The sequence below is a fragment of the Populus trichocarpa genome, chromosome 18 (assembly GCF_000002775.5).
Source record: "Populus trichocarpa isolate Nisqually-1 chromosome 18, P.trichocarpa_v4.1, whole genome shotgun sequence".
Taxonomy (NCBI): domain Eukaryota; kingdom Viridiplantae; phylum Streptophyta; class Magnoliopsida; order Malpighiales; family Salicaceae; genus Populus; species Populus trichocarpa.
In genome coordinates, this window is record NC_037302.2 from 10,503,527 (window position 1) to 10,573,435 (window position 69,909).

Consider the following 69,909-nt stretch of genomic DNA (forward strand, 5'->3'; position numbering starts at 1 on the left):
GATTATGGGTATTAAGTATCGAAGATGGTTTACCCAGCTTTGGAAACCCCATCTTGTTATATCGCGGTTTTTATACTAACTATTTACACTTTTATTACAAGAAAAACTAGAAGGTATTGTGAGTTGATTGTATAAACATTTTATACCAAGACTAAGTTTACCGTAGATTTGCATAGTATTTCATGTTTTTTTTTTTATCCTTGTAGTTTTTCTATTTCATTCACCAATTTTTTCTGTTTCGACTTTGATCCTTTTATACATTGTGTTTTTTAGAATTCGACATCATCATTTATTTCAGTTATGCTTATATGGTGTTCTTATGGTAACAAGAAAATATCCTAAAATTAATTTAATGTTTGACTTGGTAAAATAGAGTTCAATTTTATTGCTTCAAACAAATTGAGACTTGGGGGACCAAATTTGACATTGGACAAAAAACTCGTCTCTTGTTCTCTCTCTTTTTTTTTACATTACATGAGGCGTGAGTTTTTTAATTTTGGTCTCTAGAGTTTTCTCATTTTTCATTTTTTATCCCTTTCATTTCAAGTTTTTATGTTTTGATCTAAGATTTCATTTTGTTTGCTTTTTGATTCTTGAGTTTGAGAGAGTGTCGCTGGAAAATGATAGAGAAGAAAGAAAAAAATTGGTTGGCTAGATTCTACGATAAAATATCAAATTTAATGTCAATGTATTTTTCTTGATGACAGAAGTGCCTTGCCTAAAAGAGTAAATTGGGGTTGGAAATAATTTTTTTTCAATTTGATTTTGGGTTATTTGACTAATTTTAGAGGTGTTTTGAGTTAATAAACTACTTTATTAAGGTTGTAAGGGTGTTTATTAGGTATTTTTAAATGAAAATAAATTAAAAAATAGTCTTTTAGGGCAAAGAAAACTCGGCTTGATTTTCCACCACTTCTTTTATGGTTGAAATCTAAGAAAGTGTGCAATGCATCGTCTGTAACTAAAGACAACGCATTGTTAGTTCTTTTTTTAAAAAAAAATTAATGGATAGACGATGTATCATCTACTAATATAAAATAAATAAATTGGGAGCCATTTGTGTTGGCGACCTTGCAGCCCAAATGCCTTGCCTTCTTTTGATGTGTTAAGTGGATTAGCCCACCTACCAAACACCTAATCTCTTCTCTCTCTCTCTCTCTCTCTCTCTCTTTTTTGCCTTTGTCTTGTTTTCTTTAATTTTAATTATAATGCATTAAAACAAATAAATTACAAATTATATATATATATATATATATATATATATATATATTATTTTATCAAATACTATTCAATCATTACTTTATTTATGAAGTTATGCTATATACTGCAAAAATATACAAAAAAATTAATATTTTAAAATTGAGTTCAAATAAAAAAAAAAGCTAGATTTGCTTACTTAAAGTGGAGAATCCTCAATAAAATTTGAATCAGAACATGAACACTAACAAATTGAGTGTTGTGATGACTGAATTTGATGTATGAGGTTGAATTGTGTTGAGATTGGGGGAGGGGTGACTGTTTGTTGCAGGAAAAAAAATACATAAGAAAGAAGGAGAAATGAGGGAGGGTGAGAGGAGGTCGATCACAGGTCATAAATTAAATACTAACAACAACATTACCAACATAATTATTCTATTAGTAACTCCATTGGTCATTCTGTTGGTAAAAATACCATGTCACCATACAATTAAGTTGTTATTTTTAAATCTCACTGTAATACCCTTCGTAATTTTCTCAATATATACCCTTCATAATTATTTTTTATTTTCCCACTTCAATCCCTCAGTATATATTAAGGGAGTTTTTCTATCGGTCTTTACTGATAGATATAAGGATAAAAAGTTTTGTTGGTAAAGATCATTGTAATATACGGATAGAAAACATTCATCAGTATTTCTATTTATATTTATTAAATTTTTGTTAGTGAAATTAATATATATTTTGATTGAAGATTTTAAACCACTTGTTTTAGATAGATTTTTTTGTTCCTATTCAATCGATTAGGCTTTGCAACTCAACAGTGCTGAATTGTAAGTCTACAACTAATTAATGCCGAACTTTTTAAAACATCACAGGAAGGAACATGAGAGAATTTAATTACGTATGGAAGCACGTGTTTATTTTACAGTTCTTCAAGCAGTAGTCATTCCATCCCAGTATCCTTCCGAGCTTCTTGTCATGCTTATAAACACACGGAGGTGCTACAATTAATGCACAAGTGTGTACATCTAAGTCTGAAGACTAGCCAAGTCAAAGAAGGCACCTCTCTTGTTCTTTAGTTGAGCGTAGGTTCCTCGCTCCACCACCTTTCCATCGGCGACGAAGGCAATGGAATCTAGATTCTTTATAGTGTTAAGCCGATGAGCTACCACAATTGTCGTCCTTCTAACCATGATTCGGTCCAGTGCTTCTTGCACAACCTGCTCAGATTGCACATCGAGAGCGCTTGTTGCCTCGTCTAGTAATAGGATGGTTGGGTTGCGAAGTATAGCTCTTGCTATTGCTATTCTTTGCTTTTGCCCTCCCGATAGCTGCACTCCTCTTTCACCGCATTCAGTTTCATACCCTTCTTTGAGTGATCTACACAGAATTACAGAGTTTCAGAAGTTAATTATCACATAATTTGTTTAGACATGCATGGAGCTAAACACTCAGTAAGACTTACGAGATAAACTCGTGAGCATTCGCTGCTCTTGCAGCCTCCACCACCTCATTCTCGGACGCATCAAGCTTCCCGAACATGATGTTTTCCCGGATGCTTCCTGAATATAACACGGGTTCTTGACTAACAAGAGCCGTGCGCTTCCTGAACCATTGGATGTCTAGTTCCCTTATGTCCACTCCATCTACTCTTACTGACCCCTTCTCGACATCGTAGAATCTTTGAATCAACCCAATCACGGTTGATTTTCCACATCCACTTTTTCCTACTAGTCCAACGCTAGTGCCTGGCTTCACCTCCAAGCAGAACTGCCGAAGTATTAGGGTCTCCGGCCGGCTTGGATATGCAAAATCAATCTTCTTCATCTCTATCTTTCCACCTAGTTTTTCCAACTTGGTTCCACTACTTCCATCACCGGCCTATCAGAAATTGCAAGCTGTTTAATGAACAAAACTTGTGCCACAATAATCTATATATGCCAAAATTAACTTCAAAATTATTTTCAGCATGCAAGAAATGTAACTTACATGGTAAGAACCTGGAATCAGGGATTGCCTGTCCAGAATCTTGAACACAGAAGCCACTGCTGTTGAACCTTTGGATAAATCTGAAGTCATGCTCCCTGCCTCAGCTATAACCTTCCCGGTGCTCACTAAAATGAAAAATGTCTTGAACACATCTCCTGCCGATATCTCTCCCTTTTCCACTAGAGTACCTCCAAACCAGAAGTCTAGAGCCCATGACATGAAAGTTAGGCACTGAGCAGATCCCATGCCAATTCCTGCTAGCCACGACTTTTTCCTGCCCTCCTTCCTTGGTTCCTCCTGAGCCTCGTCAAAAAGTTGAAGTACCTTTCCCACACTCGCAAATGATGTCACAATTCTATGATTATAGACCGCTTCCACTGCAATTTGAGTGCTTCGATTTTGTGCCTTGACAAAATTTGTTGAAATACTAGACAGCAAAATTTTCTTCGTGTAGAAACACAGAATGGTGAGGGGTTGCACCGCTATCATAACAATTGCAAGCTTCCAAGCCACGACTAGCCCCATTATCATTGCTATAGTAACTGCAGAAGTGGTTTGAACTAATAAACAAACTCTGTCTGCGATAAGGGTTTTAACCATGGAGGCTTCAGCGCTCAATCTTAGACATAAAGCCCCGCTAGAGTTTTCCTCTTCATCAAACCAAGCTGTCTCAAAACCCAAGATCTTCTCTAGCATTCTCAATCGAATTCTCTTGGTTAGCCTCTCACCCATGTATGCAAAATTGTAGTGTTGCACAAGGTTTATAATGATGGAGAACAAGGAAAGAGAACAGAATATTAAAGAGTATAAACGTATTCGGTCACGCACTTCATCATGGTTTGGTGCAAAGAGAGCTGCAATCATTCCACCAACGGTTAACGCATAGACAGGTTGCACAGCACCAAATGTTATAGCTGAAATACTTCCCATCAGGCCTTGCTTCCATTCAGGGGCATTTAAAGAAAGAAGCCGAGAGAAGGAAGGCGCGGGGATGTGCACTGGTTTTGGGCTATCATCAACAGGCAATGGTGAAGCAAAGATGGTTGGACTTGATTTTCCTGTACTTTGCCTAGCAGCACTACTAGTAACTGAAGAAAAGCGAATTTCAGGATTTTGTTCTTGCTCATCACAGCTGAATTGTCTCTGTAACTTTGCCAGTTTGGCATAGTGGCCATTTTGTATGTTGATGAGATCATTGTGGGAACCTATTTCAATGATGCTACCATTGTCAACGACTGCAATGAGGTCTGCATTTCGAACTGTAGAGAGCTTGTGTGCAACAACCTGAAGATTGTTCATTGTTATTGTTAGAGTGGGAAAATGATGATCTGATTTTGGCAGGTAGAAAATTAAAAACAATTTTGAAGGAATTCTTTCTGGTTCCAATACATTATTCTTTCACAATTCATAAGGAAAAATGGTAGAAGTTACCAGTGTAGTTCTTCCCATGGAGGCTTGATCAAGTGCATTTTGGACCAGTGTTTCTGATTCAGAGTCAAGAGCACTGGTTGCTTCATCAAGTAGGAGAATCACAGGGTTCTTGATTATTGCTCTAGCAATGGCAATTCGCTGCTTTTGTCCCCCAGATAGGAGTGCTCCTCTTTCACCAACCTATTACACAAAAGCCTTGCCTTTAAGATGACTATATATACCGAAGAAGTTGCACATATGGAATTGTTTTGCACAAGTGACTGCAAAAACACCCTTTAAGATGACTATACCGATCTCAGGTAGATTGATAGAAAAATGACTAGAAATTATTACCTTTGTTTCATACCCCTCTGGAAGCTGCCTTATAAAGTTGTGAGCATTTGCAGCCATAGCCGCAGCCATGATTTCATCCATGGTGGCATCAAGCTTCCCAAACATGATATTCTCTTTTATTGAAGTCCCAAACAAAGCATGGTCTTGACTAACAAGACCCATTTGTCCTCTTATCCATTTCAAATTCAATGTTCTTAGATCAACACCATCAATCTTGACAATGCCACTATCAACATCATAGAAACGCTGGAGTAACGCAATTGCTGTGGACTTTCCACTCCCACTTGCTCCAACAAGAGCTACTGTTTTTCCTGCCTCAACTTTCAGGTTGAAATCTTTGAGAACAACGGCATCTGGACGACAAGGGTATGTGAAACTGACATTCTGGAATACAATTTGGCCTTGGATTTTGTCTAATACACGTCCTTTTGTGTCTTCGCTATCGATTTCTGGAACTCTATCAATCCTTTTGAATATCCGTGTAGCAGCAACAGAAGCTTCTGTGAAGTACTTCAGATCAGGAAGTGCAATTCCAAGGGATCTGCATACAATTCAATTGCTAAATAATTAATGATTCAGAAAGTGGATTGTTTTCATTAATTATCCTGTCTAGTAGATATGGTGATTTCCATGGAACTTCTACAGAAAAACATTTTGATGCATACAACTAGACACATGTTTAACATAACATTTGATTTCATTCCTTTTCTGAAGTAAAAAAAAAAAACATTTATAATCATTTATACTAGCAATTAATAATTACTATTACAAGCTAGTTAACAACTTAATGTTCAATCTAGTGCCACTAATATTTAAGATTGATGGACGATCGTTTTAGCATTCTTAGCATGACCTACTATCCATTTACAATATATAACCCACTAAGTTTAATTTCTTTCCTTGTACTTGGACTGTTTTTTTCCTTCTTTTCCTTCGAGTTTTTCCTAACTGGAACTTCTGTAGATGACATTACTATCACACACTAAGCACTTCTTTTTTCATTCCTCCCTTTATAAAAAGAAGAAAAGGCAAAGGTAATTCTTTACTTACAAATTCTCCTCTTTATAAAAGAATGACATGACTATACCTTTAATAGATTAGTCGCATGCAGTGCTTTCAAGAGTTTAGGTGAGTGTAAAGGTCATAAAAAATAGTACTGCAAGTGAAAACTCATGCGTACGGGGGAAAGTTTGTGAGATATATGAATAAATTTATTTCTGCAATAATTTGCCTTCAAATTAGACATTCTAATTATGGTTCTATAATGTTTAGGGCAAGGCAGTTTCACAAAGCAAAACAACATTTTGCTGGATGCTTTCAACAAATGTGGACAGATCCGTTGGCCTGTACTGAGCTGTCCTTTAGCCTCGATGAGCTTAGGGCACAATGTAAAGGTCCAAGTCCAGCTTCAGGACTGACAACTAGAAACTACCATGAAGCTTCAAAGAATCACAAGTGCCAGAGATTCTTGGCCTAATCGTAATCATCATGAGATAAAACTGGAAGGTGGTTACATTTTCTGTCATCAACTGAGTTCAGAAAGTGTGCCAACTACACATATGCTGGAAAAGCTAAATCAAAAGACACAATTTTACAGATTTCAAATGAGAAAGTAGGCATAATTAAAGCCTTGCCACTAAATCCCTACCCCTTCATGTTTCTAGTATCTAATATATATGTAATCAATTAACAATAAGAAATCCTTGATCCAACACAAAGTTCAGAGACAGATTGTATATAAAATGTGTATTGTGGGAACATGCTATCGAATCTCAAATCAATACTATCATAACAATTTTGTTAAAGTTGGGGAGAGCTTTTCCCAGTCTAGGGATTGTAGGTTCAATTATGGCTACTTAGGAATATACATGTTGAAACCTTTCGATGAACCTATTAATATTTTTCATGAAATTATTTGTTTGATTTGATAATGAGGGATAATTTGAGAAGGATCTACTGAAGATTCACTTGGCAGGTAGCACCTCACTAGACATATCAATATTTAGACTGACCATGCACAAATCTAAAGTTATGATGCAAGAAAGCCACTCACAGTCCACTCAATATGAAGGAAATGCCAGCAGCATAGATCCTCCCTCCACTTTCTCCTTTGTACATGACCAAATGACTTCCATACCAAGCAAGGAAAGCCCATATTGCAAAAGAAAGCCCTGTACTCCCAACAGCAAGACCTTTGGCTATACCCTGCTTGATTCCCAATTTTGTTGTTCTATCCAATATTGCTGAATACCTATCGATGATTCTCTTCTCGGCAGTGAATGAATAAATAGTCTTGATGGAACTTAATGCCCGCTCCACGATGGAGTTTGCTTTGCCATACTCCGTCCGAGCTTTCTTTGACAAGTAGAGAAGGTATTTTCCGTATATCATTCCAGGGATGATTAGAAGAAGAAGAGTTGGGAAGGCTACTAAAGACAGTCTCCATGAAAAGTATGTGGCAAAGGCAAGTCCCGAGAAGAATACAGACGCGTGCATCAAAAATATGGGCACCTAAAAACATTAGAGATGATGTTAAATAAGTGCTCCTATGAGAATAATATCAATAAAAATGAATACAGAATTTGAGATCTTGGAGTACTTTCATCCTTCATAACATTTGTACATCAAAGGAAGATTGTAAGGGAAGCAAAATGAAAGGGGTGGAGCAGATTTGCCAATCTACCTCATATATAGAACTTAAGATGTTTTCTGTCCATAAATAGACGAAACCTTAAGTTTACCTTTTCACTTAGTACTTCTTGTACGAGAGAAGTATCGTTTGATATGCTGTTGATGATCTCTGAAGTAGTTGCTTCCTGTGAATCATAGAACCCAACTTCTTGTCGAAGTATAGCTTCCAAATACTTGTATCGGATCTTCAAAACCTGTCTCTCGCTCGTTTTACTCCAACAGTAACCCTCTGTGAATATAAAATGAACTGATTTAGTGCAACAACAGTCAAGGAAATAATTTTCACCAACTTAATTAATCACTTGTTTTTCTTAATGGGGTAGCGTCAGTATCTAGGGTTCCAAAAGATGCTTTCATTTCTTGTTCTACTGTAATTGTTTGTAGTGACGTTTGCTGTCGGCCTCCTTTTGTTCCTGGAGTGTTCTTTGGGTACACAGTGGATTGAATTATGTTTGCACCACTTTTCCAAACAAGACATAATTGTCTTGAGAAAGAAAAGCAAAGTCATGTGTATAGATCAAATTAGTGCTGTTGAGATTACCCATAAAAGCCATCACCATGACCGCTAATCCCAAGTACACAAAGTCTAAACTGCACTGTTGACAGAAACAAAAAAGGAAATCTGTGTTTTAGTTAGCAAGAGAGATAGAGGAATGAAATGTTGACTGGCAAGTCACTGACCTTTTGGACCTCAACCATGAAATTGTAATTATCTTGTCGTGTCTGACCATAACCCAAGCTATTCATTATGCGGCTGGCAAACACCAGTAAGCAATTTGTAGACATGCCATCTCCAATAGCTCCAACAGTACCCAGCAGCATAAGCAATATATCATTCCAATCTGCATATCTAAAGATATTGGCTATAGACTTCCTCTCCTCTCCTCTCCTCTCATTCTTCTTTGGAGAATTCATTTTACTCGCAAAAATAATCTTCGTGCAAAGATCCTGTAGGATGCTGCAGTACTGGCTAGCTAGCACCAAGAAAGAGGTAGAAAAGGCAAAGTTTTGTGCATTGGAGACCTGACTCCCTCAACCCAAACAAATACTGATACTCTCGTATCAATATATATATATATATATATAAGAGTAGATCAAGAAGTGAGTGGTGATTTTCCATGAAGCGGACCCAAATTTGTCATAAAGTTTCATGTGGGGTGGTTAAAGAAAGGCATTCTTTCTAGTGTTTTTCATAGTGGTCACTTTCTGTAGCATCAAGCAAAGCTAAGACAAGGATAAAAAGAGTGTTTTCAAGAAAGATGACTATGACCAATTGGGGCTGCCTGGTAATGTTTCCTTTTCCATTCCTATTTGCTTGCTTTAGTCTAGTTTGTTTAAGATATGATACCTAAAAGCTCTTCGAGCTTGCACAAGCCTATTCCTTTGTTATTATTATTTTATTAATTAAAGTGAAAAAAGTAAAATTTAAATTCATATTTGTATAGCTAGAGATTAATTAATTAATGATTTTAAAAAAATGGATCCTTATTTTTCTGTCAGCTTCTTGTCGACTTTGATATTACCATCTATTTGTATATCATTATCCCAGGATATTTCAAACATATTATGGTTTGTGCAACCTTACCTTGCCAGTGAATGTACTAATAATATTAATTTAATTATATACGAGACTCAAAAACTGAAAATCTACCATTTAGATACACAATTACTGTAATATTTTCCTCCTTCATCAGAACAAAAATCTAAATCCGTTCTACCTACCCTGTAAAGGAATTAATCTGTCCAGTCAAAGGGCAGCTCTTGTTGAAGGAATCATTAAATATAAATGCCTGCATGATACTAATAATTACACGACTAGACTAAAATATACTTGCAGGTCTTTTGTTCAAATCTTTCATGTCAATAGTTCCATTCTTTTTCTAGCTAGCGTTTCTGTTTCAATGCAGTAAAAACAGTAGTCTACACTGTGGCCTCGTAATGTTTTAAAGAAACTAATATTATTTATCTTAAGAAAGAAGAAAAGGCCGTGACTGAAATGAAACGCTAGCTAGCTGCTAGCTTTCTGAAAAATGTATAATATTAGCGATGAACATAATTACAGAGCTCAGGCATTTTTTAGTGTAGCATATGTTAAATAAGCAGACAAGAAAAAAATGAGATTGTTGGGTTGATGAAGCATATTCTTCTTTCACTTGATTAATTATTTAATAAATTGGCTTTCCTGCATGCTGATGATCAGACCATATTCTGTCATACCACTATCTGGCTAGCTGTCTTTGTTGGACTCTCAAGATCCTCTTATACATATCTCCGGCCACACGGAATCAACAAATATATATATATATATATATATATATATATATATATGTCTGTATGATGAGACCTGTCTGTTCCAGCTGCTTTCTTTTCGATTCTTTTGCTCTTTATTCTCGTAATTCTTTTAACAAGCATCCAATAAGCTCCAAACCTCTGGTAACAACCGTGCACTGTACAAAGAGATCTTCTCTGAAGCCTCCCAAGCATAGGAAAAATAATTAAAATCAATGAATATTAAAGAAGACATTTACGACATCTTGTAATGAATTGGATGGTTTCATATTGGTGGATTATCTTCGTTTTATTTATTATAAAAAGAATCTCTTACATGATATATGATATATAGGGTTGCTTGAGGCCATATTTAATTTGGCTTATGCATAAATAACCTAATTATTGATGTCAAATACATGAAATATAAGATATTAATAATATCAAACAATCATTTTAATTTAATAATTTAAATTATTAGGTGAGATTTTAAGATATAATTTATATTATTTTTTAATATATTATTTGTATCAAAGAACCATCTCAACTTAATAGTTTAAACTGTTAGGTGAGGTCTCAGGATATGATTTATATTATTCTCTAACATACCCCCACAGACTCACTTTACCTTGTGCTTAATTTTTATCAAATAAATGAGAATAGTGAGATTCGAACTCGTAATCGCTTGATCATCAAGGCTCTGATACCATATCAAAGAACCATCTCAACTCAATAGTAAGTTGTTATGTGAAGTCTTAAGATATGATTTATATTATTATCTAACAATATGAAGTAAAAGATTTTTGAACTTGAAATTTACATTCAAATCCATATCCATGACGACGACTTGGTTATTAAAACTCTATATATTCTAATCTTTCGAAAAGGAATATTTTCCAAAGCCCCCCTACCTTACTATCACATATATACCAACAGCATGTAGATGTTGAGGAAGAGGAATAATGCACAAAATCTCTTAATTTCTCCTAGAAAAAGAAACCAGAAGACTAAGAACGCGTAAATTTGCTATATGATAAGAATAATTGGGGCTCCACCTGATCAGACTGTCTGCTCGACTTTTTCAAATTAATTCCTCTTCCAAAGTATCATATTCTTATTGAAAATCAGTCTATTATTCCCTTCCAAATATCACATATGTCTAATTATCAGTGGAATAATATTTCCTTACTATTCTCTTAGCCCCATATGTATCATGTGCAGTGTATGGATCCAAGTTGCAGAATTCATTGTTCTTATGAGTGGGTAGAAGCATCTTACATGTTTCATCATTGATTCTCTTCAAAAAGAAATTTGAACGTAGCAGGCCAGTTTCTTCATCTGTTCTTCTTCTTCTTCTTCTTCTTCTTCTCATGGAAACCTATCACTGTACGCGCCCTTATAAATTCAATGAATCGTAACCCTTCATGTATCTATATTTTCTAATTAATATGTCCAACTGTTGATTCTCCATCAAAATTAGTGATCATGTTCATCGTTCATGTTACCTTAGTTCTTATATTTCCATTCTTTCAAGATTATATATGTAAGAAAAAAAATCTAAATAAAAAACAATAGAAAAAATTGACAGAAAGTACATATAATAAGAAAATATGGATAAATTTTAAAGATTATCATTAATTGATTTCTTTTCATACAATGATGTGGTTGAGGAAATTAATTATTATTGATAAACTAAAATAGAAACCATGTTGTTGATAAAAAAAAATCATGGTTTTGTCAAATAAAAAAATACATACATAAATAAGATACATAAATAAGAAGAGAGAATTCTGACTGAAATTAAAGATACAATTTTTACTCTAGAATTTAAATCATTGAAATTCTTTCTCTCTCTTTTATTATTATTTTCTGATAATAAAATAAAAATTATTATTTATTATATAAATATGTTTTCCTTCTCTCTCTCTCTCTCTCTCTTTTCACCCTACTAGCTGGTCATGATAAAACTAGTTAGTTGCGCAAATTTAATTATTTTACTAATAAAGTCTGGTTTTGGCATGCCGAGTATGCCACCCAGACCTGAGACATGAAACTTTAAGGTAAATTCAAGAGGAAAGTACATTAGAAGAAACGAAAATCCTGCAGAATGTTTTTTTCAAAAAAGATGCAATGCCTAATTTATATACTGTAGTGAAAAGAAGATAAATAAAGATGTGATATAAAAGCTAAATAAAAAATAATTATGACGATGAAGTTGTCAACATAGACGCAGGTTGATTAGTAAATTAATCTATAATAACTCCAAATTACAAGATGATTACTTTCAACATTAATTCACTTGAGTAATTATTAATATTGTATTAGTGAATATATTTTCTAGCTAGTCAGTTTGGTTATTCATGGCATTGGTTTTATTCAAGTAAAACATATTTATTATTAATAAAAAAAAAATTATTTTTAATATTCAATTATATTTGATTAATGAATCTAATATATGATTAATGAATTTAGAGGAAAGATAAAATTCGTGGAATAAAAATATTTTACATAAGAAATAATAAAATTGTTATAATTTTGCGATTTCTATTGCATCAAAACATTGTTCTTAATTAATTTTTCTTGTCAATTATCTATTAAGAATAGACATTAATTAGAGTTGTTGAGACCCGTTCATATTATGTTCCTTTCTTTACTAAAGAAATCAACTACTTTCATTAACCGAGATACAAGGATACCTGGAACTAATATATATTGATGTTTGTCAAATGACATGAACACTAAATTAACTCGCAATTGATTGTTATGCCTCTTATTTTCTATACATTAAAAGATAGTACAACAATATAGTACATAAACACTTAAACAGAAAAGAAAATGAGTTAACACTCAATGATATAGCAATTTATTTCTCATAAAAGAATTTAGAAGATTTTTCACTTGTGGTTCGTAAAGATTATCATTAAAGATCGACTGCTTGGACAATTTGTAATTTGCGACATCTTAGTCTTGAAATAATTATTCAAATTTAAAAAGAACATATAATCTTCAAATAATCCTAATGTAAATCCTAAATAATATTACGAATTTACATTTCATGAACCCAACATAATCTTCATAAGTTTATCAATACTTATAAACGTGCGATTATCAATCAGTAGTTCTTTATTTGGATACTTGATGGAAGAATATTATTTTACTCAGACACAGATGCATTAAGACTAAGAATTTACACATCGTGTATAATTACACTAATCAATACTATCCTATGCGCACACTAATCTCAGCTAATTGACTCTTCTTAATTGGGTTTAGTTTTTTTTTTGAAAGCAGCTTTTCCTAATTACAACGTGGATCAACTTCATTTTTTTGTCTGGTTCAAATAATAAACGTGGATAAATGAAAGTTACTCCGGCTTTCCGCCCAAGAATTAGCCGCCTGTAATGGAGCCGCCGCCCCTCTTCGTCAGCCATTTTTGCTTATTAACCCTATGGAAGATCACCTGTGCAGATTAGGTTAAGAATCACCAGTTCTTGCTTATTAACGTCAGGCAATTAGTGGGGCTTAATAATAAAGAATTACATGCGTAACACATTGTGCTGTTAGCAATATAAAGACACTTTTCAACACAGTTATAAACTATCATTATTTCTTGATCGTCACCAGAGAGCAGAGGCTACAGACTCGCATTTTAAAACTCAATTTTCAAAATTGGTCAAAAGCATTCAACGCGGCCTCAGCAATTTCAACATTCTCACCACCTTTACATTGTTTCTGGCAATCAAATAAGCAGATACATTGAATTCCCAGAGTATTTTTTTTTCCCTGATGATCAAGCACATGAATCATGTGACACATGTAATTTGTTTGGTTCATATATATGATACTTGTGCTTATCTGCCTACCCTAATTCACAAACACTCATATCTTGGGATAACTTGAATAATCTGCAGCTAGCCTGCTAAAAAAAAATTCAAAACAAATCAGAAAGTTTAAGTTATAATAATTTAATATTAAAAAATGAAATAAAATAAGAAAAATCAATTTAAAATATAGAAACATAAAAAAAAAATAAGTTAACTTGACTAACCCATGATCCTTGATATGAGATCATGATAAAAAAAAAAAAACTATTTAAAAAAAACCTAAAAAAAACCATAGCTATATTTTTTTAAAAAAAAACTTGAGTTAATTGGGTTAACTTGACTAACTTACGAGTCGTAATAACCCCACATAAAAGAACACAGAAAAAATTATAAAGCTTAAGAGCCAATAACCAAACCCTAAAAAATAAAAATGAAAACAAAAATCAATTTCAAGAAAAGAAACGTGGGGAAAAAAGCCCTAGTCAATTCAAGTTACTTTGACTAATACACGACATATAATATGAGATCAGGATAAAAAAAATTTAAAAAAAAAACTAGAAAAAAATATTCAAATTTAAATCAATAAAAAAAACTTGAGTCAAGTTAAAAGCATAAAAAATTACGAAGCCAAAGGCCCAAAAACCTAATGTCAAACGAAAAAAAAAAAAAAAACTCAATTCAAACCGAGTTAACTTGACTTACCCACGATCTAGCTAGGATATAAGGATCAAATCTGGTATAAAAATAATAATAAAAATTCATAATCATCAAAAATTAAAAAAAAAACAAATAATAATAAAATAACGAGGATCAAATCTGATATAAAAAATAAAAAATAAAATAAATTAAAAAAATATTACAGAATAGTAATCAAGAGAACAACTTTTCTCCTTCTATGTTGACTATTTATATTTTTCTTGTAATTCCCTTCGTCTTATCCAAAATATAAAGGAAATAGGCATCTCTCTATCAGAAATTTGATAAATACTAATGAAATTTTTTTTATCAGGTAAATTGCAATGAACTTTACCGATAGATTTCTTTATCATTATACCCTTAGGTAAACACTAAGGGAATTGCACCGGAGAAAAAGAATGAATAAAAAAATATAAAAAAATACGATGATGTGTAACTTTTACCAATAACTTAGTTGACGGAATTAACTATGTGATAAAGTTTATCTGTAGATATATCGATAGAAATAATTTCTCGGTATATATCAATAAAATTACAGGTAGTATTATAGTGAAATTTAAAAAGACAAATCGTACGATGACATAACACTTTATATCGACAAAATAATTGATAAAATGATCAAGATATAATTTTATCTATAAATTCATTAATAATATTTAATTTTTAACATAACAGATCAATTCTAATCGCATCGAAGAACTAGTCTTGCAAGTTCTTAGGGCATCTTAGTCATTATTTCACTTGTTTTAGCCAAACTCAATCCAGGAGGAACTTGGACAACATTTTGCACCGCGTTTTTAAAAGTTTTAATTTTTTTTTGTTGTTAAAAATTAATTTTTTATATGTTTTGGATTGTGTTGATGCGCTAATCTCAAAAATAATTTTTTAAAAATAAAAAAAATACTATTTTAATATATTTTAGCACGAAAAGCATTTTAAAAAATAATTATAACCGTCTTTGTAAAGGTTTCGCCAGCATATATTTGATAATCTACTATTCAATTGTGAGTAAACTTTTAATGATTGAAAAACACTAATATCAAGAAACAAAATAAAATTTTCAATTTTTGACTTCTAGTATATATCACAATCATTGTTAAAAAAGAATAATGATTAGCATCAAGATAGCATAATAATAATTAAAAAAAAACTTTTCAGAATATATATTGGATTAAAATCTCTAAATGGGATCTACTTCCAGGTTCATTGATCCTGGAAGTTTTTTTAATCATATTTGTTTGTATTTCATATTATTATGTTAAGAATTATATTTTTACCAAGAAAAAATGTGCAGAGTAGAAAAAAGAAAAAGAAAAAGAAAGAAAGAGAGAGATTAAAGTTTCATTGCAATCCAAGTTATGGATGAATTGATTGATTGATTAGGGTAACAAAGTGAGATTTAGACATGCCTGGTGGGACTTCCTCAACTTTAATCCCAATCCACCAGTTTGTCTATGATGTAAGATTAATCTAAGAAGCGTGCAAAAGAACAGAAAAATAACAGAGTATTTTAAAGATGATGGGATTGACTCTACCATCGTCTTCTTCTTCTTCTTCTTCTTCTTCTTCTTCTTCTTGCTATAGGGGTCACACCAAAAGATAAATCCCTATTTTATGCATGGAAAGAACTCCACGAATGAATCCTGCAAACATTCACCTAAAACTTTCATCATCAGGCAAATAGATCAAACATTTTGTCACGTACTGGTTTTATTTTGTATTCAATTCCTTTCCCTTCCACACAAACTCAAGGAAATAAACAATATTTCAAAGATGATGATTAGTGGAAAGCAAAAACCGTGAGGTAAGAAAATTAAATAATAGAGGGTCATCACCTCCATTCCCAAAATGGGGTCCATGCTGCTTTCTTAGTTTGATTTCCTATCATCCTCCCCCCTAGTGGTGTGTTTTCTGATTATGGCCATGCAAAAAGAAATTAAGGAGACGCCAGCCACTATCATATATGCGATTAACTTTAGTGGCACGCATCTTTATAAGCTTGCTTTTATTGCTGTAAAGCCTAATATCTAGCCATGTATAAAGAAAAGAAGCATTTGAACTTTGAAGAGGAGATCCATTTGAACGGTGGAACAACTACTGCATGTAGATTAAGGGTGGTAATTGGGTATATTTAGCAATGTCATAGCGCGGATCACCAAATTATCACCCAAGAAACGCTTTTCAATCACTACTTTATCTATAATGTCATGTTAGGGTCAGGCATGAGCGCTCAACGGAAAGAAATCGTGATTAGCAAATAGTAGAACAGTGCAATCCTAGATCAGCAGAAAGTTTGACCTTGTGCAGACGGATGTATGAGAGAAACAAAAACAGTTTTAGCTCAGTGTTACAGTGCAAGAGGTTTTGAACAGTTGCAAAAGACTTGCTCAATGTTGTAAGATGCACAGCTGTGGATTTTCCAGGAGTGTCCTAAGCTATTGCTTATGCGGTTATGCCAGCCTACAAGCAGCTCAACAATGTTAAAGTGGAGAGTAATGGTCAGGCAGAAGCAGCACTTCCTCCAGTAAGAAAACCAAAAACCTGTTTCAAATTTCCTCTTGATGGTCGAGCAGTTATTGCAAATTTACAAACAAATACAAGTCGACGCCGCATCTCCAATTTAGTAATACATGTTTCGCTGAAAGATCTTCCATCATCAAAAGTTCCTGATCCAAGGGCCAAACATCAGAAAATGAGAATTACAAGAAAACATACTTCTTAAATTATTTGGCAATGTTCAAAGGAGCAAAGTAGGGTTGATGCCAACAAAATGAGAATGGGAGGCCAAACAAAATATATGCTGGGAAAGCACTATCATATCTTCAACAACAAAACAACAAAATAAATAAATAATTTCTTCTGGTGTATAATTTCTCTTTTCTGAGTGCCAGGAATGGCACAATCTCAATGCAATATGCAAGCATCATACCTTTATCATCGAATAATGATGTCAAAATAGCTAGACAAATACACACGCTGATATCTTCACCTGGAAACAAGTAAAGACATATTAGCAGTCATCTAACAGTTTCTGTGATTTCACAAGAAGAATAGATAAAAATAATATTAATAACTCCATTTCTCTAGCAAATCCATAACATAGCCATCAAAAGGACAATCACATATGCTTGTATTCCCTGTTTTTGAAGTTCAAAATACACAAAATGGTATTGAACAACTGTTAAAAAAATCATTTCAAATGCTAAAACATAAAACCAAATTGGGCTAAAAAAAAACCCCAACAAATCTATCACTAAGCATATTCAATAAAAATCATTACTAGCAAGATCTCATTTAGGGATCCTTACCACTACGGCAACAAACTAGAAGTCTATGTGCTTTTCTAAGGTTCAATTTTGCAAAGTTCACCGCAGCTGGAAGATTGTTGAACAAGGAAAACCTATCCAGTTTCGAGCTCTGGAAGAAAAAACTTATATTAAGTGAAACAACATTCCTATAAAAGAATAGTGCTTCCAGAAAATGGTTAAATCTTGTAAACAATTCTTTTTACACACCACCATAGGAAGATGCAAATGGGCTTCAGAATCTGGAAGATTGATAGAGACTGGTTCTTTATCACAGTTCAATATGCAATCAACATTAGACATAAGTGCAGCTGCATCAACAAGTAAACACAAAAATAAGTGTAAGAAGAAGAGAAACAAAATGGATAATCATGTATTATGGCTTGAACGACATTATCTACCACTTAATCATGTTGCCTACAACACTACAGTGTTTCACATATTCTCATAGCCATGCAATAACTACACCATATTGTGGGCACTTTGATATACTTTCCCCATAACAATATATGCCCGAGTATCATATACTATGCAAATCACCTCCTTCTGCACCTCCAAAACCCACCAAAGTCTTCACAATGACAAGTACCGCCCATATCAGAGACTAGCACCTGAAACATATACCAACTTCGTTCACTGGAACCACTGCTAAAGCAGCCTCACCTACTCCGATACCATCGCCATCGTCAAATACAAGCAACGCCCTCTGCCATTGACATTGTCCAAGTGACAGTACTCTTATTCATACAGAATCAGTTTAATAGATTCCATATTTATGACCATTTAAATTCCCTCTCTCGACACAATATAAATAAGGGAAGTCTTTCCTCAATTCATGAGCTTGGAAATCCAAAGAAAATACTGGACATATAAAAAGAATTTGATAAACCAGTAATCTAGAAACATGAGTTTGTACTAAATAAAAGATAATGGTGTTCAGAATGCTTATTCATAGTATTCAGCAGAAGCATGCCAGCATAGTATGCCACCAAGAACGGGATGCAATGAACAGTTGATAAGCTTCTTCGGATTATTGAGGAAAAATATTATAGACCTATATTAATATAGAACAGAACCGTCTTATGAAAATAATAGATAATTCAAGTTAAAAAGCTACTTTCCAAAAATCAATGGACCAAAAAATGACTGCTAAACAGTACTCAAAATGCCTTGAAAAGAAAATTTTGCTCATAATATACGGTGCACATGTGAGAAACATTGCGTTGTACTTTGGAAAAGTTGTGTGATAAAACAACTACTTGATAGATAAGAAAATAAGCCATGTTTTGGAATTTAAGATTCCAAATCAAAAGGCATGTAAGGATTTTAAGCATTCATGATAATCTGATTTCTATGTGTTTTCATAATTTCAAATATGAAAATTAAACTGGGGATAATGTACTGTTTTTAAATTTCACTAAGCTATTTAAGAAAAAAAGAAAAGAAAAAAAATAGTAAACTAAAAGAAATTGTGTTCTTTTGATATCTTACAGATCAACCAGGCTCTTCATAAGAAGATACAGGTTTTGCTAAAACCTTTTGTTTTGAAGTAAATGCAACAAAATCTGATCTGTAACAGGACTAGTTAAAGAGAGTTCAATTCCTAATTGGCATGTTTTCTATTCTTACCATTTAGACATTCCCTACAAAAAATACTAGAGAGAAAAGATTCAAAAGTAAAAAACAGCTCATATTCTTTACTGCTCAAATATTCTGTTCAAAAAATGAGACAAGACAAACACGACAGTAATAAAACAGCGGTTTCAAAATAATGAATCCTAAATTTATGGAAATCAAATGGAATATTACTTGAACAGGATAATATGTTGAATTAACATATTAACATGCCAAATTAAAAAAAGAAAAAAAAGAAATAGAAAGCATACCATGTTTAGTTGTTCCTACAACAAGATTGGTTGATCCTATCCAAAATGTTGTACAATAATCATTAGATGGCTGTAAAGTAGTATCATCACTATGCATATTTGAAGCTAATGGTAGTTCTACATTAGAAACATCAGCCACATCATCAGCCATCTTCAGATTCTTGACAGTAACTGGAGGAGCATACTCTCCCCTATGAGCACGATATACTCTATCCTTTTCAACTATATCAGCTACCTTTTGGTTACAAAGATCAGGTCCTGAACTAATAAGATCATGCACATGACTCCAGAAATGGGTGGGTGTCAAACCCCTTGCCCAACTTTCTTCATCGTCTCCAGCTCCTGGAATATAATTCCAGCTAAACTCTGAGGTAGTCTTATTTCGAAAAACATCACTTGAAGAAGAAGCAGAAACAAGTATAATAGGAGTGAAATCCCACTGATTATGATCAGGTACTTCATTTAACCAGATTACAGTCTTCTGTGATATCCATAAAGGGCGTAGAGGCTTTTTCAAGCAGGAAGAAATACATGCAATATCAGCTCCACTTGCTTCCAACTGGTTAGTCCATTTTTCTATACGTTCCTCGATTGCCGCTTTCTCTGTATCTGGAACCCAAAGTGGTAGATGCAAAGAACAATCCCAGATATGATTTTTTAGTTTTACATCTTCAGCACAATTAGAATAATCCGCCACCTCCTGTCACAAGCAATTTGGTCACAAATGCACGATAGAAGAAAGACAACAACACAAAGGAATCCATATCGACATCAAGAAGCAATAAAATTTACGCTTAAATATAACTTGCAATGAGCCATATAAACTCCAAGACAACATTTAAAAACAAACGGAAGTAGGATCGAATTAAATTAAGACATATAAACAACAAAGAAAAAGCTCACCCTATTCATCAGCAAACCAGAATCAAGCATTTTATTTCTATAATTAAGAATAGCACGGTTCAAAACACACGTCCAAATGGGTATTGTTTTGGACATGCTATCAGGAAACCTCTTCCCTTTGCGAGTAGAATCCACGATAATACATCCTCCTTTCTGTCCTAACCAATTTAACAAGAACCCAAAAATTCAGTATCAGCTATAAAAATAACAAAAAACCCACATAGAAAAATGTTATTAATAGGACTTGCCAGAAAGAAGAGCAACATGGAGATTAAGGCGAGAGGTATTGAAGGACCAATTGTTGGTGTGACCATCAGTGGATTTGAAGTAACAAGTAGAATGGAATTTTGGAGAGTACCAGAGGCCACAGCGGAGGTTGGCTATAAGAGGAAGGTCTGGCCATAATTGAGAGATTTCGCCCACAAATATTGAGTCTTCGTGGATTGATTGTAATGCGTTGTAGACTGTGTTGTCTCTGCGTTTTATGCTTCTTGCTGCTCTGTATATGCTTAGTTTCCCGTCTCTGTAGTTCTCCATTTCAACTCAGTTTCGCCTGATGTCTATTCTTAGGTTTTAGAATTAAACAAGGCCGGGCCGCCGGGCAGAGAAAGATTTTATTTTTTTGTGTCAGAATCAGACAGGGATGAATGAAGAGTTGATAATTACGAGGCAAAATTTTCTCTTTTAAAAAAAAACAAAAACCTTAATAAAATTAATATTTTTTAAAACACAAGGAATTATTAATTAATTAAGATATTATATAATCAATAAATTAACAATTTATTAATTTATATATTAATTAATAAAAAAAATTTACAAAGGTATTTTTTTATATTGAAATTAATATATGTTTTATGTATTATGATTATAGAATATTATTTAATTATTGAATTAACAATTATTATTATTCTATATATTGATTTTACCAAAACAAGTCCATGAATATAATTAGTATTATTAAATAGATGTCATGTATCTTTCTATTTTTACAATAAACTAAAATTATATTTGATGTGTACTTGTATTTGTACTTAATTAATATACTTCATAAATATTAAATCAAGCAAAAATATCTATAAAAAAAACATATAATATCACAAATATTACAATAAAATAATTCAGAAATTAGCAATATAGATGAAATGCATACAAGTATTGTGTGAGAACAACATAAAAAATCTAACTTGTACAATGAATGTCAAAGAGGTTTAAGCAAGTAAAGCAATAACATCAAATATGATAAAGATATTATTAAAGTATCTATCAATTAATATTGAAAAAAATAATGTCAAATGACACAAAATCAATAACAAAAATTTTAAATTGTGTGGGTTTTTCATTGTAGCAGTATACATAGATTGCTATAATAAAATTATATTTTTGCCCTTGAGTAAAAAAAAAGTGTAATGGTATTGAGGGTGTTTTGGTCTTTATAATTGGTTCATTAGTCATTAAGATTGTTTAGAAATATGTTAGTATTTTTCATTTTTTTTGCACAGTAAAAATATGGTTTTGTCCTTAGATTTAACAATTTCTTGAGTTGTTGCTCATTGGTTTTTCAGTCTTTTCAAAAACATTGAAATAGTTAAAATAATTATTTACCCTTAAGAGTAAAAAAAAACTGAGTTGTTGACTCAGGGTTTTTTTGTTTTTTTGCACTTTGAAATACAATAAAAATACTATTATACCTTGTGCAACTACCAATAATTTATTGTGTTTTGTGCAACCATCCCAAATAGTTCATCAAAATCTTTTAAAAGATCAAAAAATCTGGTCGCATTTGCATCAGGTTCTTCATCTATGATTGGACATTCACCGACATGATCCTGATTCATTTTCATCATATCCATAACCATATTTCTATAAGAATTATTATTGTCATCTACAACTCCATGTACGTTGCTAGCACTAAAAGTTAACTCAATTATTTTTTTTATCATGGTATTGTGGGAAACATATGGTTCTTAATGTGCATACCAATACAGGTATTTCTTCATGAACTTTTTGTTGTAGAAAATGCATCGTTACAATATCTGGATTGAGAAACTTTTTATTCTTACAACTCTTGCATGAACATCTAATATCACTTTCACTAATATTTCTTAGATTAAATAGTGCGTAATTAATAAAACCCTGAACCTCATTATAATAATTTATCACTCGCAATCCTTAAAGTGAATCTCGATACATCCATTACAATAATTCATTACTTATATCAAACATATATAAAATAATAATGACAACATATATTAATTAACTATGTTAACTAAATAAATTTGCAAAAATATTGGTTTAGCTCAAACTTATTAAATCTATTTTAATAGTTCTTTTAATTCATTATCAATTATTTATATAAATTCAAATTTCTACATATTTACCAAAAATTACAACTCCGCAATAAAATTGACAAAAATATAAAATGAACTCATTAAATAAGCCATTATTTATTTCATCACATAACTCTGAAGTAAAACATTCGACATAAGTTTCATCAATTTACAAACAAATATAATTTTTTAAAAAAATCTAAAATAAACCCTAACATGTACAAATCTTAAAACCATAAAATAAATTTAATTTGTATGTGAAAAAACTATAAAACAAGTAAACACCCAAACAAAATATATATACTTCAAAAAATGCAAAAAAAAAAAAAATTAAAATTGTGTTCAAATAAAAAAATAATATATTTGCTTACTTAAGATGAAGAATCCTCAATAAAATTTTAATCAGAACATGGATGCTGACAAATCAAGTGTTGTGGTAGCTAAATTTATTATGAAAGGTTGATTAATTGTGTTGAGATTGGGGGGAAGGGTGGTTGTTTGTTGCATAAAAAATGTATAAGGAAGAAAGAGAAATAGGGGAGGAGGAGAGGAGGGTTGATCGGCAGGTCATAAATTAAATATTGCTGATAGAATGACCGATATAATTATTCTGTTGGTAACTCTGTCTGTCTTTTTGTTGGTAAAAATATCATGTCACCGTATAATTTGTCTTTTTTGAATCCCGTTATAATACCGTCCGTAATTTTATCGGTATATAACGATGAATTTTTCCCGTCGGCATATTTAAGGACGTATTTTACCGTCGAGTTAATCCTATCGGTAAAAGTTTCACGTCATCATATTGTTTGACTTTTTTTATTCCTTATTTTTTCATTGTAATTCCATTGATATATACCGATAAAAAAGTTTCGTCTGTGTTTATCGAATGATACAGGGATGAAAAAGTATGTCGGTAAAGTTCACTGCAATATATCGACAAAAAAATTTCATCGGTGTTTTCGTTTATATTTGTCAATTTTATAGTGAACCCTATCCAGTTATTTATTTTAAACAACCAAATTTCATGACAATCATTTCTTCATAATCCAAACCAACACGATGCAAACAAAAAAATCTAATAACTATATCTTTGTGTTTGAATGATATGTTTGGCTTTTGATCATGTGATCTAGAATTTCATACAAAATTAAACGTGCTGCTACAAGGAGAGCAGCATACACGAATTTTCTCTTTATAGGAAAGCTTAAGGATCAAAGCCAATGAAAGGATAGCAGCCACAAAAATAAAAAATGCCTTGATCAAATTAATTTACTTTCTTCGCTGTGAGCCCGGCCCCCCAACACCTCGCCCCCCAGCCGCCCCCCCCCCCGCCGCCGGCAGCTGGGAAGAGAACTTATGAACACTCATGGAAATATTGCTTGTCAAAGTGTTTGTTTGCTTCCAAGTCCTTATTCTTGTTTTCTTAACAAGTGTTTACAAGTTGTCTTCTTCTTAGAGACAAGCTGCAAAATTAATTTCGGACAGAAGCAGAATTTGATTCAATTAGGATTCAAGTTCAAGTAGTGTATCTTTAGGATTGCTATCCATTGTTTTAAGTTTTGTATTTGTAATTGAAATATATATTATGTGAAAACATATGAATAAAAATATCTGATTATCTTCATCCTTTAATTCCTCAAATCAACTTAAAAATAGTCGTTAATTTTATGGTTTCAAAGAAAAAGAAAAACAATGAATAGATCATACAAGCAGGCAAGATGAAGCGAATGGGTTAAAACAATTGTAAATGGGTTAGGATTTCTTAATTTGTTGTTGTATGGATAGTGATTTCCTTCGTTGTAAACTGATCATTTTCCTTTCTGCCGAAGAAGACAAGGTTAGTTGAAATTTGCAAAACAATTAGGGTTTTCTTTTTCTTAACATTCCTCGAGAAAAGTGTCTAAAATTATTGCATATTAAGACAGTAGACATGAGGCGTGGAAGCAAGGTTGAGCTGAGTCATAGCAGACAATATTCTGCAAAGGGAGTAGACCGGGCTTTACATATGGTATCATAGTTGAGGACGACTCGTTCTTAAAGTGGGGGGATTGTAACATTTCACATCGAGAGAAGAATATCCAAAGTCAAGACATATTAAGATAGTTGGTACCTAACCTTATAGAACGTGTTTTGGGGGCTATGAGGCCAAGAATAAAATCATGAGGTATGGAAGCCGGATTGGACTGAGCCATAATAGATAATATTTTACAAAGAAGAGTTGGTCGAGCCTTAAAAAACAATCCAAAAACATTGAAAATTTAATTTTTTAAAAAAATTTGAGACAAATGACAGTTTATTTGCAATGCAAAACACGCTATTTGTGTGGTATCATAGCCACATTTTTTCTGTAGGCGCACGAAGAGTACTTATTCATCTTATCATATTTTTAATGCCCAAAAAAAAGAAGAAAGAAAGGTGTGCGGCATACATTTCAAATTGTTAATTAGAAGATACGTGCCATAATCTCAATTTGCACGGGTCATGTTCTATGAATTATATATCTAATTTTCTATAATTAATCCATCGCCAATCTGGAAGTCAGCCATCCTTAGCCAACCATGTCTACACCTCATTTATTTATTTATTTATTTGGTAGAGCCATGAATTTGACTGCATCAAGCACACTTTCAAAGCTGCCAAAATTGAATTAGGATTCACTTTCACATTAGGGTTGTTGATTAACATGAAGTAATTTTTGTTTAAAATAATATTTTTTATTTATTTTTAAAAAATTATTTGTAATATCAATACATTAAAATAAAAAAAAAATTTAAAACAAAAAAATTCAATCTTTTTTAAAACCTGCAATTTCAAACAACCTGTAGAATGACCGGCATTTCCATGGTAGAGCCATGGATATTAGTAGTTGTCCGAAACAGTTTCTATGTTTTCTAAGGCCATGTTTGTTTCCCGGAATTCATTTTCCGGGAAACCACTTTCCAAACTTTCCTGTGTTTGTTTGCCATTAGAAAAGTTGGTCAACGGAAAACACTTTCCGGTCAACGGAAAACACTTTCTGGTCAACGGAAACACTTTTCGGTCAACGGAAAACATTTTCCAGTCAAAAAAAAATTTGGTTTGATTTCTAGGAAAGTGTTTTCCTTTTTGGCTGTGTTTGTTTTCCGGAAAGTGGTTTCCGGGAAACCACTTTCCAAACTTTCTTGTGTTTGTTTGCCATTGGAAAAGTTGGTCAACGGAAAACACTTTCCAGTCAAAGGAAAATTTGGCTTGGTTTTCAGGAAAGTGTTTTCCTGAAAAATTTGGGCGGAAAACACTTTCCGGAAGTTGTGAAAAATTTAGAAATGTCATTATTTGCTGATTATATCAAATTTGATCCTCAAACTTTTGATTGCTATATATAATTTGTTTTGAATATTTATTTTTCAATTTCATCTCTTAAAATTTAATTTTTATATTAATTTTGGTCCTTATTTTTATAATTGCTATTTGCTTTTCCTTATCATTTTTTTATTGAAATTTTTTATCTATCAAATTTGGTCCTCATTCTTTTGATTTTTACTTATTTTATTTGAAATAATTTATGAAATGTTAATTATTATTATTTTAATTTCTTCACTTTTTATTTTTTTTAATTTTTTAGATTTGATCTCTATTATTTTGATTATTATTTATTTTATTTAAGATAATTTATGAAATTATATTTTTTTTCAATTTCATTCTCATTCAACTTTTTAATTTGTAAGATTTGTTCCTTATTATTTTAATAAACTTGAAAAAATAAAACATTAATAAGTTATTTTCCAGCTCATTTTCCATAACATAACCAAACACTGGAAAGTGTTTTCCAATTTATTTTTCATTACACTACCAAACATCGGAAAATACTTTCCCGGAATTCACTTTCCTCGGAATTCACTTTCCAAAAAGAAACTACTTTCCTGCAAACAAACGGGGCCTAAAATGATTTTCATTTTCTTTTTTATTTTTCGGAACTGATAAAATATTTCTCGGAACAGGTCAATTGAAAATGCAATAATCTAGAAGCATGGTTAGGTTTTATAATTAACGTATTAAACTTTGATTAGGTCTAATCAAATACGTGGGTGCATGCAAACCAAGGTATAGATAGATAATAAATACTAACGTGCAAACCATAGGAAGCTCTAATCCAGCCTAGTTCTTAGGTGGGACACTGAATAAATTAAATATTGTAATATTTAAGAAATTATCACCTCTAAACAAATTAATTGACTGTGTTTCATGGCATCATGCCAATCATCTGCATGATCGAAACAGCAGGCCAGGCCCGTTTCTTGATTTCCAAATTATTTAATTTATTTGTAAACAAATATATATACATCCAACAATGGAGCTTTATCAATAGGGTTTTATAACAGCACAAATCACCCTTCATTCACTGCCCGTTGAAAAGAACTTAAAGCATCTGATCTACATTCAGACTTCATCTCCAGTCCAGTTTCTTTTCAATTTGGGACCGGTAGGCCCTTCTTCCCCAAATATTTCTTTCGGTAGGCTCTTCACAAACTTGTCAAAAGCAGATTTGAGTTTTCCAGGCAATAGTTTCTCCACCGTCTCGGCTTCTTCGGCAAGATCATAAGTGATATTTGGACCCCATTTCCTCAAATAGTTGAGCCATGGTGGTTCAACGACACTCGAGCCCATATACTCAGCTGACACCACTGAAAACCGTGCTCCAGTATCTATGAATTTATTACTCTTGGCCGTGTCGTTCCTGATTCCTATATTCCCACTCCCTTGTAAGACTAGACCTGGCTTGGCATACATCGCATGGCCATTTAACGATGAATAGATGACAGCCTTGTTTCCGTCTTGAAACTCAAGCTCTGAAGCATCATACCATGTCCCCCCGCTGTGTGCCGACAAATAGATACCACATAGCTGTCCATTGAAATTACTAATCCTCAACGTGACATGCTCCCAGTCACCAACATGCTGTCCTGTTTTTCCTAGTGGAACGGTGATCAAATCAACCTTAGCCCTGCCAGGACCGTTGAAAGGGTAGAAAAGCCACGCAACGATATCAGTAAATGTGGCCCCGAGCATTGGCTTTATGTGTAGATAGACTTGGCAATCTTGTAAATCTCCTCTCTTCACTCTTTCTCTTGCTGCTTCCTCCACAGGTAGATCCAGCCAATAAGAACCATCATTGGAACCACCTTGAGGAAGGTTTGAGCCGGTCGATTCGATTGGGACAGGTTTGGACTCTTCATCTTTCTTATATAGTAATGCTCCGTTGGTGAAATACCATCTTGCTGAGGAAGGAAGATACTCTTCATCAGGATGGAAATATATCCGAGGAGAGTAGGCCTGGAAGATTGCTTGGACTTGGTCCAGAGCAGGCATACAAGATAAATTCGACTCTATATTCTTCAAACATGCTAGAGAAATAGAAGCACTGGTAGTGTTTTGGGCTACAAATGTGCCAACAGAGACACCCATAGCTTGAGTTCCTCTGTTGCTTGGCCGCAGGCTGAAAACATTGAAACCATTTGGATCGCTTTCCTTGCCCTGTCCCCATATCCATTTGTCAATCTGACAGTCGTCGGTAAGGTCAGACCGAACACAACGGACTTTTTCCAGGGAAGGCTTTTCAGGGGAGGTGGTGACTACACAGCCTAGAGCTTTGTAACCGTCAAGAGGAGTAGGTAGCCAAATGTAGCCAACACCCTCTTGCTTGATCTGCAAAGATTCACTGCTCCAAACAAGAGTGTAATCTACTGGTTTCGTCAAGGCATCACCTGTCTCATCTTTACCTGCAAGAACCCACCCGTGTAGCATCCTATTGTTGGGCTGGCTGTAGCAACCCAGCATAGAAAAGCCTTGTGGCATCTGTGAGGCTTCAAAGAAGGTAGCTCCAAGGTTATCAGGTCCACCTTCATTTGTAGCCCAAATCTTGTTGAGAGAGACTACCTGACACACCTGTAATCCACTCCCTAGATTAATGATTCCATTCCCAAAGCCTTCACCTGTACATGATTTACGCATAAGTTTCAGTTAGTTTTGATGTATCTTCTCTTAGAACATCAAAATTAAACATAATGAGATATTGCAAGGAAGAAGAGAAAAGAGAAGAAAACTAACCTTGTGGTAAAGATGGCAGTGGAGAAGGAAGCTTGAAAGGGGTAGCAATGGGTAATGCCTCTTTTGTAGCTGAGGTACCGTTCCCCATTACTGAATTGTGCAAATTAAGAGAAATGGGTTGGAAATGAATTTGAGTATATGGAAGGACTGTTTATACGGGGAGATTAAAGCCTGCAAGAATTTTCTCCTCAGGAGACAAGTGCTTGAGGATAAATGTTGAGAGGCTAAGCCTATATATATATAGAACCTCCAAGAAAAAATAATAGCATCCAATGGACATTACAAGGAAGACAGGAGGAGACTTCTCAGGTTTGAAACGTGGAAAATTATTAACGTCTATTTTAGACCACGCTGTCTTTTTTTCTTTTTCTTTTTCTTTTTCTTTTTCTTTTTATTTTTCTTTATTTTTTTCCTGCGAGAAGGTACAGCTAGCTGGATTTTTTTTCTTAAATTATCACCTAGCTGAATGGCTGAACTGGTAGCAGTTGACTATGGTTCTATATAGACGGGTGACATAAATGAGACATTTAAAACTGAGTGGGCCAAGCCAGGAATTATTGGAACAAATTGAGCAATTATTATACAAAATAAGAAAAATAAAGAATTAACATATTAGCATAATGTTTTGGTGAAATGACATAATTTTAGATATAGTAGTTGTGAACTGCGATATTTAGAGTTTATTTTGGAATGTATTTGAAATTGTATTTTCTAAAAATTTGAATTTTTTTTTAAATTTTTTTTTTGTTTTTAAATAGTTTTGATATACTGATATCAAAAATGATTTTAAAAATATAAAAAATATTATTTTTTATTAAAAATATTTTAAAAAGCAACTGATATGACACCCCTTTAATTAAATACAATGTTTTTAAATCGCGATATTATTTAAATATTGTAATTGAGAATTGTAATAAAAATTTAATTGATGTCGTGATTTATAATTATGAAATCGATTAAATTCAACCATCACATCAATCGATCGAACAGATCATAAAAATTATAAAATCATGCAATACAATTTTTAGCCTCGGAAGAACTAGACAAGCTATAATAATATTTAAACAAGTAAACAATGGGAACATGTCCCTTAAGTCTTAAATACTCTTTTTTTTTTAGTTTAACGTGGGTGTCCGGGCCAGCTTGCGTGCACCTCAACTAATCCCACGGGTCCTGAAGTTAACGACTATGTAAGCCTCTAGTGGTCATCCAAAGCTATTATGGTTATTCATTTACTTAAGGACAATGAAAAGAACTAAGGATAATTAAGTAATAACACCAATATGGTGATTAGACCTAACCCAAGATTAGAATTGTTGGTTTGTCAGTTCAGCTTATAAATTGACAAGTCAACGAGTCTATCCTAAAATAATATTATTTTAATTTTTTTAAACTTAAACATTATTATTTTAAATAATAATAATAATTTAAAAGAGAATATAAAGAAAATAAAAAATAAAATCCTTCAAGTTGACCCATTGGATTACTCAAACTTGAAAGGGTCAATTTTTAAGATGGCTGAGGAAAAAAGTAGTCAGGACCAGATTTTGCATCACGAGTCGCCAAGATAACTCTAGAAGCATGCTAGGTATAGTTTTGAAACTCGGCTCGGCCCGACAGGTTGACCCGGGACTTAGCCAATCCGGGACTGGAAACCCGGCTGACCCGGCGGGTTGACCCGGCGACTCGGTTGACCCAGTCAAGACCCCGTTGACTTTTGTTTTTTTTACTAAAACGATGTCATTTTGATTTAAAAAAACTGACATGGCCGATCCGGTGACCCGATCAAAACCCGGAATCCAGACGTTAAACCGGACCGGGTCTTAAAACTATGATGCTGGGTTTAATATACGTGATAGTGCCAGGAGAGAGCATTTTAATTGCTTCGGCTATTAGGAAGTCTCTAAATACTAAAAAAAAATGTAAAAAGTGTTTTCTAGATAACAAATTAATTTCCTCCAACCAAACAAGGCGTATACGATGGAAAATCTTCACCCTCCAATGGTTACCCGTTTGTGATTATGAGCTGGATCGAAAGAAATGGTGCCACGCTGGAGAGTACTCCAAGCGAATAAAAAAAAGGTTTGTTTGGCTGTCCTGATGATGGGAGAACATGTTTTTTTATATAAAAAAATCCTCTCTCTTTTGTCCGCGCAATGATGCGCCAGCTAGCTGTGGTCAAATTCGTGGTGCTACCGGATACAAGCTTTTGAATTTATGATTTTGATAGGTTAATATAAAAATAATAATTATTTAAATATATTTTTAATTAAAAAATATTCAACACATTTTTATTATTATGTGAGGAGAAGTGTGGTGTGAATTTTTAATTAGGTGTGATTTAAACCAAAGAAATTAATAGCGATTTCCTAATGGCTCCAAAGATTTCAATTTTATTTAAAATTCAAAGTGGTCCTCCTTTGATTCTCAATAAAGAAGTAAATAATAAATAAGAAGCGGTCTTTCATTTCTCCACTCCATAAGATCTTTTCAACGCATGTGGAAAACCTGTAGGATCCAATTAATTTTATTAACAATACACTAACTATTTTCCCATGCATCTAAAAAAAAAAAATTGCCTTTATTATTATTTTTATTTTATTTTTTGATATTAAATTTATTTTTTATTGAATTATCTCATTCTTATAATACGAATCACAGGTTTGATAGGTTAACTCGATTGGCTAAAGCTTTTTTTATTTATTTAATTTTTTTAAATTTTATCCTTTAATATTAGGTTAATTGGGAATTAGGTTTCATGATTTGTTTTCTTTGCTCTATATTAGATTAATTTGGTCTCATAACTTGAGAATAGTGTTTAACAGGTTGAATCGGGTTTTTTTTTATTTTTTTATTGAGATTTTTTTTAATTTTATTATTTAATATTAGATCGGTTGCAAATTAAATTTTATAATATATTTTAATTTGTTTTATATAGAATAACTTAATTAATTTTATGATGGGGTTCTACAAGGCAGGCCGAATATGTATAATCAACAGAAGCCGGATGGGTTGCCTCCTCGCATATGGATTCCAAATGTAACGAAAGCAGGAAGCCCAAAAAGGCTAGCTGAGCCGAAAAGTTAGTTCTGTTTGCAAGAAAAGCTAGACTGGTGAAAAGAGACCCCGAGTGGCCAAGAAAGCCCAATAAGACAACTCTTCAAGAGCCCATGGTAAAGGCAGGAGACAATGCCGAAGAAAGTGAGAGAGAAAGCGAGAGGCAGAGGATGAAAAACTTTCTTCACGGGAGTTTTATCTATGAGGAGAAGTGATGAACATAATAATAAGCGAACAGAACAAACTGTGGAAGTTTCAAATCAGAAAATTAAGAGGAAATTAAGCATTAAGTCTGTGGGAGCAAATTGTGCTGAGTGAAAAACCCATTTTGTTTGCTGTAGATACTACTTTAGAAGGTTATTCCATTGCGTTTATGGAGATTATGGTTTTAAATTCGATGTATGAATTACTTTTTTTATCAAATAAATAAAGATGGTGAGATTCGAATTCGTTATCACTTGGTTATCAAAGCTATGATACCATGTTAAAGAATCATCTCAATCCTTAAGTGAGATCTCAAGATATAATTTATATTATTATGTAACATAATTATACTAATATTTTCTATCATCATGGATAAATTTCTCACGCTATAGAGAGCCCGTTTGTTTACGAGGTGGCGGTTACAGTTTAAGCAAAATACAGGAGCCAAATGTTTGGTAAAGAAAAAAACAGCGTTCATGGATCCCATTAACTGCATTACAAAAACAGGGTTAGAAGAAGCAGTTAAGGATTGCTTTCACATGATTCCCGCTTGTTTCAATAAATAATTGAGCTCTCATTCTTTGCGGGCTCTACCCATCATAATAAATTAATTCATGGGGTGCCAGATATTTATGCCTAGATAAAATAATTTATTATACTCTACTATCACATAGATTCTTTTCTCATATGTCAATGTCAAGCCATCACTAGCTTTCTTCTTATAAATGATGATTATAACCATGTTTGGATTATGGTTAAATTATCGTTATTTTACTATTTTTTAAATAAAAAATAAATTAAATTTTTATATATTAATATAAAAAATAAATTTTATAAAATAAAAAAAATATTATTTTAATATATTTTAAAACATAACTATCAACCTATCCGACCGAGTAAAATAAAATAACAAATTTAATTTTTTATTTTTAATTGTGTTTTATTTAAAAAAATTAGTGTTTAACATTATTCAATGACACTAATGATAAATTAGACAGAGATCGCAATCTCAATTTTATTCCTGATGATATATTTACCTGATGTTGTTGCACGCATAAGAAACCAAGAAAATTATAGTCCTTGTCAAAAGTATTTCATATGTGATAGAATTGTAGATAGTTTAATGGAATAATAAAAAATATTTTATATAAAATATTATTTATTTCATGATGTAATAGCAGTAGTTAAATCTACAGTATTTAAATTAAAAACCATTAATATTAATATTAATATATATTTCTTGAAATTATTTTACAACCTCAGTTTGAAAAGCATTTTTTAACCAGACACATAAAACTATTTTATGTTCAACCTCAATTTCAACTATAGTTTTAACCAAACATATATTTTTCTAAACCAACCTCAACTAAAAATATTTCTTATAAAATAACTTTTTTCAAATTACAATCACAATAATTACCAAAATACCAAACACACGCATCTTCTTATCCCAAGATATTGGATTAGTTACCACTTAAAGCTTTGGTTGGCTCTGCTCTTGTTTCTGGTACAATACAAAAATATTAGGATTAATTAAACAAATGATTAAGTATTGTTTAGTTTAGCAAAATAAAAACATTATAATCAAATTAGATATCGACATATAACTAGAGAACATTAAAGTTTATATTATAAACTTATAAACATATACATCATGGAAAACATATAATCAAAGACTAAACACATGTAAAAGTTATAGCATGCCTCCTAAGTAAATATTCAAATAATATAAGCGATTGAATATTAATCATCCTGACATGCATAATATATTAGAATAAACAAAATCAAATAAGAGTACTTGTTGAAATATAGTAAAATTGATTAAATATTATTGTTGTAAAAAATAAATCATTTATTTTTAAAATTTTATTAATATAAAGTTTGTATTTAAATATCTCTTAACAGAATATAAACTTTAGACTCGTAAGTAAAGTCAAAACTCAAAACTAAAAAAGAAAGCATTTAAATCTCAGATGAGAAAGTGTGTAAAATCTAAACAAAGCACGGCTAAAAACTTTTCTTTCAATCCTTTTTTTTTTATATAGTAAATTTTAGAAGTTAAAATAATAAAAAATTAATTACAATAAATCAGAATTAAACTTAAATATTTTAGTCATAAATATAATAATTTATAGTTTAAAAAATTATTCATGTTTTCATAAAATATTTCCGGAAAAAACTGATTAACTTCTTTATTCATGAGCTGGATAGGACAAACATTGAGTTAGAAGAAATAATTTTTTATGGACTAAATACAAGTCCAAATTTTAAGTTGGCAAAATATAATTTTTTGTAGTAAAAAAATTTATCTTATAATAAACTCAAACTTAGTTTTTTATGACCTTTCTTTCTAAAAAAATTAAGTTTCTTTATCTTAATTTTAACTTCTTAATTTTTTATAATAATACTAAAAAAGTTTTTTTGTTTTTTTAAGAAGATTGTGAGTTTTATCAAAATATGTGGAGTTTTTTATATTAATATTTTATTCATATATAATTTATTTAAATTATATTAATATTTTATATTGAAGAGCTTAGGTTAAAAATTAAATTTTAACCTAAAAATAAATAAATGTACTCCATTTTTAATTTAACTTTAAAATTATTCATTAACTATTATCTTAAACAAATTGGACAACGTACGGCCCCAGCAACTTTATCGCTGTTAATTTCAGTTGCTTTGAATCCATTTTTTTTCCTCTGCAGCATTAGTTAAAACACTGTTCCGAAAAAATCACTCCATAGCTCAGAGAACCACCATCCATCATTGGTAAAGAAAACAAATAGTTGAGGGAATCAAGCTTCACAGCTGGCTCATCTTTTGTCAGTGGCCACTGGAGATTGTCACCAACTTTTACCATGTTAGCAACGAAACACCCTTGTCCAAGATTCGAGCTATCGTGAATTTGCCCTTGGCAAGCTCTAGAGCTTCTCCTTCATTCATCAGATGAACTGTGCATCCTGGAATCTGCAACCGAAACTCTTTGTTGATAGTTTTGGTTTCTGGGTTCTTCTGTTTTGTTAAGAAAGTGATTTCAGGGCCACCATGCCGGAAAATGCCTCCTCTAATTCTACTCTTGCCTTCTGTCCGAAGAGAAATTATTTTGCTATGAATGAAAAGGAAGAAGAAAGACAAGAGGCAGATGAAATGACACAACGTTATACCCCAGGTTTAAAACAATATATAATAAGTTAAAACTGTGAGATTGATTCTCCTTCAACTTAATTCTATTCCTGGTTCCTGTTTCATAATTTTATCTTCAGGTAGAGTTATTTGTTTCACCTCCTATGTTGAAAGGCTGTGCTACTTTTGGTGGTGCGGAATGAGAGCTTGAAATGGAGTTTTCATGCAACAGGAACCAGAAGAATTAAGATAACCCAACGGGATGTAAGTTTTCTGTCCAAAACTTATTTATTCTTAGGGAGATGAAATCCCAAAGATAATCTACACTTTTTGTAGCATTAGAGCATAGATCGTTCACATTTCGGAACATTAATACGATTAATAGTGGCAAGAAAACAGAGCATTTTGTCATAATATTCAAGCTTGACAACAATTTGTGGCTCTGGCGACCAGTTCTTTGAAGCAATTGAGCAAAATGGTCAATTAAGTTCTACAAGATAAATACACTCCGCAGGTTAATAACTCCTATTTCTATTCCTTGCTGCATTCTTTGCTGCATTCTTAAGCACTCCTGTGGAAACAGATGTTGCTGGATTGATGGCTTTCCGTATCTTGAATATATTCCAAGCAGCGCACACACAATGCCCTGCTGTTGCAAACGCATCCTCAGCTGCCTCCCCTGCGCTATCTCCAAACCTGTTGCTCAAAATAGCGATGAAGATAGCCAAGGAAAAATGAACATGGTAAAGTTTACTCATTACTGAATGGAGAAATATAATGCCAAAAGGAGGGAAAATGAACTTAGTAAAGAAGTGAACTTTTTTCGAGTAATTATATTTATGATGTCAATTGAGAATTAACTGAAAATTTATCTTTAAACTATGCTTCTTTACTTGGGGTTGGAGCTGGAGCACTACACCTTTTTATCAAATTATAATTGTGACATGGTCACTAAATTTAGGGAAACGCATACACGAGTGGAAGCATGCATATTGCCTTTGGCGAGTCATTACCTATCACTGATCATTCTGGTTGTAGCCTTTGAGGTTGCAGATAAAGCTTGTCTTTCAGCAACTTCAGCTGCATCTAGAATCTTATCTGTGGTTTGGAAAATCAGAAAACGTCATCACACATTTGAAGGAAGAGAATAGGATCACTAGTTTAGCTTCAGTACTTACTGACAGCATCAAGTGAAGCCAAGAGTACTTCTCCTGGGACCATAGATAGGAATGCCTTTCCAGCTTGAGATTTAACCAGAGGTGTAATTACTGACCCGGTGGCAATGCCAACACCATCAAGCATAGTTTTGCTTAGCTTTTCTGTCATCCTGGACAGCTTTCTCACACTAAGTGGTTAACAGTAAAAAGCAATAATCAAACATTTGCTTTGAAAAGAAGGGTAAAGTTTTGTCATGTTCTCATTTATAATGGAAAATGGTCTTGTCTTAGGATACCGTTTTATGCTTTTGTTGACTTTGCTCTTCTTCGTGGACCCAGCACTTCTGTTGCTGCTAATTTCTGTTGCCATGGCACCATTTTTCTCCTCTGCAGCTCTGGATAAAATCATTTCCCCTCCCTTGTGGACCTGCTTTTCTATCTTCATTTTAGAATCACTATCCATAGCAATCTGAATGATGGCACTTCCTTTTCTCTCATACAGACCAACATTTTTTATGTTTCAAGGTAAACTCTTATATTATTGAAGTCTAAGACTCAAGTATCACTCAACGAACCATAAATTCAGTTCAAATAAATAATACTGATTTACAAACAGAAAGAAACAATGATTCATGATTCGTAATAAAGCAAACCTGGTTAGTGTAAGAATTGCTACATTTGAAGATCCCCTTGACAATCTGACCAGTACCTCCAGCAATAGCCTTGGCCAAAAAATTGTTATAATATTCAACATTTGGAGCAAACTCTTTCCAGTCAACATTTCTAGCACTTCTAGCTGAAGAAGCTGCCGCCCCAGAAAAGCATGAGAGCTCACAAAGAAAAGAGTCCAGCAAGCCCAAACTGCTTCCATACTCATCCAAGAATGCGACTCCATAGCTCAAAGGGTCGCCATCTTTCATTGGCAAAGAGAACAAATAATGCAACACATCAAGCTTAACCACTGGCTCATCTTTTGTCAAAGGCCACTGAAGATCATCACCAATTTTAACTATGGTGGCAAGAGAAATATTCTCGTCAAGGATTCTAACAAGACTGAAGTCTCCCTTGGCAATTTCCAGAGCTTCTCCTGCTTCCATCAGGTGAACTGTGCATGCTGGGATTTGCAAAAGAAGTTCATGTTTGAGATTTTTGGGTCCTGATGGGTTTTGTTGTTGTGATAGGAAATCAGCTTCAGGTGTGGTAGTTTTCTTGTTAGAAGTGGTTTTGGATCTTTTAGGCCTCAGACAACCCATTTTTTGGTTGATGGATTTTCTGAGCAAACGGGACAGGCTAGTAACTCTCTGGGGGCTATGATCTTTGATTTCTTCGTCTGGTAAGAGCAGTTTGTGATAGAAGGAAGAGGAAGGAGTATAAAGGTAAAAAGGAGATTTTGTATCTTCACAAAGAAAGCTGCGCTGTAATTGATTCTCTCTTTCTCGTGTGACTTTTATTCTTTTCCTGATTGATAAATTTTTGCAACTAAACCTTTCGGTGGAAGGGATAATATCAGAGCTTTAGATCAGTTTTGACAGCCTGTTTAATTTTATGTTCTAAAAATATTTTAAAAAAAAATTAATTTTTTTTTTTTTGATAATTTTAATGTATTGATGTTAAAAATATTATTTTAATATATTTTCAAGCAAAAACCATTTTAAAAAGTAATTATTTAAGTTAAATTTAATCAGTCAATTCTCTAGTTGTTTTTACGTTTTAAAAGTGTTTTTAAAAAAGTTTGAATTTTTTTTGTTTTTTTCTTTACTTCAAATTAATATTTTTGTGATGTTTTTAGATCATTTTGATGCGCTGATGTCAAAAATAATTTTTAAAAAATAAAAAATTATTATTTTAATATATTTTCAAATAAAAAACATTTTAAAAAATAACCGGACACTTTCATTCAAATTTAAATTTATAAATTCAATGCTATATAAATATCATTAAACCCAAGATAAGAAAGAATCTTATCTTCTTCTCTTAACTTAATGCTGATATTTTCTTTCACAAACTTATAAGGTTCTCATTTCCTATCTAAACTAATTTAGAGATCAAAAAGTCCGAAAAAAACAATTGGCTTGGTTGCTATTGGGATTAATATGATATTTTCATATTTTATTACAACAAAATAACTAATTTTTTATTTAAAGCAAAAAATATTAAATTGAACCTAGGAGATGTTCTAACTCTTTTTTTGACAGCACAATAAAATAATTAAATTATCCTTGAATTTAAATTTTCTTTAATTGCATTCAAGGGATTTTTCATATTTTTATTATATTTTTATTATTATTTATTTTATTTTAAATAATTTATAATTTTTTTTTTTAATTTCATCATCTTTTGATTATTTTTAATGTGTTAGATTTAGTTTTTATTTTTTTATTACTATTTATTTTGTTTTTAATCTTTTTTTATTGATTTTTTTTCAATTACATCCCTTAACATTTGATTTCATGTAATTTTTATATTAGATTTTGTCCTTATTTTTTATTTGTTTTATTTTAGATCCTTTTTTATTGAAGCTTTCTTTTTCAATTTCTTCTCTTAATATTTTGTTTGTCGAGAGTTTAACTTCATGATTTTGTTAGGTTTATCTTCTATAAGATAATCCTGACCTGAAAATCCAGGTCACAGGTTTTAAATGTTAGCCCGGATTGATTTAAATTCTCTTTTTAGGTTAATAATTAATTTTATTTTTAATTTTTTTGATATTGGATTTGTTTGGCAAGTCTAACGTGGATGACCAATATAGTGTACATCTATAACAGATAAGTTCAATATGAGCGTGCATGTGATTTGAGTGTATGCATTTTTTTTTTTAAGTTTTATCACATTGATAGTAATATATATATTTTTTTTAAAAAAGCTCATCAATCTTTTCATCCTATCTATTTTTTTTATCCTTTCTATTTCTTAAAATAAAATGAAAAATAACACGAAATAGATATAAAAAAAAGGGTTAAACTAAAAATAAATTTAAAAATATATAAATTAAATATATAGATTCTGAAATCATGAAGGTCAATTAATTATTTTATCTAAAGAAGAGAGGCTAAAATATAATTAACTTAATTAAAAACTAATGGCATTTAATAAAATATAAAAGTATTTGGAAGTATGGTAAATTTGGCTTGATAAAGACCAATAAAAATGTCTTGAGAGAGTTAAAAAAAAAATAGAGAAAAAGATGCATTACCTAAGGAACAAAAATCTAATCATGGGCCAGACCCATAACCTCAGCAAAACCCGACCCAAGTACCTTATGAATGACATTACTCGCTGCTCGCATGATTACTCAACAACAGTAAAGATTCTGGGACAGGAACTCATCGGCGAGATCGGAAATAACCAAGCAAGCCAACCTTGCTTCCTTAACAAACAGCTGCTGCTGCTGCTACCACCACCACTACTACTACAGGTTCTCTGTCTCTCTTTAACTTCACCTGTTGTCTTGTCGTCTCACCGAGCAAAACTACTACTATTCTTTTTAAGCTTAATGTGATGAACTGTTTAATTTGGCGTTTCGCATCTCTACACTTTCCGATTCTTTCTATCAACTATTTGGTTTTTCAAGGAGTACAAGAGAAAAAGGGAAATTCTTTAAATGGTTTAAATCACTTTCAAAATGCTAAAAAATCAAATGCCCATTTGAAACTTTTACGTTAAAGATGAGATAACGAAAAAACTAATCTTTGCATTGAGAATGGCATATGAATGCTTCTTTTTTCTTATTATTTACTTTTATATTAGAGTTCAATTTGTTACTTATGAATGGAACACGGCATTGTAATTGAATGTTGGTCTTTTCTTTTCTTTTCTTTTTTTGAGCAGTCGAAGGGGCTGAACCTGAGATATGGTTATAGCTGTGGTGGCATTGATTTTTGGGGTCTTATTGGGAGTTTTTATTTTGATTCCAAGAAACCGTAAATCTGGTATTGCTTCCTCTCCTGCTTTCTTCTCTTCTTTGGGCATTACTCAATAATTTAATATATGCTCTGTTTGATTGCTGGAAGTTTGCCTAATGCAGCTCAAACAGAAAAGGCTTATTCGAATGAGAACAGAATTAAGGTGCGTCTCTAGCCTAATATTATAGATCCTAAATTTTTGTCATTGGAAACAAGAGAAAGGAAGCATGGGTTGGGAAGGGGAACGCATGCATGTTCTGCATTATATATATCAGTTGCTTAATTTTTATGACTTAATATTATAGATCCTAAGTTTTAAAGATCAGCTTTATTATGTGGAAAGTACTTTAATTTATGAATGTAGATGTGATTCACTTACATGCCTTTATTTTTATTCTTTTGGTCTTTTCAAATATAAGTTCTTGTTCAAAGCTGATGTTGTTGTTCCTTTTCTTTTTCTTGGTTACAAAGGAGAGGTTCAATCTTGAGACCTCGTGGGGGGAGGGGGGACACTAATGTTACTTGAGTTACAGGTCCTTGGCTTGTTTTATTAAGTTGGGAGTGTTATTATTGAACTCTCATTTGTCTTGAACAATTTTTTTCATGCTCTTAGGCATCCAAGACTTTCAGTAAAGCTGAAGTCTCTCTGCATAACAAGAGAACTGATTGTTGGATCATTATTAAGGACAAGGTATGGCCTGAGTTCATTGCTTAATTCTCCATGTGAATCCCGGAGTGTGTGATAATATTGTTCTAATTTTTTGTTTTCTTTCACTTGTTTTCTATGATTCCAGGTGTATGATGTTACCTCATATGTAGAAGAACACCCAGGTGGGGATGCCATCCTAGCACATGCTGGAGATGATTCAACTGAAGGGTTTTTTGGGTATGTATCTACCAAGCTGAATTAGTTTTCCATACTTACAAGTGATCTGGTAGTAACATAAATGTTTCCCCATGAGTCTGTGCACATGTATTTAAAGAATCTTTTATCACATGACTGCCCTTGTGAGCCTTGTTCTTGACTCTGAATTATATAAGATCATTGCAGCGGTGCTTGGACTATAACAACTCCATGCATTGCTTAAACTATTTAGTCAATTTGTAAAGATCTGTCAAACTTTGAGCTGGGGTTGCACAGCTTTCCCTTAACTGTGTGAAGACATTAATTCCAATTTTTAATTCTACATTTGCAGGCCGCAACATGCTACACGAGTGTTTGACATGATCGGTGACTTCTACATTGCTGATCTTAAGCAGTAACATTTGTTGCAGATTTTAGTTTGTAAAATTATCCAGAGAAGTGTGCTTCAAAAACATTATTTTAGCCATTCATGTCACATTGGTTTGTATCATTCTGACTTTTACAATCGGTGCTTTTTTAGAGACCATCAAGCAGTTGTCGGCCTCTATCAAACTGTGTGATTTCATGGTGTAAGCCTTACGAACCAGAAATTGCAAGGTCATAACAAGAACGAACAACATGATAATCGTCAAGCAGGTTTTCAATCGATTGTGGCATTCCATGTATCTTTCTACTCATTCTAGAGAAGACACTAAAATATGGAGATCCAACAGACCAATGCTATATGGCTGCACCATGCCACTATAAAAGGTTTTGACCATTACAAAATTAGGGTGTAAATCCTTTAAATGAAATTCTTGCTCGCATCTATTTGGTTTACTTTCTGTCTCCACTGCCTTGCAATTTAAAACATTGATGCGACTCTGCCTTGCAATTTCCCATCCTCAATCTCAGATTTTATGTGGCCAAGCCCATCTAAAAGCATAAAATGCACAATTTTTTTCTGCAATGCTCAGATCATGCATCCATGGACCATGCATTCCCATGCCAGTTGTTGCCAGTCCCGTGTCTAATAAAACTGATTTCTGGGAGCGTTCAGACTTGAGACTTGGGAAAAATAACAAGAGCACTATGAAAAAAAACTTGCCCACGGATGAATTTGGTGAATATTTGTCAACTGCGGATAATACAAATACCTTCTTGGGGCAGCAGAACTCACATTTGATTTATAAAAAAAAAATAGATTACAGAAGAAATGTGTGCATAGTACAAAACCAACCCAGACTGATCAGAGGAACTGAAGCATCAAATTTGATTTAAAAAAAAATGAGACTAAATTCCTAAAACACTAAAATCAATCAATCAATGGGGCTAAACCAACCTATCCAAGAGTACCATTTAATCCACCAATACTATTTGTTTCCCAAACCTTAACTACCCCACCAGATCTTAAAAGGTGGCAAAGAATTCATAAGATTTTTAGTTTGCCAAGCCCATCTCTAAACATCAAATTTCTTAGGTTGTTGCCACTGTTCCAAACTTCTAAGCAAACCACCAAGGAAAGATGGTTTGGGAGGAGCTGCCTTCTTCCCATATAAATGTTTCCATGCCAAGTCTGTGTATTTAGGGCCCTTATCCTTGCTTCTTTCAATCTGCAAAAGAACATAAACTGCTGCTCAGAGAGTACCAACCACGCAGTTTGCCTCATTGCACAATCTGTACCTTTTTCAACCATGATAAATCTTAATAATTCAATCCAAGCATTAGGAGTACCAAAAAAAAAACTAAAACAGACTATTTTAGTTCTTACATGGCAATTCAAAAGGTTTCAAAAATTATAAAAATATAATTTTATCTAAAAAGAACAGCATGAATGACTCGGGCTATGAGAAGTGAAGGAATCTTCATTTTGGACTCCCTGCCCTTTAAAAAGATCATTTCACTGGTATACAAAAGGGAACCGGTATCTAAAACTCAAATTAAAATCTGAAATCTGATTTACTCAAACACGCGCAGCTACAACAAGCTACTTTTAAAATAGGGAAAGTTGCACTTTCTAAATTCACAAAAGATCTTTGTGGGCGTACCTTGTTTATCTTTCCATCCTTCAAGTAATACCGGACACCAGACCAATTGATAGACTGAGAAAAATGGGAACGGAATGCAGATATTGGATATAAAAAGTTATCCACCAGCATTGCAATAAATACCTGTCAAAGACAAATCATTTTTCTTAGTAAGAAGTTGCCATCATAATGGCCCAATCACAGTATGTAAGTTGATTTTCTTCTATGTTTGAGTTATGGATAGACTTCTCTGATGCAAATTTCAATGCAATGGTTTTCAATGAAAATATAATTACAGCTTGCAATAAAGGTGGCAATAAAAGTGTTTGAACCATAATATAATGTCCACAATAAAGTCTAGCAAGACCGCATTTGTGTGAAATAAACAAGTACTTACTAGGACCCAGTTATAAGTAGCAAGAGAGAGTCGGGGTGCCTCAGGGGAAAGTATGTTGCATAGTTGAACTTCTATCCTTGTCAAGTTCCACATTGAGAAAAGTTCAATAAAGGTGCATGCAGCTAGGCAGCTGACTAGTAACAACCCTGAGGAAAAGCATTTTGCTTAGTGTAAAACTATATATTTTTTCGTGTATTGTGTAAGAACAACATCAAAGCCCTTATGTAATAATGGTATCTAGCTCTGACTTCTTATTCCTAGTATATGTTATTTTTTTCTGGGCATATTGCAACCTCCACTTGTGAACGGAAAGAGGGAAATTTAATTGATGGATCCATAGACAGGCAAAAGTGCCAAAAATGTCTAGTACCCTGAATTCAAAAGCTAGAGACCCAACCCATGGCACTGTCATATCTGGGCTAGACATGATGGGTATTTGTAATGGCTTTATACATCAGTTACTCCAACATTTTAGTATATTATGTTATAATGAATTAAGTGCATGGTGATGCACTGACTTATGATACAAAAAAGCAGACATCAGCATCATCTTTTAATCTTTGTTAATGCATTATCACATGTTTAATAATCCACGTTTGGTCTCATAGGGCTATCATAAATATAATAAAATAAAATATTCCAAAACTTATCCATATAAACACCCCTCACTCCCCACCCCACATCACACTAACAGGGGTAAAAAAGTTGCTTCTGAATAAACACTGTACCAGAAAAGGAAAAGTTGATGTGCTCACCATTAGAAACAAATGTAGTTTCCTCACGAGCATATCCTTGGATATAGATTCGCAGTGCTGCTGCAACATGGGTCAAGGCCATAAGGTATGGCATTACGAATCCCCATGATAAATAGCAGTGCGAAGAAAATAATGCACGGTTCATTATCCAGTTAACCTTAAACATATATGATTCCAAGACAAAAGTTTGCTTCCTCAAGTAATTCCAGTACCTAGACAAAGTCAATAAATCAACGTTGAATGAAATATAGCACATTTAAGTCTAAGCTAGTGAATATCACAAACCTTGAAAAGCTGAGATCACTGGATAGGGGGTGAGGAAAAACAGCAACAGGCGGGGATGTTATGAGCTTCTTATGAGCACCTGTGAAAAAATCATAAAGTTTGCGATGAAAAATTTGGCACCATATGATAGGATAAAGTTGTGAAGTGAAGACTGAGAGAGCTGATTCTATGTCCAAAAAATTGTCTTCATAGAAAGTTGATTACCCGCTACAGCTGCAAGTGTCATGTCATCAGAATATCCCCCATCTCGAAGTCCAGATACCACACCACAGCAGTCATATCTAAAATCATCAGCATGCATCTGAAAAATAATCTAGAGCAATCAAAAACCATCTCAATCATATGCACATAATCTTAGAAGGTAGTAGAAGTTACTTGCCATCATGCACCCTCCCCACAGAAAGAATGTTTTTCCACCGGTGGCAAACCCCATCGAACAAGGCTGATGGAAAATATTTGACATGTGAACAAGTTAATTAAATAAGTGAAAATGAACAAAGCTTTGGTAATTTCAAAAGCAAGGTAGTAATTAAAAGTCATAACAGTATCAGCCTACAAATTCACAGTTGCACGCACTCCAGTAGTTTGCTTGAAAGAAACACAAGTTCATGTGGACTTACATCTCTGCCCCAAACAACCACAAAGAATATGATCATACCTTTCCCAAGATACAAACATTATACTTTGCAATGCAAATATAAGCAATTAAAGGGCCACATGGAGTTTAAGTTTCTGGAAATGTTCAAGGTATATAATTTCATTAAGTCTCATGGTTACATTTGTTTTCTTTCAAATCTCTGAGTTGGGAACATCGCATGTTTTCTAACAAAATGCTTGGGACAGATGACGCTGTAACTGGTATCATATGTTCATCGATTCACCAACTTGCAGTAAATAATGCCGCGAGTCATCTACTATCATTTAGTGATTAAGAACTGAAAGACTGGAATGAAGCAGTAACTTTGCTAGTAATACCATAATGAAATAAATAATTTTAAAAGCACTAATGTCATAAAGCTCAGAAAATGAATTATCAAAATTACAGGAAGGTCATATAAGGTGCTATACCATGTGATATTCATAGATGCAGTAACTTCCTAAGCTCCCAGAAGGTAGATCAAGAGGATATCCAGTTTGAATAAATATCTGCATTCCAATTGCCAAAAACTTAGGATTATAAGATGAAAATAATGCAGCTCACTACAAACATGACCATATCAAAGACCCATACCTCAGGATTTTTTTCCATCTCAGCAGTGAGGGCCCCAATTGAACCAGGGTGCAGCCTAATATCATCATCCAAAAACAACACATACTTGCTGTCTTTGTGCATTTGCTCCACACCAATCTTTACAACAGCATAATAATGCACTGGTGAAATTCCAAACAAATGTGTGGCTCTAGAGGAGACCAATAAATAGAATTTATGCAACAAGCATAAAGTGGACCAACTTTTATATAAGCTTTTGAAATCCTAGTTTTCTAAAATACAACTTGCAAAAGCATCACACAGCATCAGTCCCTTTTGGCAACTAGTCTAAGCATAAACTCCTACTTAATAAAAAAATTGGAATTTATATATAGACTTGTCCTAGCAACAAATGCTGCATTGCATCACATTGTAAGACACAGAAACGAAGTATGAACACAAATGAGGTTAAGGTAACAGTATAAGAGGTAGTGCTAGAAACCAATAAACTAATGGTAAACTTGTTGCATACCAACTGGTTGTGAATTTTCTGACTACAAGTCGTTGATAAGCCGGCTACCACAACTCTAGCATCAATGTTATCCTGCTCACATGAAATATAATTACACATCAAGAAAAAAGGTAATTCACAAAAAAGGTAATTCACAGAATCAACATGTATCTAAAGGATGCAAGAGACAAAAATGCAGTGACAGCATTACTAATTTTCACAACATCAATAAAATGAGAGCCTATGTGTTTCTGTGCAAAAGTATATCTGTTGGTCCATACTTCATATTTTCATACTAGCAAAAATGTTTGTTGACTAGGAGCAAAACTCGTGATTTTTGTTAAAAGAAATGGAGATGAACACATTTTACTATGAATGGACATAATTAATGATGTTCTATTAAATGATGGAATTTCAAAGATGGACAAATAAATTGAGAACTAAAAAACCAATTACATGGGTGTCAAATCATATACTGCAACTAATTACTATTTAATTTCTCTCAGTACTGGTACTGGAGAATCCATGTTTTGAAGCAAAAGGTACGCCAGTGAAAGCAAAAATATACCTTGATATCTGATATTAAGCGAGAAACAGCATGGTAAGCAGGGTCTTCAGTACTTTCCACAACAAAAAGGAATTCTAGAGGACCTCCATAAAGAGATATTACCTGCACTTAACAATACCTAAGTCATAATCAATGACTCACTTAACATTGCACAACTTCTTCCAGTCAAAAGTAAAGGAAGAGCATAACTACAACAAGCAGGAATGCATAAACCCTAACAAACAAAATCATAAAAGACTTTATCAAGATGTCTACATATCAGCTCGAAGCAGAAAATGAAACCTGTTTTCTGAGAATCTACAGATCTAGGAAACAAAGAGAGCCATAAAAAAATGGAAGGAAGAAAATATTTCAAAACTAGACTATGAAACACGCAGCACATACTCGTTTGACTCAAACTCTTTTCCACCCAAACAAAGAATGGGAAAATCAGTTGTTTAACTAATTTGATGAAGACAGCAGCAAAAACGGAAAAGGGTTAGCGGCTTTCATGGGAAAGAAGCAAAAGAAAGAAAAGGCACCTACTTGACTTCTCCAATTGTGTAGATTATGTTCTCCAAACCCCTTTAAAGGCATAACCACTGAAACTCTAGGCAGATTGGCCTGATAAGAGTGCTCAAGTTCATTAATATCTTGACAAAGAAATGCCAAGCTGTTGCCAGCTCTCATACTATCTTTTATCCGTCTGATCTCTCTATTCCTGTCAGAAAGAAGAAAATGTTGGTGACAAAACGATTCATGCATGCAAAGACAAGCCATAAATAAATGATAACGAAAGACAAATACATTAAAAATCATTTTTAAAAACTATATTCAGTACATCTCAATACCTGACATAAGCAGCACAAGCCCACCCAAAAGCAAGAGTTAAGCAAATTACACATCCCTACATCAGGAACAACATGGAGAAAGAGAGAAGAGGGTGGTGAAGAGCTGGTAAAATTAAAATAAAACCCCAAAAGAAAGCACCTTTTTGCTTTTCTAGGATTAAGAATAGGAAAAAATAAATAAATAAATCTCACTCAATGTTTATTGATATATTGAAACTAATGCCTCATGCTTCTAAAATGCCCCAGAAAATCAGGGTCCAATGAACTTTTAGATACCGGGTTTAGAAAAAAAAAAAAAAGAAGAAGAAGAGAGAAACAAGGTTAGCCCAATGCACTTGGCAAGTTTGCAGAACAATAATTACTTAAATCACGTCCCAGATATAATTAATCTAAGCATTTCCTTTCCTAATCCCATTCGATCAGTCACTGTCATAATAATTTAATGTCGCCCAAAAAGAATAAAAAAAAAGTTGAAAACTTTGAAATACATGCAATCTAATTCAATCCATTACGTAATTCTTTTTTTTAATTAACTTCCAAAGAAGATCAGATCCTAATAAATAAATAAGAGAGACAAACAATAAGGAAATTCAAAGCTAAAAAAATTGAAATTCAATCCACTGCATTCCAAGAAGAAAAGAAAATCAGGAAAATAAACGTGGAGTTACGCGTCAGCATTGTAAGAAAGGAACAAAACGGGGTGGATCTGAAATAGAAAGAAAGAGAAGAAACAAACCTGAATCTGAACAAAAACAGCCAGAGGACTACAAAATGCTTTACTCAGAGAGAAGAGGACACTATCCATTGCCTCCGACATTGCTTCCCCCCCCTCTCTCTCTCTCTGTAAGAATACAATAAATTTATTTATTTGTTCAAATCTCCATAGAGGAGAAGGGAAGGGAGAGAGCAAAGAGGGGCAAGAAGAAGAGCGGTGAGCTAGAGAAGACGAGACTTTTATACTAATAATTGTACGAAAATTTAATACAGTGATTAATTTTGCTTTCCATTTATCTCTCTTTCTCTCCCCCTTGTTTTCGGCGGTTTGTTTGGGAATTAAAATTTGCAGAGGGAGATTTGGGAGAGGGAGAGACCGTTAGATGTATTTGGTGATGTACAGGTCAGGGCGACAGAGAGACGGAAGCTGCGCCAATCAGCAACCAGAAAAATATATATATTGAATAACGGTACTCTATATTTGTTAATGTTTTATTCTTAACCCTATATTTTATTTTATTTTATTATTATCTCCATAATTTCTTATAATGTTTCAATTTCTTCCTTAATCGCTAAATACTACCGAACAAAAAGCTGGCTGTATGCAGATTTTATTTTACTCGCTCTCTCTTTTTTTCCGTCAAATTGGCATATATTTTAATAATTTTTTTGAAAAAAAGCTTGAGGAAAAATTAAAAAGTGGACTGTTTAAGGGTGACGTGGGAAAATCATAAATCATAGGGGTAGAATTGGGATATTGTTGAATCTATAGGGGTGAAAATAAAGTTGACCTATTGAACAACGAGAGATCACGTTTGGGAGTGACTCGTGTGTGTGGATATGACAGCTGGCACGTGTGGGATTTGTGAAGGGCAAAAAGGGAACCCTCGTTTTCTATTGTTTTAATTTTTTTTATTAATTTGAGAGAGAAATAGGGGTAAAAGATGCTGCTCTGTGATCCGAATCTTCCCTCATTCGCTGTCCCTTTCATGACACCTTGTCATTTGTTTTCCCCACCTTTTTTTAATGTTTTTTTAACTGATAAAGTATAAGACTCTATGCTACTGACGTGGCATATGTTCTGTCTTCTCTCCACTTAGGAAAATCCGATGTCATTAATATAAAAGATAAATACATCATAATTACAAAATCCAAGAGAAAAGGCAAGGTCGTCATTTCCTTAATGTTTAAGTTTCTTCACAACGTTCAAAGAAGCGTGGCATTAGCAGCAAGCTTTTTTAATTTATCGTAGGGATCAACACGTGCGATACGGTAAATGGGTTGGTTTAGTCATATCTTATTTATAACTTTCTTAATTCCCTTTCAAGAAAAAATTAATATATAGGTGTTGAATTTTGGTTTTTTGTGTTTTGAATTGTATTTAGAAGTGTTTTAAAAATATATATAATTTTAAGTGTTTTGTAATTAAAATAAAAATATTTTAAAAAAAATTTCATCTACCACAATATCAAACACACGTATTAATGCTCAGCAAGACTTGTCATCTTCTAAATTTTTTTTTTGTAAATTTATATTCTATCATGTTCTTTTAAAAATAAAATCAAATATAAATTATTAAATTTAAATTGAATAAAAATAATTTAATTCATAATAATAAAAGTAGTAACAACTCAAACATAATAATATTATTATTATTATTATTATTATTATCAAACTCAAAAACACATTTCTAACTGGATTGAAAACATATTTTCGTCATAAAACTAAAAATAAAAGATCCGGTGTCAAGAAAGCCCATGTGGAGCCGTGAATAACGTGGAATGTCATGTTTTCAGGCCACATGACCTTGCAGCCAGATAAAGGCGGTGCAATGGGGGGTGGAGCCAGAAATCCAGTCAGTCATGGTGGGTGGTATTTCTAACAATTTGGAAGACGTCAAGAGGAGGAATAAAATCGCAAACAAGTTTCGGTTTTTGGGAAGAAATGGACTGTCAATAAGCTGGCTGGTTTGACATGTCATCATCATACAGGGAAGATGATAGTCGACTTGGTGCTAGACTGGGTCACATGGTTGCCAGCTCTTGCTTCCCCCATGGATCATGCTAGCAGAGATAGATCCCAGCTTTATAGCCTGGCCCAGCCAGCGCAGATTTAGTTTTTTTGATTGCTTCTTGCTAATTTCAACGAAACCTACCAGTTTATCTAAACGTTGACGGAGTTTGTTTGGTATTTTGGTAGCTTTTATGATTGTAATTTTAAAAAAATTATTTTATAAAAAATATTTTTGGATGAGGTTGATTTGATATTTATATATGTTTAGTTAAAATTATAGTTGAAATTTAGGCTGAATAAAAGATAATTTAATGTGTTTGGTTAAGAATACTTTTTAAATTGAGGTTATAAAATAACTAAAAAAGATATATATTAATATTGATGGTTTTTAATTTAAATATTGTAGATTTAACTATTGCTATTATATCATGAAATAAAAATAATTCTTTATATAAAATATTTTTTATTGTTCCATTAAACTATCTACAATTTCATCACTACAGTTTTCATGGTTTTTTGAGCGTGAAACAAAATCAGGTAAAATATTATCATGAATAAAATTAGAATTACGATCAAGTTCTGTAAATGCTACGTCATTACGTGATCTCTTTCTAATTGATATAGTGTTATTAAACATTAATTTTTCAAATAAAATATAATTAAAAATTCTATGTGAACAATGAGTGCGGAGTGAATTAATGCAGAGCGAATTTAATTCACTTTGCACTCATTGTTTACATTACAAAAGTGAACTGCAGAGAAAGTCATGCAAAATGCCTCTGAAAAAAAATTAGGACCCCGCATGATCATTTTGCCACATGGCAGATTTTAATTACAAGGACCTCCTAATTTCTCCCCTCTACTCCCAACCACTTCCGCACGCTCTCTGAATTAAACTAAACTCTACACAGACAATATTTTTAGCTTTAAGTGTTTGGTATTGCGGTTGCGGTTGCTGTTGTGGTTGTGATTCGAAAAAAATTATTTTATAAAAAATATTTTTAGTTGAGGTTGGTTTGGAAAAATATATGTTTGGTTAAAACTGTGGTTGAAACTGAAATTGAGTAAAAAATAGTTTAATGTGTTTGGTTAAAAAAATGTTTTTCAAATTGAGGTTATAAAAAATTATATATATATATATATATATATATATATATATATATATATATATATATTAATATTGATGGTTTTTAATTTAAATATTGTAGATTTAACTACTATTATTACATTATTAAATAAATAATATTTTATATCAAATACTTTTTATTATTCCATTAAATTATCTATAATTTCATCACGTATGAAATTCATCTGATAAGGACTATAGTTTCCATGGTTTTTTGAGCGTGCAACAAAATCAAGTAAAATATCATCAGAAACAGAATTGGAATTGCGCAAATTCCACAAGTGTTACGTCATCATGCGATGTTCTTCTAATTTATGTAGTGTTATTAAATAATATTAAACATTATTTTTTTGAGTAAAACACAATTTTAAAAAAATTAAATTTTTTTTACCAGGTCGGACGCGGTCCAATAAATTTTACTCGCATGAATAGTGAAAAAAAATTCACCTAGCACTGTTCACGTGAACAGTGCCAGGTGAATGCTTCTCGTGGGTGAATTATAATTCACCTGACATCACCTGGCATGGGCACTGTTATGAACAGTGCCCATGTGAATTACAAGAGAAGCAGCTCTCAGCTGCTTGTGCAAAACACCGGTTTGATACAAAAAATTATGGGACCCACTAAATAATAAATTGCTGTTTACATGTTACCAAACATCTGGTTTACACGCTTTGCTTTAAAAACAAAAGCTACCGCGTAAACAAACACTATAAGCAGTGCATATTTTAATTACAGGACCACCTAATTTCTCCCCTCTACTCCCAACCACTTCCACACGCTCTTTGAATTAAACTCTGCACGGGTGATATTTTTAGCTTTGAGAAGATAAGCGGTGCAGAACGCTGGCAAAAATAACGAAAAGTAGCAATTTTTAGCTTTAGCAAAAACTACGTCATGAACTTCTTTTTTAGTGGGATCCATCTCTAAATCAAACATTAACTTCTTTATCCAAACAAATATAAATTATGATTGTGGCAAAACACAGCAAAAACCACAATACGAAACGCAGTTTAGGGGTGGACGGTTGTGGTTGTTTTTTAAATTATTTTTTATTTAAAAATATATTAAAATAATAATTTTTAAAAATTATTTTTGATATCAATAAAATATAAAAAAATATTAATTTGAAACAAAAAAAATAAAAAAAAATTAATTTTTTTAAAAAATGCTTTTGAAAAAAAAAAAAGGGTGTGAATCTCCATCCACATCAGAAGTGTGTTTTCTTAAAACTAATCGAGCTGATATTGTCAATTTGCTCAAGAAACCAGAAAAAAACACGAGCAGGATATTTCAAACTTCAAACCTGAGAAGTGGGGGATGAGAGAGAAGGCAACAAATAATCCATAAAAAATCAAAGAGCAACTGCGTTTGGTATTGTGGTTTTCAAAACTAGTCATGTGCGACTTCTCAGGCACAACAACGTTTTTTTTTTTGGTTATATCTTTTTTTATATGTGTTTTTTAAAAATAATTTTTTTAATTTGTATTTGGATTGATACCTCTTCTTTCTTTTTAAGATTATTTATTTAACATTTTTCTAAGTAGAAGTTGTTTTTTAATTATTTTATATGTATTTAATATTTCAAAAAAATTATTCCAATTCAACTATGAATTTTTTTATATATATACAGGCTTTATTTTTTAAAATTAAAAAAAATTGTTCTTGGTAAGAAAAAAGGACATTTAAGAAGAAAAAGAAAATAAATGTGTGAAATACATGGAAAAGTAGGGGTTAAATATCATATCGATCTATTGTTTACTTTTATAGATATGATTATTTTTTTATTTTAGAATTTGATTAGCAATAACAACTCTTTCTCAGTTTATTAGTTAATGCATTTTAAAATTTATTTTGTTTAATGTAAACAATGTTTTTATGTTTCTTAATTAAGAGAATCATGATATAGTAAAACGCACTCATAACATTGTCTTATTTTTATTCCGTGTTAAAAATTAGCTTGAGATCCTACACACAACGTTGTGTTAACAACTTTTTTTTTTGTATTTATTAACGCATATGATCCTCATTTTATTGTATTATATGTAAGCAATAGTTTTTTTATGCACAATTATATTTTTCCTTGATGTTTAAAAATGCATTAACAACACATACACATTCATCCTTTTGCATTACAAAAAAAAAATATAACCCACTTAGCGCTTGGATTGCCTATATTTTTAGTGTAATTACAAGTATTGGTATTAAAATATTACTATTAGTTTTCTTAATATTCCTTTTTTAGTGTAATTAATTTTTTAGAGTATTAATAGTAAAAATGTTATTGTTTATTTTGTTGATATTATTTTTTTAGTATAATTAATATTAAAAGAACTATATTGTTTTAGTATGATCGATAGTATTGGTATTAAAAATATTATTATTATTTTAGTCTAATTAATAGTGTTGATCTCAAAACTATTGTTATTTATGTTATAAATTTTATTATTTTTATTATAATTAATAAATTTGAAAAAATAATTATTATTAATATTAAAAAAAATTATATTACAAATTTTTACAGTTATTTTTTATAAAAATAAAAAGTAAACCCACCGCGTAGTGTGGCGAATCCAACTATAACAACTATAGTCCGAGTGCCAGCAAGATGTCCAAGTTGAATTATATTAAGCTTGGCAACATGGGAGTTGGTCAATAGTTACAGTGTGTGTTTATTTACTTGACCAACTATATTTAAACTCTAGTTGATCGTAAAAAAACATAACTTTCAGTATTAGTTTAAATAGGCTTAAACAAACATATTTAGCATAATTAAATTTAGATGGTGTTTATTATTAAAGTTCAACTGCATTTTAAAAATAAATAAATTTATTTTTTAATTTTAAATTAATTTTTTGTATATTTTTTGAATTGTTTTGATGTAAAAAATAAATTTTAAATAATAAAAAATAATCTCATTTTAATATATTTCTAAATAAAAATAATAATAATTTTTAAATCACTTTGCAATAAAAAAAGAAGAGGGCTCAACAAAATGCCCCCGAAAGAAAACAGACAATTCCATAGCCTTTTTCCTTGAATGACTGGTCCTCTGGGAAGACTAGAGACCTGTAGAAAATTTGTCTTGCTATCTATTTTTCATAAATCCTATGGAAAAAGTTTGACTACTGTAACAGTTGATTGAATCTCCTTTTAAATTAACACAACTAATTAAAAATATTAGTAGAGGAGCACACTTAAAAATTTTGATAAGATAATACGGTTTATACATGTAAAATAATAAATTTTATAGCTTGTCGTTATTCAGAATAAAGATATTCTTTAAAAAAAATATTAAATAAACAGCAGAAAAAGAGAGATGGGAGAAAAAAAAATCTTAGAAACACATTGAAGTTTCGATTACAACATCACTTGTACTATAAAAAAAAATATTGATAAGACAAATCCAACGACATCAAGAAAAATCATTAATGGTGACCCAAGTAAACCACATTTGTCTTTTGAGGCAATTGTGACCCGAAGGTGCAAGGTGGTCCATTTGTCTTTGGAGACAAATGTGACTCACTCGGGTCATCTTTGATGATCTTCCTTGGTGTAATTGAATTTGTCTCGTTAAGATCTTTCTGATAGTATCGATGGTGTTGTAATCAAAGCTTCGGTATCCCTCCCTCCCCATTTAATATTTTTAAAAGAAACCGTTATTCTGAATAGCAACAAGTTATAAAATTCGTGTTTTCCAATCGCGACATGTATAAACTATGTTATTTTATCAATTTTTTTTTAACTATGTTATCTCGCCAATATTTAAAAAAAAAATGTGCTAAAAACAAAAAATAGCCAGTTGATTGTTGGTTTCAAAAAAAATAAAGAAAAAGAAAAAAGGTTGTTGCATCCTCGCACGACCAAAAACAATTTTTTTTTAAAAAAATGATAGTTTCGTAAAAATTTTGAGAGAATAACATACGTTAAAAAATATTTTAAAAATAACACAGTTTCAACAAAATCACGTTTATGAATATTGATTTTGTACACAACTGCTATTAGAAATATTTTTTATTTCTAATAAATCTATTTTTTACACTTTATATCATTAGAAATATCTAATGATATAAAGTCACAAAAAACACACCAAGAATCTATTTTTTACACTTTATATCATTAGAAAAATCTCGGTAAGACATTTCTTACGACATCTTGGAAGACAAGCAAATGAGATCGTGATTAACCCAAAATTATATCCAAACAAAACCTCTAACCAATTACGACCTTGTTTAGTTTTTTTTTCTTCAAATTAATTTTTTATGGTATTTTTGAATCATTTTGATGTGCTGATATCAAAAATAAATTTAAAAAAATAAAAAAATATATTATTTTAATACACCTAAAATACAACCACTACGCCAAATTTATTGGCAGTTATATATGGATCTTTGGTAACGAAGAAAATCCATAGGAGAAAGAAACTTGGATGCTGAAAATGCAGAAGCAGAAAAATGCCCAAATCTCACGGTTTACTTCATGATGCAACATTTCTCATTTTCCCTGATTAACCAATAAAAGAGAGTAAAGCTAACCCCCAGCCCTCTTCATAACGCTAAATATGCAGAAGATTGAAGTACAGCAGCAAAAGGAAAGACACTTGGATCAATGCAAAAGTTGATTACTGACAGGACAAAAAGAACTTGATTCCATGGCCATTAAAACTCTTGCTATTGCAATTGGAGATACGAAAGTGGAAGTGCTTCCATGCATGTTTGATGGTTTCAAAATGCCAGAGAATAATATACTTTTAATCTAGCTTCATCATCAAAGAAATCTGAACAACGCTGATAAAATTGCAGCTCCTATATAACACCAAGAGGGAAGGAGAAAGCAACTAGTTTCTTTGTAACTGAAATTTAGCTTGTCATGCAAAACATCCATGAAAAGTCATTCCAGTACGACTGTTGAAGTATGACCGATGCTGCGATTCTCATTGTTGTTTCCAATTAAATGGTGAAGAAGCACACCAGCTGCAACACTGACATTCAAGCTCTCCACGGCCAAAAAGGATCGGAACTCTGCACTCGAGCACTCAAGATTTATTTCTTCATCTTTCACTTCATCACCTCCTCCCACAGTTGCATCAACAGGAATATTTCCAGGGATTCGAACTAATTGAGTACATGATCTCTCCACCAATGGCCTCAAACCAGTGCCCTCACTGCCCAAAACAAGGATTGTGGGTTGACCAGGCAAAACCTCACTCAGAGAAACAGCTTTTGAAGAAACAGAACCACCAAGAACTCGCCATCCATTTTCAGCTGATGAAACCAAGAATTGCATCATATTTTTGCAATACCTAAGCTCCATTAGTTCAAGTGAACCTGCACTTGCTTTGCTCACAACTCCACTCAATGGAGCAGAATTTTTTGCACATAGCACCACCCCTGAAGCCCCAAAGAAGTAAGCAGACCTGATAATTGCCCCCAGATTCTGAGGATCTGTAACCTCATCCAAGGCTACCCAAAGAGAGCCCTTTTCTTCATCAGGTAAAACTGCATCTAATTCCTGTATTTTCACCATCTCCAATGGAGATGCATCAAGAACAAGGCCTTGATGGGGGCGATTATCAACAATCATATTAAGGTCATGCTTTGAAACTTCCTTTGTGCTTAACCCAATTTTCTTAGCCATCCTCAACACTTTCTCAAACCCTTTCTTGTCCTTCCTCTTCCTATTATTGCCACTCAAATCCAACCCTTCTTGAATATACAATGCATAGAATTCTCTTCTTCCAGTTGATAATGCAGCCAAAACAGGACCCACCCCAAAAACCCCTTCACCAACAATCTTAGGAACAGTAAATTCTGTAGCCTCTTTCCATGTCTTTCTACCCCAATTGTCCTGCCTATTCCACCTTTGAAAATCAGGTTTCTCAGTCTGGCCTCTCACACCCACCCTTCCTCTGAACCTATTTTTGATCTTATCCCATCTTGGATCATCAACAACCTCCAGATCCTCTTCTGCTTCTCCTCCTTCAACACCATCTTCCCTTTCATTGTAACCATAACCACTTGGCTTGTTCTTAGCAGCACCCACCATTCTCCTTGTACTTTCTTTATTCCACACCTTGTGAATATTCTCTCTCCCAGAAGCAGCTTCTGCTATGTCCTCCCAAGAAGATCGTTCAGTTTTTCCGACAGCCACTTCTTCTAACCTTTTCTTAGACTCCTCCCAAGATGAGTAACCTGTTTCTGCAACAGTTCCTTTCTCTAACCTTTTCCTCGAATTCACCCAGGAAGAGTCACCACTAACTTTCTCCAATCTTTTCACAGACTCCCCCCTGTAAGAATTACTACTCTTTCCACTTGCCCCAATCTCCAACCCTTTTGCTTCTTTAACTTTCTTAGAATTCAACCAAGGAAGTGACTTTCCAACTCTAACCACACCACTCCCTTCATCGACTCTCTGCGAAAACGATCTAGAGAAACTTCTAGCAGAACAATGCACAACAGTTTTAATTCTAAACCCTCCTGAAATACTTCTGGCTCTAGCTATCCCTCCCATTTCCATGTCCTTCCACTGAAATTCAGCATTAGTTTTTGTTGGTCTCACAAAGTTGCGAACTTTATGTGCTTTGTGGCCAAAACCATGTGAAAGTGTTGTGAAGTGGGCACATAGAGGGTTTAGTGAGGGTTTTGAATGGCACCCAATTGGTAAAAACTGGGGTTTTAGACATCTAGGTTTTAAAGAAACCCTGGTAGCCAAGGGAAATAATTGGCCCTTTGCTAGATTTGAGTACATTGCGCTCATTAAAATAATGAATGAAATGAAAGCAACAAGCAATTCAAAGAGTAAATACCTGGTGGATTGATTCAACACACAGGTTCTTATTGCTTAAGCAAGCAAAAACCCTGTCTTGATTTATCCTCACCACTGATAACTCCCTTTATCTTCCTCACTCCTCAGTATAGCAGTTTCTCTCAACCTCAAACGCAGCCGCCACGGAGGAAATAGTAGAGTAACAAATCCGGCTCACTTTTCTCAGCAACGCTATTATCCTCACAGATTTTGGATAATTGTATTATCAGTACAGCAATTTTATTTATATAAATTTTAATTTTTTTTCACTTCATTAACCGACATTTTTCAAAAATTTCAATCGAGTACTTCCTCTAGTGAATTTTTTTATATATTATTTGATGATATGACATTTTTAAAAATTATTAATAGTACTTCAACTTTTATTTTATATTAATTAATAGGATGAATTTTATTTCCTATTTATTTGCTAGAATGTAGATTTTTTTAAAAAAGTAATTTTTTTGAAAAATAAATTTCTAGGAAGTGAATTATTTTTTGATATTTTGTTTGGAAAACACTTTTCAGTATTTGGTTATGTTATGAAAAATGAGTTGGAAAATAGCTTATTAATGTTTTTTTTTTAATTTATTAAAACAATGAGAAAAAAATCTTACAAATTAAAAAGTTGAATGAAAATGAAATTGAAAAAAATCTAATTTCATAAATTATCTCAAATAAAATAAATAATAATCAAAATAGTAGAGATCAAATCTAATAAATAAAAAAAATGAAAGATGATGAAATTAAAATAATAATAATTATAATTTCATAAATTATTTCAAATAAAATAAGTAACAATTAAAAGAATGAGGACCAAATTTGATAGATAAAAAATTTTAATTAAAAAAATAATAAGAGAAAAGCAAATAATAATCATAAAAATAAGGACCAAAGTTAATATAAAAATTAAATTAAATCAAATTTTAAGGGATGAAATTAAATAAAAAATCAAACAAAATATTTATAAATCAAAAGTTTGAGAACCAAATTTGATATAATAAGCAAATAACATGATATTTCTAATTGTTTCACAACTTTCAAAATAAAAGGAAAACACTTTCCTGAAAATCAAGTCAAATTTTTCTTTAACTGGAAAGTATTTTCCATTGACCAACTTTTCTAATGGCAAACAAACATAGAAAAATGGTTTCTAGGAAACCACTTTCCGGTCAAACAAACGCCCCCTTAATCTTTTTTATTTTGATACACTAATATTTTCTATTATTCCAACCAAGTACTTTTTAAATTGACAAAATTTATTTACTTAAATAATTTTTTTAATATGATTTATTTTTCATGATTTCATCAACTTTTCATTTATGTTGCAATTACATGATATTTGTTTATTTAGTTAAAATAATAAATATTTTACTTGTATGAATAATTTATTTATTAATTTTAAATAATTGGGTTTTTAGTTTTTATATGATGACTTATTATTGATGAAAATATTACAACTTTAAAAAGATTTACCTTAGCCTTAGTTATTTTATATTTTATCTTAATTTAAAGGAAAATTATCCTTTATAGTATGATCGAAATTACACTTGCCTATTATGTTATATAAAATTACAGTCTGCATCCTAAATAAAAAAAAATCAAATATGAGAAAATGATCAAAATATCCCAATATATATTATAACCAAAATAGATATAAATTATCATTTCTCTCTATTTCCTAACTAACAAACACTGAAGAATCAATATCCCCTCTCCCAAATTGAACAAAGAAAGTTTTTGATTGAAATCAATTTCTCACATGATTTTGTGATTCAATGTGGTTGTCTCTTCTGGTGGAATCTTGCACAAGTTTCATCCTCGAATCAAAATATAACATTTTTTTTTAATCAAGGCTTTGAAAATCGATGATAATACAATGTGATGTTATTAAAAATTATTTATTTAATTGTTTATGGGTTGTTTAGTGTCCCTGTAATTTAAAAAAAGAAACCTAAATTTATGAATGTGCAACATGGTTTTGGTAGTAGGAAACCTTTTAATCTTGTTTATTTGAATACCCAAAAAGAACTCATAAATTTAATTTGAATTGATCATTGTTCCCCAAAACCTTATTAGTTAAGATAGAAGATCTGGATTTTGATTATAAAAATGTTGATGTTGAATTGGGTTATGATATGAGAGGTTCTAATATTGATAATGGTGATGGTGTTAGTGGTCAAGTTGGTGCTAATGTTGGAGGTTTTGTTGTTGGTGTTGATATTAGTGCTAATATGGGTGGTTTTGTTGATGGTGATAGTGATGATGATGGAGTTGAAAAGGGTGTTGGTTTGATGTGGTGTGGGTGGTGTTATAGGTGATATTGATGTTAATGTGTACAGTGATAGTAAGGATGATGAAGAGAAGAAAGATCAAGACTATATTCTTTTTTTGAAGGGATTTAAAATAGGTGGTAGGAGAGTGTGTCCATTGTGATAGTCGATCTATAATTAGAAAGGCACAAACTAGTATGTATAATAGTAAATCTAGACATATTCATCAAAGACATAATATCATTAAACACTTGCTCTCAAATGAAATTATTTTCATTGACTATGTAAAATCAAAGAAAAATATTATGTATCCGTTAACCAAAAGTTTATCGAGAGAGTTTGTGTATATAAAGCCTTTAAAAATAAAAGAATGAAATGGTTGATAACCATACCTAATTTACTAGAGATCTTAACATCTATGTTTATATGAAAAACTAAGTCATATAACATTCTTAGTATAACTATAAAATTATCATTTCCTGTTTATTTCTATGATGAAAGTGTTGTTAACTGCAACATGATAAATGGTGAATTGTGTTCTTAATGATTTTCATATCCTGGTATACCAAGTGGAGTATAATATAATACTCTTAATGAAAGATCACCTATATGAGTGAGAAAGATGATCGTTTCTTTAAAAAGAAAATCTAAAAAATGTTGAATTCTCAAAAGTACTCATGAATTCAAGAGTTGTTCAGAAACAAAATGAACACAACGGTGAAAACCAAATAAAATCATTATGTAGAGAGTTATGTGAATATGATTGTCTTGATTTATATAAAATTCTGAATAGTTTAAGACATCACATTTACTAGTTAGTCAAGTAAATATGATAATATTTCATTAATAAATGTTCAAAGCCAAAAGCTACCTATCATGATGTGTGATCTAGCAAATCAGTATCTTTCTACCAATCTTTAAGTTGTTTTTAAACTGATTAGATAATTTTCATTCATGATGGTGATTGTTGGAAATTCGTTTAAAACATGATTAATAGATATATTTGAGATCAAATTAAAAGTGAGGTTCACTCACTTTTGGGGTTAAAACTTTATTAGAATTTAATCTATAATATGAGCTCTTTAATATATAATATTAACATGATTTAAACAAATTATGGATGAATGAAAAATTAATCTCAAAGAACCCTTGGTTGAGATATTTTGAAGAAACCTAAACTCTTTAAAAACTTATATCCTATATAGGAAAAAAAAAAAAAAAACAAGCTTTGCTTATTGTTTATATAGTGGGAAGGTGAAAAGTTAAAATTAAACAAAAAAAACACCCAAAATTTTAGAGGGGAGATGACCTTAACAGTGTGAGATTTGGGATAAAACTTAGTGCTTATGCACGACCTAGCTCACACTCAGGATTTGGGTAGAGACCAAGTTTGGGTTAAATGTAAAATAATTTGTTGGGCTACAAAAGTTTATTTATTGCAAACTTGATTTTAGGCTTTGGTTTAGTTTATAAATGATTATTTTCTCCAGCACATAGACTAAGCCTGATCAGCTTTTTTAGTTTTATTTTTCTAGAACTGATTCTTTATAAACCTAGATAGTTTTGGATAGTTTTTGCATCTCTTTAAAAACAAAACTATTAGGATTAATTTTGGTATTATGATGGGTAATCAAAGCTAATTATAGATGAAATTTATTCTTGTATTAATCAGAACTGATTCTTTATAAACCTAGATAGTTTTGGATAGTTTTTGCATCTCTTTAGAACCAAAACTATTAGGATTAATTTTGGTATTATGATGATTAATCAAAGCTAATTATGGATGAAATTTATTCTTGTATTAATGAGAGTTAATTTTTATAAGTTTTGGTTCCGAAACTCATTATAAAACGGGTGTTGCGATAAGAGTTTTTTGTACCTTTTTTTCCAAATTTCTCATACTCTTCACCACCTTATTTTTTAGTGTTTTCTTATATGTTTTAGGCTTAATTTTCTTTCAGGTTTAGAGCTTAGGTTCGGTTTTGTTGAGAGATACTTGAGTTATATTTTTTTAATTTGAATATTTAATTTAATTAGAATATTTATGTTGTGATAAACTAAATAATTCATGCTTGCTTATAGTTTTAAGAAGCATAAACAATAGATTTTCCTTGTGCATCTAATTTTTTCATAACACTCTTGGTATTATAAACTAAACTTGCTCACTAATTGAGAATTAAAATCACAAGATAAAATAAAAAAAATGATGACACAAAATCAACCTGGCTCGACAACAACATATAATTGAGAAAATAAGACTGTAATTGAGAATTCTTGTTAAGTGTAGGATATATAGATATTACATGGAAAAAGTGAAAGAAGAATTTGATTGAAATATGTAATTTAATATGCTACTCCACTTTCTTATTACCTATTGTTAGCAACTATGCTGGTTTGTCAACAATATTAAAGTTTTAATAAATATTAATAATATAAATAATATTTTTTTTATTTTAAAAAAAATATTTTTAATATAATATATAAAAACAATCCAAAAATATTAAAAAAATTAATTTTAAATATTTTTTTTCAAAATTTATCTAATTAAAACGCAACATCGGGTTTATTATAATATCCAAAGTTATATGTCACATCATTCAATTATGACTTAAAGAAAAATTAGCTAAAACAGACTTGATGTTCGGTGTTATGCTCAGGTGCCATTTAAGAATTAACATGGTCCTCAATATGTTATTTCCCCTCGTCTTGTCTGAGCCATCCTATTTATTTTTATATTTTCAAAAAATTTTCAAAAAATTTATTTATTTATTTAATTTAAATTAATATATTTTAATATTTTCAAATCATTTTGATATATTGATATCAAAAATAATTTTTTAAAAATAAAATGATATTATCATAATATATTTCTGAATAAAAAACACTTTGAAAAATAAATAAGCTTAATTGATATTATTCATTAAATAATTTTATGTGACAGAATTAATTACTATCAAGTTTTTTTTATTTATATATTCAGATTTCTTCATTATTTTGATTGACGAATCAAAAGTGGTCCACTGTATTTTATAAATATTGCATACTAGCTAAATAAATATAATGTAAGTTTCATAGAAACTATTTGCGTATGAGATTGAGCTAGATTGTTTAAGTAATAGCCTTATAATAATAGTTTTAAGTTTCAAATATTTAAATAAATAAATAAAAAAACAATTCTTACAATTCTTGGTCATTAAAATTCTTACAATCCAGAGATAAAAAAAACTAATTGTTTTTAAAAAAATTTAAACTTTTGAATATATTTAAGGAATTAAAAAAACTCAAAATGCTCAAATAACAAAATTAAAAAACATTCTAAGCCACTAAAGTTCTCTAAAAATTATTCTTGTAATAAATTATTTTGAAGATGTTAAACAAATAATAAGATTACAAAACAACACAAATATTGAAATTCAAAGAAATCATAAACAAATAAAAAAAACTCTAATATTCACAGCCATTAAATTCTATTTAAAAAAATTCCAAAAATATTTAAGATAAAAAAGTTATAAACTTATCAAAAATTAAAAATTTAATAACATTTTCGAATAAAATTATAATTTTGTCAAATTAAATTTTAATTTTATGACAAAAGGCATTTCAAATAATTTGATTTCTTTATTTTTTTTCAAGTGTTTCTATTTCATAAATGAATTACGTGGCTTAACAATAACAAGCATCATTTTATCACACTTTCTGATAATGAACAGCCTACGAAATTGAGATTTACATTACTTTATTATACATACAAAACTACTAATTTATTGAGCTTGGTGCCTGAAATAATACGGATCTTTTAATGTGTACGGGCACGTTCCTTGGAATAAGATCCTTTTTCTTTATTTTTTTTTTCTTGTATTTGAAAAAATATTAATAAATTAAATATTTGATAAATTCTCAAAAATAAGTAATGAATATTACTTTATAATTTTAATATCTTATCTTCTGTTTTGAATAAAAAATGACATGAACATCACCATTTTTCATTACAAATCTTCAAATGTAATTTCAAAGTTCTCGATTGTTAAGTTTGAAAGTATAAATAACTTACTTTAAAAATTATTATTTTAATATATTTTCAAGTAAAAATTATTTTAAAAAATAATTTATACGGCTATTCTAAACCCCCTAAATTTATGAACAACTTGCTTTAAAAAATCATTTGAAGGAAAATATATGGATTATGATAAATAAATAAAAAGCAATTGAATTTCAGATTTTACTTCAATGAAGTTGTGTTGCTACTCAGCATTCTTACACATACTTTAAAAATAAAGACATTGGGATGACATGATGAGGAAAAAAAACAAACAAAAGATAATATTGCAACAGATTCTAAATGGTATGGGGGAATCATTGTTTCCCCACACACAAAACATTGTGGATTATAACAATGATCCACAGAGCTTTTCTTTTTCTTTTTTTTTTTCTAACTTTTCCTTTTTTTTTCAAATTTTTTTTTTCAACTTTCCTATTTTTTCTTTTTTTTTCATTTATTTTTTCTTTTGTTTTTTTTCAAAATTATTTTTTTTGTTTTGCTTTTTAAATATTGACATGGTTAAAAAATTTTCTTTGTAATTTGTTTCTTTAAAATACTGTGGATTGCTGCAATGTTTTTCCACATAATTTTTCTATTTTATTTCTTTATTTTTCAAAATTATATTTGTCGATTTTTTTTTAATATGGAGCTGATTGAGAATTTAGTTTTGTAATTTTTTATCTTTTAAACATCGTTGATTGCTACAGTGTTTCTCCGCATGGTTTTTTTTATAATTTTATCCGGAATTATCTTTTTTTATTTTATTTTTTAATATTGAGCTGGTTAAAAATTACAGTTACAATATGTGAGGAAAGCACTGTAACTTTTCTCGAAAATTACTGTTGATTGTTACAGTGTTTTTTCCCACATGGTTTTTTTCTATTTTTGTTATGTTTTTCCCTAAAATTATATTTGTCAATTTTATTTTTTTAATATTAAGCTGGTTAAGAATTGCAATTACAAGTAAATACAAGTTTTTCCTCACAAAACACTATGGATTGATACATTTTTTCCTCACATGGTTTTTTTCCAGTTTCTTTTGTGTTTTTTTTGTAATATTTTTTTCCAAAATTATTTTCGTCGATTTGATTTTTTTTAATATTGAGTTGGTTAAAATTTAACTTTATAATAAAGCTTAATCATGTGGGGAAAGCATTGTAGCTTTGCTTATAGAACATTGTGGATTGCTACAGTGTCTCTCCTCATAGTTTTTTTTATATAATTTTTTTCAAATTATCTTTTTCAATTTTATTTTTTTAATATTGAGTTGTTTGTGAATTATAATTACAAGTCATTACAAATAAGGCTAAATCATGTGGGGAAGCACTGTAGCTTTCATCACAAAACACTGTGAATTGCTACAGTGTTTCCAACATGATTTTTTTCTTTTTTTGGTGTTTGTTTTGTTATTTTTTTTTTTCTGAAATTGTCTCTGTTGTTTTTTTTTTAATATTGAGCTGATTAAGAATTTAAGTTTGTATTTTTTTTCTTTAAAACACTGTGAATTGTTGCAGTGTTTTCCTATGTGATTTTTTTATGATTTTTTCCAAAATTATTTTTGTCGATTTTTTTTTTGAATATTGAGTTGGTTAAGAATTATAATTACAATAAAGCTAAATCATATGAGGAAAGCGTTGTAGTTTTTCTCACAAAACACTGTGGATTGCTATAATATTTCTCTAAATGGTTTTTTATTTTATTTTATTGGAAAAAGTGCTATAGTTTTCCTCACAAAACATTGTCAATTACTGCAATGTTTTTTCTCATGGGTTTTTTCCTTCCAAAATTATCTTTGTTGTTTTTTTTTTAATATTAAGTTGGTAGAGAATTTAGCTTTGTAATTTTTTTTGCTTTTTATTAACTGAAAAGCTAAATCATGTGGCGAAAGCACTGTATTTTTCCTCACAAAACACTGTAAATTGCTACAAATCATTTTGTTCAGTCTTTAAGTTTTTGATCACCAACACAACTTTTTTTTTCCGTCATGAAATATTTGCTCCATCATACCTTTAATTTCTATTACTTATCTAGCGTTGGTTCATAATTATAACACTATCAAGTACATTTGTTTTATAAGCCCGCGGCAGCACGCGAGCATGTCATCTCGTCACTTTTATAAGAGGATGATGACTTTAAATGATGATGCAAGCCAAAGCCAATGAGATTGAATACAAAAAATTGTTTAACTATATTTCTTATTTCTTTATTTTAATAAAGAAAAACTATAATTAGAAACTAATCTAGTAGAGGTAAAAAGTAATCTTGCAAATCAAATAGAATATAGAATTTTTAACTTGATTTTAATAGATTACAAAAAAAATAAAATTTAAAGTAAACTAATTTAGATAAAATTTAAGAAAGCAATAAAGAAGTAGAAGAAAAATCTATAAATAAAAGAAAGGATAAAAACTGTAAATAAAGGATAAATTATAGAAAGAAATTATGTATATCATGTTGATTTTCAATAATTGAATGACATATTTATAATGTTATATAATTTAAATTCTATATGAATTATTATTTTTGTCTTTGTAAAAACTATTTATAATAAATAAAGATTTTACATCATGAATTCTAATATAATTTGAATACACGTATACTTTTTGAAAGTCATATGAACCATAACTAAATTGTTATACTTTTTAGTTTAATCTTTTAAGGATTCTTATTCTAAATAGAACGCGATGAACTATTCACTCATGCAAACTCTTATCTTTGTAACCAATTGTAAAAATAATCATAACTTCTAACTCTTCTAATCAATCATGACTTATAATTCTTGGTCAATTGTTTCTTTACTTCTTTAGTTGATTCAAACTTTTTTTAAACTTGGTTCTTGGTTAATTTTAGCATTTTCTTCCTTTTCTTCTTTGTGTAGTCTTAAACTATAGTTTTTTATTTAACCGATAAATGAATATTCATTTCTAGTGTAAATAAAAATTAGATACACTTTTAAATATGCAAGTTATGCTTTTACAACTCTATATCTTGTGATATGAGTGTTTGTGTATTCGTCTTGGAGTATAAAGTTAAATTAATAGATGTTTGGAACAACTTCAATAACCTCGTTTGTTTTTGCGTTTCAAAAGTGTTTTTGAAAAAAATTAATTTTTTTTATTTTTTTGCTTAAAATTACTATGTTTTTGGTGTTTTCAGATATTTTTGACATGCTGCTGTCAAAAATAATTTTTTAAAAATAAAAAAACTTTATTTTAATGCATTTTCGAGTAAAAAATATTTTGAAAAATAACCGTTACCACACTCCCAAACACCTCTTAAATAATTTGATTTAAAATCTTCAATTGCATTTTCATATCTTTTCATGAAATAGTTATTTTTTAAAAAATAACTATCATTTATAATAATAATAATAATAATAAACAAAGTATATGCTAATTTTATCCCTACAAAATTAAAGTTAATTTTCTTATAATAAATTTGATCCAATGATATTATAGATATTAAATCAATCAAGTGTATCATTCTAAATTATAAAAATAAAAATTTTAAATTATATTTGAAATCTCTTACAAAATTGAAATCATTAGTTTGGATTCATAATATTTATTTTTGAAAAATGTTTTAAATCGAAAGTAGGCAACATAAAAGCGGCCGACAAAACAGACCGAAATACAAGAGGAAATATCCCTGTTTCAAGGACACTCTCGTAAAATCAATCCTTTTCCAACCCTCCTTCAAGCTAAATAATAAAAAGATCCACCGCTTTCTCTTTTCTTCTCACTCGAACAAACCTAAAAAGCCTCCTCTCTAATAATCAAATCGCTGATATGGGAACACCTGAAACTTCTCGAGAGCCGTGTCCTGATCGTATTCTCGATGATATTGGCGGCGCTTTCGGCATGGGAGCCGTCGGCGGCTCCGTTTTCCACTTCATCAAAGGCGTCCACAGCTCTCCAACCGGTACAAGGCTTATCGGCGGAACTCAGGCCGTTCGCATGAACGCTCCGCGTGTTGGTGGTAGCTTTGCCGTCTGGGGAGGCCTCTTCTCCGCCTTTGACTGCTCAATGGTTTACCTCCGGCAGAAGGAAGATCCATGGAACTCAATCATAGCTGGCGCTTCCACCGGTGGCTTCCTATCCATGCGGCAAGGACTTGGCGCGTCGGCTCGCTCGGCTATGTTTGGTGGCGTGTTACTGGCTTTGATTGAAGGAGCTGGGATTATGCTGAATAAGGTAATGAGTGCTCAACAGGATATGCCTGTTATTATTGAAGATCCTGTTCCTGCTATGGCCGGTGGGCCTGGTTTTCCTATGGGCCAGCCCCACGCCCAGACCCAAGAGGGTGCATCTGTGAGTGGTTCGGAGTCGGGTTCGTGGTTGGGTGGGTGGTTTGGAGGAGGGAAGAAGAAGGAATCAGAGGCGAGTAGTAGTGGAAGCAAGACTGAGATTTTAGAGAGTTTTGATGCTCCACCAGTACCAAATTTTGAATACAAGTAACAAAAAATGAAAAGGATGAGCTTGTTTAGGGTTCTATCAACTTGTTATTAGGAGGTAAAGATTTTGGAACTTGCGAAGGTCCAAACTTGCTGTACTGGATTGTTGTCCTCTTTAAATCTAATTTCTCTGTTTGGATTATGAAACAGAGTAGCATCAATGTATAATAATTCACTGCCAATTTTGTATTATTTTTAAAGTTTTTGTTGCTGAGATTAACAGTTTTCTGCTGGATGATTATTCTCAATGTTAATGGTTTAACTATGGGAAATAGTATCTCAATGTCATGAGACAAAGCTCTGGCTTGTTGAAATTTGGTTTTACAATAACAGTCTGTATTTGGCTGTGCCTTTATCTTTTAATGTTATTGGCTACTGAAAGATTTTGTGCTATGTGTTTGAATTTGATGTTCTTATGTTTACTTCAATTAGGAGTGCGTACTTTTGTAGCTTCATCTTGTGCCTTTGCAGTGGATCTTAAGGGTCTGCTTCTTTGACTGGTAGGGATATGTGGATTGGAATTTGCTTTCTTTTTTGTAGTTCAGGGCTTCATTGACCCTGTACGAATTCATGATTTTTTTGTGCCTTTTCCTTGTATATGCATTTCCTTGTTGGGTTTCATGTCTATGCATTTGTTCTTGGCCACTTTGAATATAATCTAGTATTGTTGCTCATCTTTCGAGTCTCTTCAGTCATGGAAA

General features: G+C 31.7%; 8 protein-coding genes and 1 long non-coding RNA gene across 16 annotated transcripts; 3 read left to right on the plus strand and 6 right to left on the minus strand.

The window, feature by feature from the left end:
• Positions 1–2,074: 2,074 nt before the first annotated feature.
• On the minus strand, positions 2,075–8,747 carry LOC7488940 (putative ABC transporter B family member 8). 4 transcript variants are annotated; one of them, XM_024590453.2, is made up of 9 exons: positions 8,326–8,747; positions 8,186–8,240; positions 7,695–7,873; positions 7,007–7,464; positions 4,954–5,494; positions 4,621–4,800; positions 3,190–4,473; positions 2,666–3,081; positions 2,075–2,580 (listed from the first exon to the last, which is right to left on the minus strand). In XM_024590453.2, exons 1-9 carry the CDS (start codon positions 8,557–8,559, stop codon positions 2,229–2,231), a joined length of 3,699 nt encoding a protein of 1,232 aa, XP_024446221.1. In that variant the 5' UTR covers positions 8,560–8,747; the 3' UTR covers positions 2,075–2,228. The 4 variants fall into 4 exon arrangements, with proteins under 4 accessions (XP_024446221.1, XP_024446223.1, XP_024446222.1 ...); XM_024590455.2 differs by having other exon boundaries at positions 8,186–8,266; positions 8,326–8,471; XM_024590454.2 differs by having other exon boundaries at positions 7,947–8,240; positions 8,326–8,419.
• Positions 8,748–16,662: 7,915 nt separating this feature from the next.
• On the minus strand, positions 16,663–21,180 carry LOC7488941 (uncharacterized protein C3F10.06c). Of its 3 annotated transcripts, none has more exons than XM_024589492.2 (7): positions 20,775–21,180; positions 20,527–20,684; positions 19,624–20,323; positions 17,948–18,048; positions 17,741–17,849; positions 17,362–17,421; positions 16,663–17,098 (listed from the first exon to the last, which is right to left on the minus strand). In XM_024589492.2, exons 1-7 carry the CDS (start codon positions 21,061–21,063, stop codon positions 16,932–16,934), a joined length of 1,584 nt encoding a protein of 527 aa, XP_024445260.1. In that variant the 5' UTR covers positions 21,064–21,180; the 3' UTR covers positions 16,663–16,931. The 3 variants fall into 3 exon arrangements, with proteins under 3 accessions (XP_024445260.1, XP_024445262.1, XP_024445261.1); XM_024589494.2 differs by having other exon boundaries at positions 20,527–20,679; positions 20,775–20,976; XM_024589493.2 differs by lacking the exons at positions 17,741–17,849; positions 17,948–18,048.
• A 5,831-nt stretch (positions 21,181–27,011) lies between these two features.
• On the minus strand, positions 27,012–29,162 carry LOC7488942 (hypothetical protein At1g04090). Its single transcript, XM_002324989.4, has 2 exons — positions 28,938–29,162; positions 27,012–28,822 (listed from the first exon to the last, which is right to left on the minus strand). The coding sequence occupies exons 1-2, from the start codon at positions 29,023–29,025 to the stop codon at positions 27,270–27,272; spliced, it is 1,641 nt and encodes a 546-aa protein (XP_002325025.2). The 5' UTR covers positions 29,026–29,162; the 3' UTR covers positions 27,012–27,269.
• Positions 29,163–34,818: 5,656 nt separating this feature from the next.
• On the plus strand, positions 34,819–36,211 carry LOC127904731 (uncharacterized). Its single transcript, XR_008058128.1, has 2 exons — positions 34,819–35,367; positions 35,462–36,211. It is a non-coding gene; the product is annotated as an uncharacterized LOC127904731 (long non-coding RNA).
• LOC7488944 (senescence/dehydration-associated protein At4g35985, chloroplastic) lies at positions 35,707–37,731 on the minus strand. The gene is made up of 5 exons (XM_024589638.2): positions 37,132–37,731; positions 36,775–36,905; positions 36,500–36,666; positions 36,335–36,419; positions 35,707–36,017 (listed from the first exon to the last, which is right to left on the minus strand). The coding sequence occupies exons 1-5, from the start codon at positions 37,729–37,731 to the stop codon at positions 35,837–35,839; spliced, it is 1,164 nt and encodes a 387-aa protein (XP_024445406.1). The 3' UTR covers positions 35,707–35,836.
• A 1,995-nt stretch (positions 37,732–39,726) lies between these two features.
• On the plus strand, positions 39,727–41,771 carry LOC7488945 (cytochrome B5-like protein). Its single transcript, XM_002324415.4, has 6 exons — positions 39,727–39,893; positions 40,307–40,407; positions 40,503–40,543; positions 40,994–41,071; positions 41,175–41,266; positions 41,577–41,771. The coding sequence occupies exons 2-6, from the start codon at positions 40,329–40,331 to the stop codon at positions 41,641–41,643; spliced, it is 357 nt and encodes a 118-aa protein (XP_002324451.1). The 5' UTR covers positions 39,727–39,893; positions 40,307–40,328; the 3' UTR covers positions 41,644–41,771.
• A 598-nt stretch (positions 41,772–42,369) lies between these two features.
• On the minus strand, positions 42,370–48,914 carry LOC7461561 (uncharacterized). Of its 3 annotated transcripts, XM_006372004.3 has the most exons (14): positions 48,523–48,912; positions 47,787–47,842; positions 47,482–47,656; positions 46,957–47,058; positions 46,410–46,481; positions 45,920–46,036; positions 45,757–45,834; positions 45,068–45,130; positions 44,893–44,989; positions 44,689–44,767; positions 44,404–44,615; positions 43,649–43,794; positions 43,273–43,395; positions 42,370–42,837 (listed from the first exon to the last, which is right to left on the minus strand). In XM_006372004.3, exons 1-14 carry the CDS (start codon positions 48,601–48,603, stop codon positions 42,685–42,687), a joined length of 1,554 nt encoding a protein of 517 aa, XP_006372066.1. In that variant the 5' UTR covers positions 48,604–48,912; the 3' UTR covers positions 42,370–42,684. The 3 variants fall into 3 exon arrangements, with proteins under 3 accessions (XP_006372066.1, XP_024446334.1, XP_024446335.1); XM_024590566.2 differs by lacking the exon at positions 45,068–45,130 and having other exon boundaries at positions 48,523–48,914; XM_024590567.2 differs by lacking the exon at positions 47,787–47,842 and having other exon boundaries at positions 48,523–48,911.
• Positions 48,915–56,239: 7,325 nt separating this feature from the next.
• On the minus strand, positions 56,240–58,664 carry LOC7488946 (uncharacterized). Its single transcript, XM_024590609.2, has 2 exons — positions 58,445–58,664; positions 56,240–58,164 (listed from the first exon to the last, which is right to left on the minus strand). The coding sequence occupies exon 2, from the start codon at positions 58,153–58,155 to the stop codon at positions 56,530–56,532; it is 1,626 nt and encodes a 541-aa protein (XP_024446377.1). The 5' UTR covers positions 58,156–58,164; positions 58,445–58,664; the 3' UTR covers positions 56,240–56,529.
• Positions 58,665–68,461: 9,797 nt separating this feature from the next.
• Positions 68,462–69,390, plus strand: LOC18107750 (mitochondrial import inner membrane translocase subunit TIM17-2). Its single transcript, XM_024589781.2, has one exon. It carries the CDS (start codon positions 68,544–68,546, stop codon positions 69,210–69,212), a length of 669 nt encoding a protein of 222 aa, XP_024445549.1. The 5' UTR covers positions 68,462–68,543; the 3' UTR covers positions 69,213–69,390.
• Positions 69,391–69,909: the final 519 nt, after the last annotated feature.

What these genes read in the sequence shown, in the direction of transcription:
- LOC7488940 (XM_024590453.2), bottom strand. Translation starts at nt 8,559, where the DNA reads ATGAATTCTCCAAAGAAGAATGAGAGGAGAGGAGAGGAGAGGAAGTCT. An exon ending in CAGAGGGGTATGAAACAAAG is followed by an intron (nt 4,801 to 4,953) that starts GTAATAATTTCT and finishes TTTGTGTAATAG; the next exon opens with GTTGGTGAAAGAGGAGCACT. An exon ending in TGATTCCAGGTTCTTACCAT is followed by an intron (nt 3,082 to 3,189) that starts GTAAGTTACATT and finishes AATTTCTGATAG; the next exon opens with GCCGGTGATGGAAGTAGTGG.
- LOC7488941 (XM_024589492.2), bottom strand. Translation starts at nt 21,063, where the DNA reads ATGGAGAACTACAGAGACGGGAAACTAAGCATATACAGAGCAGCAAGA. An exon ending in CTGGTTTGCTGATGAATAGG is followed by an intron (nt 20,324 to 20,526) that starts GTGAGCTTTTTC and finishes TGCTTGTGACAG; the next exon opens with GAGGTGGCGGATTATTCTAA. An exon ending in ATTTGCATCTTCCTATGGTG is followed by an intron (nt 17,850 to 17,947) that starts GTGTGTAAAAAG and finishes TTTTTCTTCCAG; the next exon opens with AGCTCGAAACTGGATAGGTT.
- LOC7488942 (XM_002324989.4), bottom strand. Translation starts at nt 29,025, where the DNA reads ATGGGGAACGGTACCTCAGCTACAAAAGAGGCATTACCCATTGCTACC. An exon ending in ACTGCCATCTTTACCACAAG is followed by an intron (nt 28,823 to 28,937) that starts GTTAGTTTTCTT and finishes AATCATGTACAG; the next exon opens with GTGAAGGCTTTGGGAATGGA.
- LOC7488944 (XM_024589638.2), bottom strand. Translation starts at nt 37,731, where the DNA reads ATGGGTTGTCTGAGGCCTAAAAGATCCAAAACCACTTCTAACAAGAAA. An exon ending in GTCAACAAAAGCATAAAACG is followed by an intron (nt 36,667 to 36,774) that starts GTATCCTAAGAC and finishes TTAACCACTTAG; the next exon opens with TGTGAGAAAGCTGTCCAGGA. An exon ending in GGCTTCACTTGATGCTGTCA is followed by an intron (nt 36,420 to 36,499) that starts GTAAGTACTGAA and finishes TCCAAACCACAG; the next exon opens with ATAAGATTCTAGATGCAGCT.
- LOC7488945 (XM_002324415.4), top strand. Translation starts at nt 40,329, where the DNA reads ATGGTTATAGCTGTGGTGGCATTGATTTTTGGGGTCTTATTGGGAGTT. An exon ending in GGATCATTATTAAGGACAAG is followed by an intron (nt 41,072 to 41,174) that starts GTATGGCCTGAG and finishes CTATGATTCCAG; the next exon opens with GTGTATGATGTTACCTCATA. An exon ending in TCAACTGAAGGGTTTTTTGG is followed by an intron (nt 41,267 to 41,576) that starts GTATGTATCTAC and finishes CTACATTTGCAG; the next exon opens with GCCGCAACATGCTACACGAG.
- LOC7461561 (XM_006372004.3), bottom strand. Translation starts at nt 48,603, where the DNA reads ATGTCGGAGGCAATGGATAGTGTCCTCTTCTCTCTGAGTAAAGCATTT. An exon ending in GCATCTATGAATATCACATG is followed by an intron (nt 45,131 to 45,756) that starts GTATAGCACCTT and finishes ATTTTCCATCAG; the next exon opens with CCTTGTTCGATGGGGTTTGC. An exon ending in AGGATGGAAAGATAAACAAG is followed by an intron (nt 42,838 to 43,272) that starts GTACGCCCACAA and finishes GTTCTTTTGCAG; the next exon opens with ATTGAAAGAAGCAAGGATAA.
- LOC7488946 (XM_024590609.2), bottom strand. Translation starts at nt 58,155, where the DNA reads ATGGAAATGGGAGGGATAGCTAGAGCCAGAAGTATTTCAGGAGGGTTT.
- LOC18107750 (XM_024589781.2), top strand. Translation starts at nt 68,544, where the DNA reads ATGGGAACACCTGAAACTTCTCGAGAGCCGTGTCCTGATCGTATTCTC.